This window comes from Amia ocellicauda, chromosome 10 (assembly GCF_036373705.1).
Source record: "Amia ocellicauda isolate fAmiCal2 chromosome 10, fAmiCal2.hap1, whole genome shotgun sequence".
NCBI classification, from domain to species: domain Eukaryota; kingdom Metazoa; phylum Chordata; class Actinopteri; order Amiiformes; family Amiidae; genus Amia; species Amia ocellicauda.
Genome location: NC_089859.1, coordinates 303490 through 374815, shown reverse-complemented (window position 1 = coordinate 374815; position 71326 = coordinate 303490). Strand labels below are relative to the sequence as shown.

The window sequence follows — 71326 nt, the reverse complement described above, 5'->3', positions numbered from 1 at the left end:
CACACCCTAGCTTTAATGTAAAGTGTCACTGAGCTGCCTCCTTGGAAAAGTTCACCTTTTCAAAAACTCAGAGGGACTGGCCTAATCCTAACCACTCTGGCACACAGTTCAGAGAGATTTTAGAGTTCTGTTACGTACCGCGGGGCACGGGAACAGGAGACCCAGTTGCGGTGTGTGGTAGAGGTGGACAGACAGGCGTGGGTCATATACCGGCAGAACAGGGCAATCAAGGGCAATGCAAAGATGGGGTCACAGGCAAGGGTTGGGTGGTGAGAGGTGCAGGGCAAATGGGAGCAGAGGGTGATTGAACAAGTGCACAAGGGTTCCAGGAATGTCAATTGAATGATTGAAGGGAGCTGGGAGAAGTGACAAATAAGGAAGGGTGATGGCTACATTTAGTGAGGGAAAGTGGAAGTGCTAGATGCTAGCCGTGACAAGCGCAAAGAGAGCTCAGAGAGCCTTTCATAACTTTTATATAATGAGTCACAGGGATTGCTGCAACTTATGACAGCCTCCCAATAACCTGGTAGCACCATTTGGGGTTTTCTAGGTTTATGGAGCTCATTTTTGTGCTGCTTTCAACAGCTATTCCATTTCTTAGCAGCAGCGGAGTGGCAAAGTTCAGTTCTTTCTCTAATTCATTTGTTCAGACTTTCCCTTGGTCTTTTTTGCAAAGACGTTAAAGAATTGATGTCCTTATTTCTTTACAGGATTTACATAAGGGAACTCTTTTTGGCCTGGAGTAAGATCAAATATTTACACACATGTGCGCACACAACAAGTGTTACTTTTCGTAAGTGCTGGCATATTTTTCACTCCGGGTTTCTTTTTTCATCAGGCTCTCATCTACAATGTAAGATTAATTTCAACATGCAGTTCAGTCAGTGCTGGGGACATGAAAGGTGTGTAGCCAGCAAAGACATTGAGAAACATGGAGGGGTGCTTTTTCCAGCTGAAGTGGAATTGGTGTGATTGTGTTGAACGGCTTTGCGTGGGACCTTTGCGATCGGACAGACATCAATGGAAAAGGTTTAAAAAGAGAGTAATTAAGCAAAAATACATAAACACTTGATAAGAAATAGCAGACTTTGAAACTGGCATCATGTTGCTGTCTGTACCTTGAATGTATTGTTTCTACAGTACATTTGAGGATTATAAATAAATAAAATGAAGTCTAGCTTACATCATTGTTAAATCACTTCTGTATTGACATATTGATCCCCGTAAATGTACATAAAGACTTTTCCTTGTAGTCATTGTAAGTTTCTTTTTGCTTCGGTATTTGTTTCTTTTCTGCCAACTTTTTTTCCTTCTTCAAAGAGATGAAGTTGAAATCCAGAAAATATAAATGCATCATCGTGTTGCCCGTCTCATAATTGAAAATGTCTCTCAGGGAAGAACATTATTTTCTTCACAAGATCACTTTTGATGGGGGTTGCTGTGTTGCAATGCTTTATTTTTATTCTTTGTGGGAGAGGAGAGATAATTAAATTGAGTCTGTGCGCAAAATGAACAAAGCCTGCTGATGTGTTCATTAGAGAGATTTACACATTTCAGGCGGAGAAGGAAGTAGCTAAGTTAATGACGTGCAGTCTATGAGCTGATTAATTTAGATGAAAAGGCAGATTCAACTAGCTTTCCTTTCCCACACTGAAAATTACTGGTAGTCTTCAAAAACAAAAACCCTACATTGGCATATTAGATAAAAGGCTTGTTGGGTTACATATCACAATAAATAGTGCACATAAATAGACAGTAATGATAACCCAGGGAGCCATATGCCATCTGCAGCCAAACAACATGCTACATAAAAAATAATAATAGTCTACAAATACACGGCCAGAAGTTTATTCTGGAAAAACCTTGAGTATTAACAGGTTTGCCCAACCTTTGCTTTGATTGCATATTACATGCGTTTCTAATGCATATATTGAAAGCTTAATTGGTAATTAATTTATTTATTTTGGAGTTTTTATAAGAACATAATAACATAAGAAAGTTTACAAATGAGAGGAGCCCATTCACCCCATCGTGCTCGTTTGGTGTCCATTAATAACTAAGTGATTCAAGGATCCTATCCAGTCTGTTTTTGAATGTTCCCAAATTGTCTCTTCAGCCACATCGCTGGGGAGTTTGTTCAGATTGTGACGCCTCTCTGTGTGAAGAAGTGTCTCCTGTTTTCTGTCTTGAATGCCTTGAAGCCCAATTTCCATTTGTGTCCCTGCTGATCTGGAAAAGCTCCTCTGGTTTGATGTGGTCGATGCCTTTCATGATTTTGAAGACTTGAATCAAGTCCCCACGTAGTCTCCTCTGTTCCAGGGTGAAAAGGTTCAGGTCCTCAGTCTCTCAGTAGGACTTTCCCTTCAGACCTGGAATAAGTCTGGTTGCTCTCCTCTGAACTGCCTCTAGAGCAGCGATATCTTTCTTGAAGTGTGGAGCCCAGAACTGTCCACAGTATCCAGATGAGCTCTAACTAGTGCATTGTACAGTCTGAACATCACTGCCCTTGTTCTCAACTCTACACTTTTGACTCCTAGGTCTTTCTCATGCGTTACTTCATCTAGTTCTATTCCTCCCATAGTGTAATTATTGTGGACATTTTTGTTACCTGCATGTATTACCTTGCACTTGTCCACATTGAATTTCATCTGCCAGGTGTCGGCCCACAACTGAATGTTATCTACGTCCCTTTGAACAGCCTGTGCAGCCGAGATTGTATCTGCAGAGCCACCTATTTTAGTATCATCTGAAAATTTGACAGGTTTGCTAACTATCCCAGAGTCCAGATCATTAATATAGATTAGAAAAAGCACAGGCCCTAGTACTGATCCCTGTGGAACTCCACTAACAACCTCACTCCAGTTAGAAGTGACTCCTCTAATCGACACCCTCTGTTTCCTATACATCACCCAGTTCATAATCCATCTACTTACATTACCCTGAATGCCTACAGCTTCCAATTTGAGGATCAGTCTTTGGCGTGGAACCTTGTTTTTTTTTTTTAGCAGCTCCAAGTCAAGCAAGTCCTGAAATATCTGTTGTCCTATTAAGTGATACAATTTTGCTGCAGAAAGGTAACCCCTTTACGGCATTTTTAATGTCACCAGATAAGACGTTTATTGGTTTTCCAGTACACCCAAGACTGAACTTGAGCTGTACATACTTACCCTGTTATTCACATAGTAGTAAATGCCATCTCCTCAACTTCAACCTCAATAAATGCACTGCTGTATGAAGCCCTAACAGGGATAGCTGTCTTCAATTGTTTATCCAAATTGCTCCTGCACACATTTTGATTGCACCGTGTCATCTTCTCGGGTCTTCACTCACACACAAATGATCAGTGGTAGCCCTGTTTCAAAACACCAGATTAAACAACAAATGCATTCGGCCCAGCATTCTTACATTTCTTTATAAATCTGTCCCGAGAAGACAGGGAGAAACCATGCGAAATGTACAACAAATAAATGAACCCACCATGTTGCAGTGAAATTAAACTTTGGCATAGGGGCTGGGATATCTAAATACAATTAAGCCACAGGTGGAATTAATAACTGAGATGCACGCTTTATCACTTCAAGGCATATAAGCTTAAGGATCAAGGATCAACTTTGCATTATTGTTGCCGTGCTCATATCCCCCACGTGGCACAGATAAGGAAAACGAGCGGATTATAACCTAAAACCCCAGTAATTAATTCCTTAGGGCCTCAGACTGAATATCAAAAGAAGTCTCAAACGTACAGGTAAGAAGGACGTATTCCTGTGCACCTGAACTGTGATTTTCCACAATGTCTCTTTTTAAATTGATTACACAAGACAGGAAAAGCTTTATGTGGCAAACCAGATTGGGAATGTACACACCTGTCTCAGCACATACTCTGTGTCACGCGCTCGGATGTATCTATCTGTGACCTCGATATGTGCACAGAATCAAGCTAGTGAACTGCAGCTAAGCCATTGCTCCCTTTATTTCTTTAACATCAAGTTGCTGAGAACTGTGTAGGACTGGAACTGTGGACGGCTCGACTGAGCTTCATTCCTGCGCTCTTGCTTTTCTCCCGGTCTTTCTAAGAAGGCTTCAATTTGGAGATATGAACCACAGCTCGGTGACCCAGTGTAACATCAAAGCTTACTTCACTTTCTGTGCTTTGGGCAGGATCACCTTGCTTGGTCCTGGCTTAAGTTTAAACATCTTCATCCTCGTGTCGGTCGTGACCTGCTTGCTCAGTAAGAAGAGGAAAATCAAGAAAACTATCTCGGTGTTCGTCATAGGCAGCACACTTTGCAACATTGTCAACCTGTCGTCGTGGCCTGTGATGATACACTGGCGCATCCATCGCAAGTGGCTGCTGAGGTCCATGTTTTGCGAGATAATGGTCCATATCCGACAAATCACCAGCACCATCTCTTTTTATTATGTGTCCTCCATCTCTTTCTCCGTTTATCTCGTGATTGTGTACGGCTGCAGCCGGATTGTCGACCACAAACTGTTCCTGGCGTTCGAGCTGCTCTTCCCGGTTGTCCCGGTGTGCATTAAGGAGCTGTGGGAGTACTGGCTGGACAGCAAGCAGTCGCACTACGACGTCCTCAATCACACCTGCTTTTCCATCGTCAACGACCAGTCAATGAAGATACAGATGCTGTCCAAGGTCGCCCTGTTTCTGCCTCTGACGCTGTACTTCTACGCCCACACTTTGCACACCCTCTTTAAGAGTGCGCATGAGTTACACAGGAGCCAGAGGGAGAACAGAAAACTGGCCAAAATATTTTCGGCCATTTCTCTGATCACCTTATTAGCACACACCCCAGGTCAGTGTCTTATACACAATCACACAATCTTTGTGTGTGTTTTTCTTCCTCTCAATAGATATCACAGTCAGTGAGTTTGTAGTGGATCCCACCTCCAAGAATTAAAAAGTTTGCGAATGAAGAATGTGATGTGGCAAAAACAAAAGTACTCTCTATATATGTAGAAGTATATAGAGTGCAATAAAAACATACCTTTCTGTCCTGTGAGTGGGACAGAATTAAATACTCTAGATATGTGAATAATTCACTTACCAGTTTTAAAATGAAAAATATCCTACAACTGTGTTAAACAAAACAAAAAACAAAAACGCAATTTAGCTGTAAAGGCTAAGATGCAGTATGTTTAAATTTTTTGGTTTTTGTCTTCTATATTTCATATTAAGTTCTACTAATACATGAAGATGTAAATAAAATGTATGATATATACATCTATATTGTACATAAAGGGTGGCAAAGGTCATGTAATATATCAGGCAAGGAGAAACCAGTTACTTAATGTAAAGCCGAGGTTCTTGTCTTTCTGCTCCTTGCAGGTGTGTTTGCTTGCTGTAACAGCAGAGTGGATACCAATAGTGGGTACAGGATAGTGACTCACAAGTTACCGTTTGTTGAGCCACTGATGTCCAAAATATAGTGCCCATGTCTATTTCATATACATTTTGCATAAAAACAAAATATTCAGCACAGATGGCCATCCAGTGCTAAAATATATGAATAAAAGATTAAATGACTAATATACCGAATGTAAGTCCATGAACATTATTTCCATAAACTGTAATTTGCATTAAATAATGTATTGGTGATTTTTAGTTGGGGAATTAGGTCAGCAATATAATGAGAGAAAAAAGTCCACACTTTAATATGGTGACGATGCTCTACGTCTTGTGACAATGGAGTTAAAAAATGATTAGGAAGGATATCTTATTATGATAATTTATTACCGCTAAACTGTATGTCTTATCATTCACCTGCTCTTGTTATTTCAGGCGGAGTTTTTTCCCTGATTACAGAGGAGGACGTTTGCTTTGAAACGGCCACAGAGTTTCTGTTTGACCTGCCGCTTTTCACCAACCCCGTCATACTGTTCTTCATGAACAAAGAGCTGCGAGCTCAGTGCTCTCACTTTCTGCACAGGAAGTCGGTCGCACACAGCAAATCCTTTGAATTAACCAGTACCATTTTCAGACAGAACAAGCCCCATCAAAACCACCTTGGAGACAAAGAGACTTAGAAGTGGAAAGCAGGAACCTGAGGTCTTGGTGGCATTTTTATGTTGTTGTTTGGCAGTAGATGTGTTTTGTCGATCATTTCCGAGGTTTAAGCTACAGTTGCAAGAGGTTTGTTTTCCATAATTTGTGCAGTGAGTCCACGAAAACAAATAGAAGAAAATACACATTGCTGTGTTTTTTATTAACACCTGGACGATTAACAAGTTACCCTGAGTCACGTTTTGTTGTAACTAAAATCTTTCAAATTCAATTCAGGGCTGGACATTCAAAGGTTATATACAGTACTGCAAATGAGTCTTGTGATTTCGCTTTTTCAGTCTTTTTGGCAGTTGTTTTGTTTGTTTTGCCTGTAAAGTAAGAGCTTTCAGTATCTTTATGAAAACTACAAAAGCATAATTGCTCCTCTTGTTGATGAACGGGGCTCATTGTGTGCAGGAGTTTGTTTATGAGTATCACACATTGGGAGACCAGTATTTTGACATAGAGAGGTTGTCGCTCTAGGGGTGGAGTGTTGTGGACGTTCGGAGGTGTGCCTGTGACGGCAGGTTCGAATCCAGGCGAGGGGTCCAACCCACACACGCTACACTTATAGGAGCACGATTCTCTGAAACAGCTTGTATGTCAAGAGACGCAAATTGATATCTGGGGGGATCTGAGTCAAAATCTGTGGTCCAACAAATAGTTTTTAAGCAGCCCAATTACATAAATCATTGATTAAGGTTTGCAATTCACAGTTGAAGACATTACTTTAAATTAATACTTACAGTTGACAAAGACATGGAGGTTCAGGAGCTCAGAGCTACAGTAGCTCTCCAAAGACTTTGAATGGGACGTGTGCCCGTGCGTGTAAGTGTGTTGGTGGGGGATTATTATTCTTTTCCTGCACACTGTGTGGACATAAATACAAGTGTAGATGCTGTGGCCAGATTTTGATAAATATATTAATGTTTAACAGTCTGCTTGATAACTATAATAGCCGCAGGACTGCATCCTCCTGATACCGATCTACCATCTGTTTTCTTTGCAATGTCGAGGCGCACAATACAGCAATGCTGATTGGCTGTCAGAGCGGCTGCATGCTTCATCGTATTCCCTGCTTTCAGAGGTGCTCAATTCACCTCCTGACGCCATATGCTGCGAGTTTTTAAAAACAGGACAAATGGCAGACCGTCCCCCCCCCCTTGGAGTATAGCACAGAACCGGGACACAAACTCTTATACGGATATATAGACTACTAATCATGCCTTTTTATCTATGATAGAAATCTTGAAATCCACCAGGCTCTCTTAGGGTGCTGTCGAAGAAACTCGGGACCATATGAACAATCCTTTTAGTTGCCAGAGTTTTTAGTTATCAATCAAGTAGTCTCTCTCTCCTCTGCTGGACTGACAATGCTAAGTGCATTGATATTTTAAAAGCCCAGAAATCATTGTTAACTGCTGTTTCCACACCTTTGCCATCCCCTCCCCTCTCTCTGGCCATTATCGCTCTAACCAGTGGGTTGTCAGTGCCTGCCAGATGCCTTGATAACACACCTGTGGGCACAAAGTGTCTCCAAGGGCGAAGCCTTAAGTATTAACAGTGACATTCTCTTATTTCATAGACAATTGCCGACTTAGTTCACAGTGCTTCGCAGTTCAAAAACTTATTTTTTTATCTGCTGTTGATATCTTGCCATCCTTGAACTAACTGCTGTAAGTCTCTGATCCTTCAAAAAGGTTATCCAGTAAATTGTGTATGAAGTGTTCTAGGAGTGACGTGCTGTCTTGCCTAACATTTTGCCATCTCCAACTAGATGACCTTCAAAGTAAAGCATGACTAATAAAGAACCACAGAGTAACTGTCTCGTCCTGTCCTTCCCTGGTGTGACCTTTACCCTGTACTGTATTTATCTCTTATCTTTTTCCAATTTCTTTTCATATGACTTTGAAAAATAGAAGAGTCAGTTTATTTTAACAGCTGAGTCACTAATTCTACCAGTGATCATAAAAATAAGATTGCATTCCCTGTGTTCATTGTCGTATTTTACATTTGGTAACTACTCCTGAGTTTTCAATATATATGTATTTACACCTAAACCTGTTTTGTAACATGATGCCAATTGTTTCAGAAAAGACCTTAAGTTAATTGTGATTCAATATTTGAAGCCAGGACACTAAAGTTCCAGGTTAGGTACACTTAAATAAAGCTATCTGTATCTGTATGTATCTCAGCCCGTGCAGAACTTTTCACTTTCTGTGATCATTACTCAAAACAAAACCGCTTGTGTTGGGCATTAGGAAGTGTTCCTCGAGGCCACTCAAAGCGAGACATCTGCACATACCTTGTTCAATAGCTTCTGCTTCTCCATAATTGCTTTGGAACAACAAAATTCTCATTTTGGGTCTTGACCATGAGCTATGCCACCTGCTTCCTCTAATTAGGTAATGAATCTTATAACAGCAAAATTCTCAATGAAAAAGTGCCACAGTTCTTGGCAAATGGCTTGCGTGATTTTTGGCAGAAGACATACGGAAGACAAATTGTTTTTGAAAATGAGTTAAGCTGGGCTGAAGACAACAGTATGAAGACATTCACTAAATTTCCCTAGAGAAGGCCATAATATTTAATTTCTGAGGCAGTCTCTTCTGATGGCAATTGGGCAGCTACTAACTTGGGGGGGCTCTGAAGTTGTAATGTAAACTAGGCTCTGGGTTTATCTTTTCTGAAACGGAAAGTACCAGAAAATGTATAGTGTCACTGGATGGGGAAATCACTTTGATCACCTTTAATGTGCCTCATGCTTGATATAAACATCTATGGAGAAAGTACAGTACATCTATATCTAAAAGTGTCTCGGTGGAGCTGCTGTAGAGGCAAGGCATTGGTAAAGTGAAATTAAATATAACACTGGGAATAACAACTTAGTATTATATTTTCCATAGAAAATATCCTTTTGTCTGGCAAACTAGAAACTCCTGCAGAGTTCCTCAATCAATGGAAAGACGTGGAGGCATTGCAAAGTTTGAGACAAATCTGGTTGCTGATCGTTTCTGTAAAGTGTGGAGGAGCCTGAGATGGAAATGAGAGCTTATAAAAAGGTTGAAAATAATTAATTTCCTAAGAATAACTCTGACAAAATGCTGGTACAGAATTGTCCTTCAACTTCGACTTCACACATATCTCATAAAACAGTCCTGTGCATAAACTACCCATTTCAAAAGCATTGTATCCAGAAAACGCATTGCTCTCGATGTATCTCCATGTCGGGATGGCTGCACCTCATTTTCTCCTATACCTTTACTTTAACATGCAGCATGAATAACGTGATGTCAATTTGGTGTACTAACGGTAACGGGCACCCATGTGTGATCTTTGACTCCAAGACATTTTAATGACATCTTGGCAGCTGTGAAGGTTGGGAATGGGTTCCCTTCCACAGAATCAGTCTCTCTTAGCGGCATTTAGCAACACTGTCCTCAGTTAAACCCACTTTATATAGTGAAGAGAAATGAAACTGGAGTGGTATACATATATTTTATGCAAGGAATTTCACATTATTAATAATACATATATTTATAACTAGAGTAAGGCAAACAGTAACAGAACAGATCCAATTATTGCAAATCAAAAGTGTTATAATGGACCAGGGTTTGACTTTCTTCACACACTGCTTGGCCATGGCTTTTATCCTCAACAGGACAAAATGAAAAGACAACATTTCAAAGAACGGGGAATAGGAGCACCAGCACAACTAGACATCTATTTGCATATTTGTGTGGGTGTGATGTTAAGTGTGGTGCTAAATTTAAATTAAAAGTCAATGTGTTTTATATGTATCTACTCCTAGATCACAGTAACTCTGGACTGTGTTTTCTGGATAAAATACCTCCATAATTGGGTAGCGGCCTCCCTAGGGCTCCCCTTTCAGACACCCTGAGCGATATTACATTTGTCAGCCATTCTGGTTTATGAGCGCAATATATGAAAAACAGTGCAATAACCGCATAATAGAGCTTATAGAGCGAAAGAAGAGGGCGGGGGGGGCTTTATTAACTAAAATAAAAAAGGTTATTTTAACCTCCAGAGTGCAGATCGAAACCCAGCCCATTATTAAGTGTTTTAATTTGCCAAGCAGGGAGCTGTGCCGGGATCTTCAGCTCATCCCAGTGTTTCATTACACAGAATCCACTCCGTCTGAAGCTGCCACACGTACTGATGATTATCCGCAAAGCTGCATGAATAGACTGTTTTTCAGATGCAGGTTTTTTTTGTGTTGATTGTTTATCTACCGGACGCCTTCATTCAAGGATACTGACAAGGGTTACAGAGTCCAAAATCAAAACGCGTCATCAACAGAGGTGGGAGACCCTGTTCACATTACATAAGTGAGATTAGGGACACAATTCTGACTTTTTGCTTGATGACTAATTACACCCCCCCAATTTTTTTCTAATTGCACATAAAGGAGAAATGAATATGAATGTAATGTAGTCTTTTAATATGATCACATGTCTAACACATGAGCTTCGGCTCTCACACGCTGTCCCCTGCAGATCGCAGCAGCAGTATGCTGGATTTGCTCGTTAGACCTCAGGGTCAGTGGAGCTGCACCTCATTTGCTGCAGGCGCTGTAACTGTTCTGCATTTTGCTGCACTGTAACACATATTGCACAGCATCATTACATTTTTAAACCATTCAGAACTATATAGCTTTTCACTGTTACATTTGACAGTTTCTTGTTTCTGACCGCAAGTAACCTTGTATGCAAGTGTCTCCCAATTAAATAATTATAAATCATCTATAATATATTGATAAACAAATTAACTATCTTTACAAAACACATTTAACAGGCTATGCACCAGGGTAAAGCGCACACAATTCACATTATACTATTCCGATTTTAATAGCCACAGCTGTGGGGATGGACCAATACAAATATGAGCGGATGTGTCCAATTATAATCTTGACCTCTAACATTTACTGTGTCTAAGGCATGAATTGCATAGCTTGTGTACACTACATGAATTATCGAAACAGGGCCTTCCTAAATGTCAAAAGATTGCTGAAAATAATGAAATATTCTGCTGGCTGACAATAGTTTTACTGGAGGAGTGTGTGTGTGTGTAAGTAAAACGTTAGAATCAAAACATGACATTTGGCTATCAGGGCACTCATCCATTTCTATGCAGCATTTTGCCCCAAGCCATCATACCAAGGCACAACCAGAGGTGTACAGTACATGAAATGCGATGTAATGCCTATCAAGCACTGAAGGTCATCTCTAGATTGGAGCAATTATATGGCCCTGTTTTGATAAACAGCCGTGTTTAGAAACAAATGTCAAGTTTTCAAAATCAGACTCTATAGATGATGTGCATTTCCTAAAGATATTACTCATGATGATTAAGTGCACAAGTGCACTGTAATAGTGCCCTCTCCCCTCCTCTCCAGCACTGCTGTCTAAAGGGCAGGGGGGTCAGGCAATAGTGTCCCCTTCGCACACATTCTTCTGTATGTACTAGACCCCCCGCCCCCCCAGGCACTTTCTGTTTTAAATCCACTCTCTGTGAATTTCATGGTTACCCATCCCAATCTGCACAGGAGTGAAATGTACTGTTAACCCTTTGCCTGCCTTTACTTCTCTTTCCATGACTTCCCCTTCCAAATGGATTAATGTAAGACTCCATATCCACTATATGGCGGTGGATTGATACTTACTAATTTTCCACTGCCCCCCCCCTTTTGCTGTCACTTTTCAGTACATAACCTGTAGCACAACACTTTATTGAGGTTTGAGTATCAATTGAAGCATTGCTTTAGTATTTTGTACATGTATGGTCTGTATATACAGTGAGGGAAAAAAGTATTTGATCCCCTTCTGATTTTGTACGTTTGCCCACTGACAAAGAAATGATCAGTCTATAATTTTAATGGTAGGTGTATTTTAACAGTGAGAGACAGAATAACAACAAAAAAATCCAGAAAAACGCATTTCAAAAAAGTTATAAATTGATTTACATGTTAATGAGGGAAATAAGTATTTGATCCCCTATCAATCAGCAAGATTTCTGGCTCCCAGGTGTCTTTTATACAGGTAACGAGCTGAGATTAGGAGCACTCTCTTAAAGGGAGTGCTCCTAATCTCAGCTCGTTACCTGTATAAAAGACACCTGTCCACAGAAGCAATCAATCAATCAGATTCCAAACTCTCCACCATGGCCAAGACCAAAGAGCTGTCCAGGGATGTCAGGGACAGTATTGTAGACCTACACAAGGCTGGAATGGGCTACAAGACCATCGCCAAGCAGCTTGGTGAGAAGGTGACAACAGTTGGTGCGATTATTCGCAAATGGAAGAAACACAAAATAACTGTCAGTCTCCCTCGGTCTGGGGCTTCATGCAAGATCTCACCTCGTGGAGTTTCAATGATCATGAGAACGGTGAGGAATCAGCCCAGAACTACACGGGAGGATCTTGTTAATGATCTCAAGGCAGCTGGGACCATAGTCACCAAGAAAACAATTGGTAACACACTACGCCGTGAAGGACTGAAATCCTGCAGAGCCCGCAAGGTCCCCCTGCTCAAGAAAGCACATGTACAGGCCCGTCTGAAGTTTGCCAATGAACATCTGAATGATTCAGAGGAGAACTGGGTGAAAGTGTTGTGGTCAGATGAGACCAAAATGGAGCTCTTTGGCATCAACTCAACTCACCGTGTTTGGAGGAGGAGGAATGACCCCAAGAACACCATCCCCACCGTCAAACATGGAGGTGGAAACATTATGCTTTGGGGGTGTTTTTCTGCTAAGGGGACAGGACAACTGCACCGCATCAAAGGGACGATGGACGGGGCCATGTACCGTCAAATCTTGGGTGAGAACCTCCTTCCCTCAGCCAGGGCATTGAAAATGGGTCGTGGATGGGTATTCCAGCATGACAATGACCCAAAACACACAGCCAAGGCAAGAAAGGAGTGGCTCAAGAAGAAGCACATTAAGGTCCTGGAGTGGCCTAGCCAGTCTCCAGACCTTAATCCCCTAGAAAATCTGTGGAGGGAGCTGAAGGTTCGAGTTGCCAAACATCAGCCTCGAAACCTTAATGACTTGGAGAGGATCTGCAAAGAGGAGTGGGACAAAATCCCTCCTGAGATGTGTGCAAACCTGGTGGCCAACTACAAGAAACGTCTGACCTCTGTGATTGCCAACAAGGGTTTTGCCACCAAGTACTAAGTCGAAGGGGTCAAATACTTATTTCCCTCATTAACATGCAAATCAATGTATAACTTTTTTGAAATGAGTTTTTCTGGATTTTGTTGTTGTTATTCTGTCTCTCACTGTTCAAATACACCTACCATTAAAATTATAGACTGATCATTTCTTTGTCAGTGGGCAAACATACAAAATCAGCAGGGGATCAAATCATTTTTTCACTCACTGTATGTATACTCATTGTGGATGACCAAAAAAGCTTTCACAGAGCATATATCAAAGAGATGATGGCTCGTATTTATGAACACAATTTGGCAATTAGCTTGAGTTACAGAACGCACAATGGTTTAACAGGGAGGAAACGAGGTGTGCTGGGAATGAATACACTTGTGAGGGTAGTGCACTTTCAGCTGTAAACAGCCTTCTGCTTCCTGTCTACTGGACCTGTCCCCAGCCTGGCATCTTTCCAGATCTCTGTCTTTAAATTTCTTAAGGAATTACAAACAGCCCTGCTCCTCAGTGTGTGATCGCTCCATTCAGAGCTGTGCCAAAAGGCCTGGCCTTCGTAACCCTGTTATCCAGGAGGTTAATTCTGCTTTGCTGGAAATAATCGGCTCCACCTGGTCACCTTTCACTGGTCAGCGGCTTGACACCCAACCTTTCTTTGGCACAAAACTTACATACGGACAGCATTGTTGAGGGATATATTCTATGACGTTTGACAGCTGTGGTTGCTTCTGCTCTCCTCAGCTCCCATCCCACAACATCTAGGCAGTCCCCCCTTCTCAAGTACTGTACCCATCAATACAGATTTGAAAGTCCAGGTGACTCTTTGGTTACATGTCTTCCTTGCTGTTTGTCTTGTCATCTTAAGATTGAAGTCTTAATAATTCGGTTTCTCCATTAGACTGAACAGTTACGCTGTGACGTTGTGCCGGGTGTTTTCCTCAGAAATGTGTCTGAAATAACGTTTGCTTTCCTGTATTGTCATCATGTGGTGGCATGTTATATTGCAGGTAAGAGATGCTCTATAAAAGACATCACTTGCTTCCTACGACTTTGCGTTTGATTATATTGATTACTTAGGCATAAAATATATAATAAATGTTTATTCTGATATCAATTTGATATTCATAAAATACCATTGTATTGATTCATATACAAATATAACGTAATAATCGAAATCGACTGTACTAGTGTGGTACTGCGCTCGTGATTTAGCCATAATTTACTTTTAAAATAATACATTAATTAAAACGGATTTGAGTTTAAACAGCGATAGACAGACAGACATAGAAGTATACTTGTAGTTTGTGTAAATGTACAAACGTGTATGGGGGGCTTTGTATATATCTATATTTGATTTTGTAATTTTTGTTTTAGAAGATATGGGTGTACCCGTGAAAACATTTAATCTGTTTATGTTGCAACTAACAACTGTCGTCTCCTCAAATGTGCAATGCCAGCAGCAGCCCGGGTCCGGGGGCCCGTCCAGTGGAGGTTGTGGTTTGTCTGATGGACATAAAGACCAGATTAAACCCGAGACACGGGGAAACTGTCAATCATTTGCCATGCAGCCAATCAGATTGCGGGAAAAGCTTTTCAATCATTTTTCTTTTGCGGCAAAGCACATGCCGAAGATACTTTTAATACTTTGTATTTTTATACGGCCTTCATATACATATCTTTTAGATTCAATTAAAGCCTTTTAATTGCGGAGGGAATACCAGTGTATGAATATGATTTGTATGTCAATTTATTTATGTCCATTAAGTGTAGTCTATATCAAACCCCTGCCCTGTCATTGCATCCCTTTCCAATCCAATATCCAGCTGCACATACACGCACAAAGCCTATAAAATAATTAGGATCAATACCGGTATAATCTTTAGCAGTTAAATATCTGAAAACGAAAAGTAACCTATAGTAAAATGAATTGCAAAAATATGGAAAGACGCTCATTGTCGTGTGTGGTTGTACGTTAGTCTACAGTTTTTATAAAATGTACATTTCCTATTGCTGAGTATGAAATTGGAAATTACAATAACACGGGGGTTTGGGCTCTGTATGGATTTCATTCATTACGGTTGTCTTATTCATGAACGCAGAGTTTGGTGTTTTTTTAATGTAATATAGCCTATGGACTCCTAAATATGTTAATATAAAATATTCTAACAATAATCGCGAATCGTCTGGGCTGACTTGCTGCATTTACTATAAATGTGAGGCTCTTTATCTGAAGCAACATTCAAAGCAACGTGATTGGTTTTTTTTTTTAAACAATTGTAATTTATCATCCTAATTTATACACTCTTGTTAATTAAGTTCCGACTAATCATAACTGATACGTGGTAGCTTATTTACAAAAAATGTGTCTAAGTGCAATAATTAATCAAGCCTACAAAATATATTACGTTTTCTTTAATGTATTGGAAGATACATCCTTCCACCGCACATGCGCAGTGCCCTTATGCTCGTCAAACCCTGTAAGCTGCGTCATGTCACTACGTCACTGTCACTGTGTCCTGTGATGTTACTCAGTTATTTAGTTTCAAAGATCAGGCGGGAGCGGTAAGGACTGATTTCTTTATTGTCAATCCCTGGGGAAGTCTTTGCGAGTCATATCATACACATTCCCTGACACCACAGCATGCGTTTAAACCCGAATCGTCTTTTGAGGCCAATATTGTACCGGAGGTCAAATACGGGCCCAGAAGGACACCACTGCGGTGCATGCATTGAGATGATCAGAACATTACAGCACCACGGTCTCTACAGAGTTGACCTGTGATAAACAGAGATCCCAGAGGGGCTTTTTACTGGATCTCTTTCCTCCATTTCACAGAGCAAGAGCTGGAGTCTTATTCACGCTGGAGGTGTGAAAGGATGGTTTCCTTGGAAGTATAAATTCTTCTTAAATTGTACACACACCAGCCAGGGACATTTTCCAGGAATTGTGCCTCTCCTTGCGAGATTCCTATGGAGAATGCGCCATAGTGGTGAAAGCGCATGTGGATAGCAGCCACTCTTCATGGCCGGGTCAGCCGCCCCAGTCCAGGAGCTGCTGTCCTGCCATGGCTGAAGCCCACGGTCATGAGCTGGTCCTGCTGCCGCGTCACTGCGGCCACTTCAGCCTGCTACACAGTGCCTGGGCATCTCTCCGATGGTTCACCATGAACAACAGGGGGCGCTACACAGAGACGATCCACGATAGAAACAGCTTCCGTAGGTGCATCTTCTTGAGGAACTTAATTGATGATGGATTGAAGACAATGACGCCAAGGAAATGGGAGGCAGCTGCTACCAGGGTGAGGAATTCAGAAAACATGTATATGCACCAGTGATGACACTGTGAACTGCATACTGTGTTGAAAACATTACAAATAAACACGTCACACAACCGTTATTGGGTTCACAGCTAAAGTAATTTCTTACCTGACAACTTTATGCGTTTTCTGGGTTGGAAGTCTCTGTAAATCTGGGGGCCTCCCACCACTGGAGCGCAGGGTGTTGCTGGTCTATGGGGGGAGGGAGCTCTCTGCACTTGACTGCTATGTCTTTCCAGGTAACTGCTGGTTCTTTATTAGCTGCAAAAACCATCCTACTGATCATGCGCTTCATAGATGGACTGTAAGCATTCTGGCTTACAAAGCGTAAAATGTTGGAGGTAGTGCAGGGTGTGTGGTGGATTCTCTGCACCTGCAATACATCAGTCCCTCCTATTTTCTACTGTATTGTATGGTGAATTTTAATGAACTTTGCACTTACTTGCCCACCACCTCTGCAAATTATTGCACTTCAATTACCTTAATCGCAACAGTGAGTGTAATTTGCAGTTGTGCCAGAACTGTGTGTAGCATTGGTATTACTATGATTATATTACTTCCCCTTAATTGCACACAAAATAACTTGCTCTAAGTTAATTTCACTCCAGTTGGCTAAAGTTGTATATTGTGGTTATGGGTAAGTCATTGGAGATTCCCAATTAGGATGAAAAGATTTCAAAATCTCTTTGCAATTGGAAACATGCCAGAGTTTGCACTTTAGCTCAGTGTGGGGGCTAACATAATGAACGATTTCCCTCAATATAGCCTCTGGTTTTAAATAACTAGTTACTTGTTAAACTGTTGAGTTTTCCATTCAAAATACGTCAAACCTCAAGTCTATAAAAATCAACTGAAACCACCAGGCTCTGAGAAGTGAATTTGAAGAACATTAACCTGAGAGTGAAAAAGCTCAGATCTGTTTATATAGGAATGCAATAGGAATTCAACTACGAAACATGCATGTCTGAAAATGTCAAATCATGTTTGGTCCATCCAATCAACATGAAGAAGTGACTACATTACACATTGATCAGCAATATTTACCAGTTATTTGGTAGGACTGATGTTCATTTTATTTTTTCCAAAACTATTTTAGCCCACTTTAAAAAAAGAAAAGAAAAAAAAATGCATTAACATCACCCTACAATAGTGTTGCCTATTACATGTATATCCCTACTAGAAAGAGATTCAGAGACACACCATTATTAACTCAAGCAAACCTGTCACATTTCAACATTTAACACTATGATCTCAAACAGGAAATAAAGCATGCTCTTTACAATGGAATGCTCTTAATAAAGTTAAATTCTACTAACAGTGTAATAGCCTGCTTATAGTAGGACCATTTAAGCTTGGCAAATTCACAAGTCTTGTTTAAGTTAACACACTGTCAACAAAAATAATATAAAACTAGAAGTACACTATCAAAATATCCACACTTTCTTCAATACCTTTAATTTTTGTTTTCAATACTCCATGTCCCTTCAGTTTGAGACCAAAGCTTCAGTTAATAAGAATGAAAACTGAAGGATAGGATAGTATTTGAACAGATGTGAGATCAGACATAGTGCACACTCTGACTCCTTCTTCTTTCAGACTTTTTAAATACAGTTGTGGACTGTGCGCGTTTGGCTTCTTCACTTTCATCCAAATGCAGCTCAGCATCATACATAGCAAAACCTTCAAAAGCTGATCATACAATTTAAACCCCCAAGTGCTTGGCAATGCAATGCATCTGTTCCACGAGCGGTGCTGACGAGACCCTGCCAGTGCGTCTCAGCCCTCCACTATCCTTCTCAAGATCGACCCCAGCCCTCCTTTGGCGATCTGCAGGGGAGTCTTCTCCTCTTTGTTTTCAATGTAAATACTGGCTCCGTGCTGCACCAGTAACTTGGCCGCTTCCATGCGCTCTTCGTCACAAGCAAGGTGACTAAAACATATTGTGAAGATGAAGAAACAGACAAAAAAATATATTTGTGCATGCTATAAATTTGCTTAAAGTTAAGTGACCAATTAGTACTTTCTTCTTGAAATGCCTTTTTAGATTTGAATTTTCACATAAAATGTATACGTAATGCTGTAAATAAAGACAGCATTTTGATGGTGTACTGATATACAATGGGGAATACCTTCATTTGTATTTAAAATGTCATTGTGGTCAAATCCACATCACTTTCATTTAAACAAATATTACACAAGACTACACAATTTAAATACTTGTCAAGGTCAGGTGTGTCCCACTAGACCTAATGAAATTGATAAATAACATTCAGGTGTAGACAATCCACAATTCAGGTCACTCACTTTCGTACAATAAGGTGCAAATACACAGTCTCTAACTCACACTCGGGGTTCCCACATATACAGATCATAAGCCTGGCACTCACAGTGGTGTGTTTCCCTCTGAATCCTGGATATTAGTAGAGGCACTTTGCTTCAACAGAAGTTGGATAAGGCGAAGGTTTCCTTTTGACGATGCTCTGTGCAAAGGAGTGGATTCCAGTTTGTCTGTGGCATTTGGGTCCGCTCCATTTTCCAAGAGCAAAAGAGCGATCTGTGCAGAAAGAGAAATGCTGCCTTCTTACAGAGAATCTTAATTCAGAAGCAGATACTCTTTCTACTCGATGAGACGCTGACTGTGGGAAAAAATAAACAAACTGCAGTTTGTAGGTAATCGTCTAGATCAGTGGTTTTCAAACCGGTCCAGGAGTACCCCCTGCCCTGCTGGTTTTTGTTCCAACTGAGGTCTTAATTGCTTAATTGAACTAACAAAGCAATATACAGTAAAATTAAGTAATTAAGACCTTGGTTGGAACAAAAACCAGCAGGGCAGGGGGTACTCCAGAACCGGTTTGAAAACCACTGGTCTAGATACCATTGGATGCTGGGTCCTAGCAAGAGAAATTGCATATTGAGAAGATGCAGCATTACCTCGTATCTGTCTTTGGAAGCAGCATAGTGCAGTGGGGTGCATCCATTCTGATTGACCGAGTTCAGCTGTGCTCCTTTGGATATCAGGGCTTTGACAATCTCCTCCCTGCCAGCCGAGGCAGCGATGTGTAGTGGAGTCCAAGAGGCCTACAAACATCCAGAGCAACAGACACACAATACACTTATCAAGCATGTTCACAACAGGATTTAATCAAAACCAACACTTGCTTTATCAGCAGTATAATTTAGGTTCTTTAAGAACTCACTGCATTCTTCCAACACAAGGGAGTTATAGGTCCTTTAAGTTTTTTATAAACTGCATTATTATTAGCTTTAATATACAAAAATAGCAGTTTAACTGGAATGTTTTAAGAATGTAATTTTAATTAACTGATTTAGCATATATATGTGGGTTTGTTTGTTATGGCTTAATATTGTAGCATTTTAAAACTTATTAAGCCACTCCCAGCTTTTTGTGGGGTGGTTGCTAATATAATTGAAATGGATTTAGTACATTACTTTTAAGTTTCATATAATAGTCTATAGTGAGAAATAATGTATTCAAATGATGATTATAAAGATATAGCCTAATATTTTGAAACCACTGCCTTTTAAGGTTAACATTGCATATTCATTTAATTTTGCAGTTGTTTCATTTTAGAATGCAACTGTGTTTTTGTATAATCTACGATTATCTATTGAATGGTAATGGTAACACTTTACCTACCAGTCGTAAGTCATGACAACTCCCGAAGTTCATTCAAAATAATGCCAAACAAAGCCATATAGATCCGATCTCACTTACATCATCTTTCACATCAACGTCCACTCCGAGATCCAGCAAAAATGCGACAATGTCCGTGTGCCCTGCTGAGCATGCCCAGTGCAGCGCTGTCCTGTGGTCCTGGACAGCACAGAGATCAGTCAATAACAGGGTCACTTACTGCAGCGAGGTGTTCTCGGTGTAGGAAACCGTGAAAAACTTGAACCTGAAACTATGAGCCTGCGATTAATAATGCAGTGTTGCAACGGGCATTAATACATGCTTATAGTGATGATGATGATGATAATAACAAGTATAACGCCGTACAACCAACGCAATTGCTATTTTCATAAGTAGTTATAGCTACCGAATATTACTTATACACACACTTAATACAAAATAATTTAGAGGAACTCTGAATTGGATCTCGTACAAAATACCTAGATTAGCACATTAGTGACATAAGTTCTGTATGTGCAGAGATACGGCCGCAGTTTTACCTGGTCTATTTTGGACGCTAATGACTGATCAGATAGGATGCATTTCTTCAGCTGGTCAAACTCTCCAGTATAGGCTAAGTTGCACACTTCCACGTTGGACACGGAGGCCTCCATCGCTGCTGATTCACGGGCTGCGGCGTGCGGCTCCGTCGGAGGGACATCCGTGTTGCACCCCTCAAACCGTGACGTTTCCGGCTGTAGCCAATCAGATCGCCGGATGAAACGCGCCCAGCCAATCACAACAGCGCATGCGCCGGATCTCTTCCCTGCCCGGGGAGACCCTTGTTTCCCGGGGACCCTCATGGCGTCGGACCTGTAACCGATTCACACTTATAACCGAGACGTGACTGGAGTCGGAGTTCATCGTCTTACACTCCTCTCCTCTGCGTGAGACAAAGAGGATGGCCGCAACAGTGGTAAGTTAACGTTTGTGTGTGTGTGTGTATATATATATATATATATATATATATATATATATATATATATACACACACACACACACACACTTCTCGTTTAGACATGTGGATCCTCGTTTGTTTCTTGTGCAAGGCGTTGTACTTTATGCTGCGAAGTTGAGGGTCTAGATACAGTCCCTGCATTGCACTGAAAAGCTGGCTGGCGTTGTACGTGAGCAGCATAACTACCGCCCTTCCGAGATGTTAATAATACAACAGCTCTTGTGTGCGACAGGCCACCTGCACATTTTATAATCTGAATATCAAACATTGTACTGAGTTACGTACACAGGAATAACAGATACCAAACCCACTGTTATACTAACTCCGTATTAATCTTACATGAACTATATGTGGAAATGACATTGTGTACGTGAACGTTTACCATATTGGGTTTAAAACGCTTCTCAAAGTGAACCGAAAGTATCGCAGCGAAGGCGCTTTGGGCTCCAGTCTGACCCGCTTTGCTTCCAGGATTTCAGGACGACGGTGGACCAGGCCTGCAGGTACTCGGAGGAGTTCGTGAATATTTATTACGACACCATGGATAAAAGAAGAAGGGTGAGTGAGCTATTGTGGTTAGTGGGTAGACCAGTATGTGAATTAAAATGGTCTTGATAGATTATATGTATATACACCGATCTGCCATAACATTATGACCACCTGCCTAATATTGTGTAGGTCCCCCTTCTGCCACCAAAACAGCCTCCACTGCACTCCACTAGACCTCTGAAGGTGTGCTGTGGTATCTGGCACCAAGACGTTAGCAGCAGATCCTTTAAGTCCTGTGAGTTGCGAGTTGGGGCCTCCATGGATCGGACTTGTTTGTCCAGCACATCCCACAGATGCTCGATTGGATTGAGATCTGGGGAATTTGGAGGCCAAGTCAACACCTTGAACTCGTGATTCATCAGACCAGGCCACCTTCTTCCATTGCTCCATGGTCCAGTTCTGATGCTCACGTGCCCATTGTAGGCGCTTTTGGCAGCGGACAGGGGTCAGCATGGGCACCCTGACTGGTCTGCGGCTACGCAGCCCCATACACAACAAACTGCGATGCACTGTGTGTTCTGACACCTTTCTATCAGAACCAGCATTCACTTTTTCAGCAATTTGAGCTACAGTAGCTCGTCTGTTGGATCGGACCACACGGGCCAGCCTTCGCTCCCCACGTGCATCAGTGAGCCTTGGCCACCCATGACCCTGTCGCTGGTTCACCGCTTTTCCTTCCTTGGACCACTTTTGATAGGTACTGACCACTGCAGACTGGGAACACCCCACAAGAGCTGCAGTTTTGGAGATGCTCTGACCCAGTCGTCTAGCCATCACAATTTGGCCCTTGTCAAAGTCGTTCAGATCCTTACGCTGCCCATTTTTCCTGCTTCTAACACATCAACTTTGAGGACAAAATGTTAACTTGCTGCCTAATATATCCCACCCACTGACAGGTGCCATCATAACGAGATTATCAGTGTTATTCACTTCACCTGTCAGTGGGCATAATGTTATGGCTGATCGGTGTATATCTATATATAGTTGGTGTAATATATTTCACACACAAGATGGCGCAACCAAAAACTAAAAAAAGTAATATCCTAAATGCATTTAAGTAATTTATTTCAAAATATTCTTGCGCTTAAGATCTAATATTCAAATGCATCTAATTTGCTACATCGCCCCTAGTCTATTTCAATGTTCATGTTTTAGTAAGATATAAAAAATGCATTCAGTGCATTACATTTTGGTGTTCTTTTTCTTTACCAAACTTCAGATATATTGTAATGTTAATTCATTTGATATTTGTGGTTAAGCATTATGTAACCATTGCATTGAGTACATTACCTTTTTATTTTCTGTATATTGTATTGTTGATCATGTCAGTACTATTTTTATGTGTGCATAACTACTTGGTTTATCCACACACATAGGCCTATCTGAGTTATATATTGTTGTCTTTAATGCACATTTGTTTTAGTTTAAATTGGAATGGTTATTTAAAGTAAATTATTTTGTATATACGTGTGTTTGCTATTGTCTGTTTTTTGTGGGTATGTTACTTCAAATGGATTTAGTGCTTTGCTTTAATTTGTCATATATATTTAAAGTTGTTTTAAGCTCATATACAGTGAGGGGGGGAAAAAAGTATTTGATCCCCTGCTGATTTTGTACGTTTGCCCACTGACAAAGAAATGATCAGTCTATAATTTTAATGGTAGGTGTTTTCTAACAGTGAGAGACACAATAACAACAAAAAAATCCAGAAAAACACATTTCAAAAAAGTTATAAATTGATTTGCATGTTAATGGGGGAAATAAGTATTTGATCCCCTATCAATCAGCAAGATTTCTGGCTCCCAGGTGTCTTTTATACAGGTAACGAGCTGAGATTAGGAGCACTCTCTTAAAGGGAGTGCTCCTAATCTCAGCTCGTTACCTGTATAAAAGACACCTGGCCACAGAATCAATCAATCAGATTCCAAACTCTCCACCATGGCCAAGACTAGGGCTGGACGATATGGACCAAAAGTCATCTCGATATTTTTAGTCTTGAGTGGCGATATACGATATATATCTCGGTATTATTGGTGTGGGTTAAATGCTCAGTTGTAAGCCAACTACATGTGAGATGTCACAAACACCTTTATTTATAAGACATTGATCAAAATAGTGCAAATGCAGGGTTCCTCTTCCTGTTTGAGAATACACACAGCTGTGTAAATATCAAAATGTAAATACAAAAAATTACATATAAAACAAAAAATCTCTGACGATACTCCTTCAGTTGTTAATACAATAAGAGTGATTTAAAAAGTAAACATACAGGTTATCCTTTCCTGCTGAAGAAGATGCACAGCTATACACAAATACCAAATGTAAATACAAATCTTAATAAAATATATTAAATACAAATATGCATATTAAATAAAAATGATGCATCTCTCTGAGAATACCTCTTCCATTATTTAACATAATAATGCAGACAGAACAGAACAAAAGGAGTGCAAAATACAGGTTTTCCTTTCTTGTTTAACAAACTATATCTGCAAATAACCATGAATATGTAAACAAACTATAAACTGGACTACTTGCTCTGAGAAAGTAGTTTAGTTTTCTACTGATCTGAACACTTCAACAAATGACAAAAACTTTCCTTGTGTAGCTCTGTAGTTCTGTCGCAGGTTTTGTGCAAGGAACACTAGCCTATCAACAGACTCAGGCTTGAGAGATGCCCTGTGGCAGGTTACAATGTTACCACTGCAACTGAAAACCCTCTCAGAAGGTGTGCTGGTGGCTGGGACACAAAGATACTTCTTTGCCAAGTGGCTCAGTGCTGGAAAGAAAATGTCATATTCCTTCCACCACTTGAGAGGATCTGTATCACTCTCTACACTGACTGACTCTAAGTATCTTGAAAGTTCATTTTCAATAGCCTGCCTCTGTGTCAGGTTGGTGCTGGTGGTGGCTGTGCTCTTCTTAAAGAAGCTTGCGAGTGTCTTCTTCTTAACTGGTGGTGACACAAATGCTGCTCCCTCTTGGTCTGCAGACATGGGCACAGTGGGCACAGCTGGTACAGCTGTGTCCGGCTGAAAGCATCTCTGATCAGCCAGCAGAGACTCCGCCTCCAAGACAGCTTTGTGCTTCAACATGTCGATCTTGTCACTTGAGACGTACTTGGTTCTGAACCTTGGATCCACAAGTGAGGCCATGTCCAATAGGTCACTAGTGGCTGGGTCAGCATACTTTGTATTGGGATAATCCACAATGGTGGTCTTGATTGATTTAGTCAGCTCACTATCTCCCTCATCATGTGCCCGGAGACTTGTATTGAAAAGATGAAGCACAGGTCTGACATACGAGAGAGTAACATAGTCCTCACCAGACAGAGCATCTGTGAAGTCCTGAAGTGGTTTCAGAGCCTTCTGGACCGCCTCTAGAACCTCTATATCCTGCCAGGTGAAGACTAGATGCCTGGATTTCTTGTCAGAGGACAAGGGCGCCCTGCTGCTCCAGAACCCTCTGAATCATTTGCTGCCTTGTTCCCCATCTCGTAGCGGACTCAGTGATTAGCTGGTGAGTGGGCAGACCCAGCTGAATCTGAGCTTCAGTCAATTCTCTCCTTTTCTTCCAGCTATAGGAAAAGTTGCTCACTATTTTCTTGCACAGGGAAATAGCCCGAGAGATGCGGTCATCATCCATGCCATGTCCTGTGATACAAAATTTTGAAAAATCTTTTGAATGTTTTATTTACATTTTATTTATCTAATTTTATTTTTTTATTTTTTATTTAACATAACAAAAACTTTAATGACATCACTTAAACCAGTCCCTCTCTTCAAAATGTATATTTATATTATTACAAATATATAAATATTATATATATATTATTTTAAAAATGTTACACAGTCAACTCCTTCAGCATACTCACCAATTGCAAGATGAAGCCGGTGACCAAAGCACTGCATCCTCAGCCACTTAGTCAGTTGCACCGTTTTGACAACGTTGGGCCCGTTGTCGGTTGTTATTGCAACCAGTCCCCTTTCGTCAAGTTTCCAGCTTGTACCGGCATCCTGCAGGGCTTCAGCCATATGCTCTCCGGTGTGGTCTTGGGGAAAGTAGCTTGTTTGGAGACACGCACTTTTCATCTCCCAGTCTTCAATAAAATGTACAGTCAAGCTCATATATGGCTCGCATGTTCTGCTCGACCATATATCTGTTGTCAGTGCATAGTGCGTCACTTTTGCTAGCCGGTCGGATAGTTTTTGTCTGACTTCACTGTACATTTTTGGTAGTGCTTCTCTTGTAAAGTAGTGACGGCTGGGCAAATCATATCTTTGATCCATTGTTTTCAGCAGCTTTTTAAAGCCATCTTGTTCAAATGTTGCAACGGGGACCATATCTTTAGCAATGTGGTAGGCTACTGCCTCCGTTATATATCTCGCCACTTGGCACTTTTCTTTTCATAGGGCACACCCCGAGTAAATGAACTTGTAAAGAGGTTTGTTTTGGGGCAGAAGGCTTTTCAGTCTGGCTTGCAACAGCACGACCTCCAGGAAGTTTAATACATTCTTCGTACTGTAGTTTATGTCGCTGTTGTAAATGGTGAAAGAGGTTTGTAGTGCTTCCAGCACTTGTTGCGACATCACTCTCTACATATCACATTGCTCTGTTGCTCATCAGACCTTTTAAACCCGAACCACTTCCAAATGATTGAGCCGCTGTTTCTCTTTTTACAAACCATCTTTATCTTGCCTTGTAGCTGTGTCGTCCTCCATGTTGCACCAGAAAACGTGAGTGAGTGAGTGCGGGGTTACGTGCGGAGTCTGAGAGCGGAGACGCAAAAACTAGCTAGTTGAATAAGCTTAAATAAGTGTTAATGCAACCTCTCTCTCTCTCTCTCATATATATATATATCGATTTTAATGATATTGTCTCGTCCTCTATCGTTTTTGAAAATATATCGATATATCTCAAACTCGATACATCGCCCAGTCCTAGCCAAGACCAAAGCTGTCCAAGGATGTCAGGCACAAGATTGTAGACCTATACAAGGCTGGAATGGGCTACAAGACCATCGCCAAGCAGCTTGGTGAGAAGGTGACAACAGTTGGTGCGATTATTCGCAAATGGAAGAAACCCAAAATAACGGTCAGTCTCCCTCGGTCTGGGGCTCCATGCAAGATCTCACCTCGTGGAGTTTCAATGATCATGAGAACGGTGAGGAATCAGCCCAGAACTACACGGGAGGATCTTGTTAATGATCTCAAGGCAGCTGGGACCATAGTCACCAAGAAAACAATTGGTAACACACTACGCCGTGAAGGACTGAAATCCTGCAGCGCCCACAAGGTCCCCCTTCTCAAGAAAGCACATGTACAGGCCCGTCTGAAGTTTGCCAATGAACATCTGACTGATTCAGAGGAGAACTGGGTGAAAGTGTTGTGGTCAGATGAGACCAAAATGGAGCTCTTTGGCATCAACTCAACTGGCCTTGTTTGGAGGAGGAGGAATGACCCCAAGAACACCATCCCCACCGTCAAACATGGAGGTGGAAACATTATGCTTTGGGGGTGTTTTTCTGCTAAGGGGACAGGACAACTGCACCGCATCAAAGGGATGATGGACGGGGCCATGTACCGTCAAATCTTGGGTGAGAACCTCCTTCCCTCAGCCAGGGCATTGAAAATGGGTCGTGGATGGGTATTCCAGCATGACAATAACACAAAACACACAGCCAAGGCAACAAAGGAGTGGCTCAAGAAGAAGCACATTAAGGTCCTGGAGTGGCCTAGCCAGTCTCCAGACCTTAATCCCCTAGAAAGTCTGTGGAGGGAGCTGAAGGTTCGAGTTGCCAAACGTCAGCCTCGAAACCTTAATGACTTGGAGAGGATCTGCAAAGAGGAGTGGGACAAAATCCCTCCTGAGATGTGTGCAAACCTGGTGGCCAACTACAAGAAACGTCTGACCTTTGTGATTGCCAACAAGGGTTTTGCCACCAAGTACTAAGTCGAAGGGGTCAAATACTTATTTCCCTCATTAACATGCAAATCAATGTATAACTTTTTTGAAATGAGTTTTTCTGGATTTTTTTGTTGTTATTCTGTCTCTGTTAAAATACACCTACCATTAAAATTATAGACTGATCATTTATTTGTCAGTGGGCAAACGTACAAAATCAACAGGGGATCAAATACTTTTTCCCCTCAATGTATAGTGAGGAATACTTTTATTCAAATGTATTATCTATATGTCATTTTCACTAAGATGTAGCCTATTATTATTATTATTATTATTAGGTAAACCTTGCCTTATGGGTTAACATTAGTTTAATTCAATTGGATTTAGGGCTTTTTATTATTGTTCTGCCACATTAGTGTACTATATACAACACTATGAAAGTTTTAGGTTATATGTTAATAAGAACAATAACTTTGAAAATTGGTAATGCTCGAACTGTATTGGAATTGAATAGCTCAAGAACATTGAAATACACTTGGTTAAATTAAGTATTGAACTGTAATATTGAGCTTAATATGCAAACATGCTAACCTTAGATATTTTTTGCTGAAATCAAAAATAGAAAATTGCAAATACATGACTTACAAAGGTAATGCACTGAACCCATCTGCATGTCAGTTTGACAATAAGATTATACATTTTTAAATAAAGGTAATCCATTTTAATAGATCATATGAAGGATGTTGAAAATACATTGTCATTCAGTCATAACTGTTTCCCTCTCCTTCTGTTCCTCCCCTGGTCTTCTAGATGTTGATCAAGCTGTACCTGGACAAGGCCACCCTGGTGTGGAATGGCAACGCCGTGTCGGGGACCCACGCTCTGGGGGAGTTCTTCGAGTCGCTGCCCTCCAGTGAGTTCCAGGTGCAGACGCTGGACTGTCAGCCCGTGCACGGTAAGGCATCCCGATTTAAAAGCTTAATCGACTCCTTCCAACAAATCAATAAAGTTTGCTTTGGGGTCCACAGGTGGTGATGAAATCCTTCTTTTAATAATAATTTAATAATAATAATCTGGATGCAGACTGGTTATGAACAACAGGTTTTATTAACAAACCTCCTGCATGTCTTGCTTTTTGCTCTCATTGCAACTGCCCTTCTTGTCTTAACTACACTGCTCTAGCATAGACTTGAATGACTTTTATACCGATATCTAACAAACATTTACAAAGCAATTTAAAGATCTATTCTACAGCAAACATGGACCTGAAAACCGGTTAAAGTTTTAGCTTCCTTCTTACTAAAATGCTTTACCTTGAACAATTACAGAGAATCTAACAAACAAACAACTGTTTTTTTCCAGAACAAGCAACTCAGGGCCAGACGACACTGCTGGTGGTGACGGGGGGGACGGTGAAGTTCGACGGGAACAAGCAGCACTACTTCAACCAGAACTTCCTGCTGACGGCGCAGACGGCCCAGCCCAACGCCCAGCCCGTCTGGAAGATTGCCAGCGACTGCTTCCGCTTCCAGGACTGGGCCAGCTAGTGCCAGTGTAGAGGTCGGGTTTTTATTCACCTTGTGTAAATAAGTGTGTAAGTTTAGTCTGGACCAGTGAGACGAGCTGCAGTTGTGTAGGAGAGCAGGACCGTGTTAATGTGGATCTAGTCAATTTCATGCATGTTTTTGAAATGTCTACAGTGTATATAATTGGTTTCCCTGCGAGGGGGTGAAGTAAAGGATCCTGATACATATTTTTCCTCCAAGAAGAGAAGTGCATTTTTTTTCTCTAATTGTGGACTTCATGGACTGGTTACTTTTTGTAAGTGTGGAAAATAAAAAATATTTTCTCTAACATGTCCCTTTGTTGTAACAAAGCAATTCCACATCATAAAATATGTATCAGGGTTTCACTCCAGAAAGTATTTTCTATTTAAGTGGCACAAGGAACCTTGATCTTGTATTCAATGTTTGTATTGCTAAACAAGAGGGCGGGGCAGGATCGCTTCTGCACCGGGTCTCATACATCTCAAATAAGCCAAACCCCAGATAAAAACAAAAATGCTTTATTTACAATCGACTGTTACAGCACACTTTTCTGTCGCATGTCACTGAACCCACACTAATGTAATAAATAGTACAGTAGTTTTGTTGAAATGTTTTCAAAAAGCAAAGCAAACAAATATACATGAAAATGTTCATAAACAATTGTAGAAGCTGTGTATTATGGGGATTTGGTAGTGCTCTCTTCCTGTTTTTGTGTGTTGAAACCCTGAGGACTACCGCAATGACAACAAATGCAGGATCGATTTTGCTTTAAAAAAACAGCCTAGAACTGATCTGGATCTACAACAGGACACAAGCCGACTCAATTACACACACTGTCACTAAGGTCATGCAGGCTTTGGCCCTCAGGTCAGGTCAGGTCACTCGCGTACCTGAATAAAGATGGTAAAGTGCTGTTTTTTGGACGGTTAAGAAATGAGGCGACTGTAAAACACACATCCCAAAGAAAATAAGAAAATACTTCATTTCAGACGATCACAGCGGTGGTTTCTAGACTCTGGTGAAGGTTGTATTGGTGTGTCTGGACAGGAAGGCATGGTTTCCCAGTTTCTTCCTTTTAAATGAATTCCCTCATGAGTAATTGTAATTGAAGACTGATGGGCCCTGCTCCTGCAGGGTAGCTCGTTATATACTGATCTTTGTGCTGCCTGACTGATTAACTGCCTTGAGATTGAGACCATGCTTGATCAATATTTTTCAAACTCATTACTGCCTGTAATATAGAAGTGTGTGTATATATGACATATATACATGTTTTTAATGTTAAATATATACATGAATCTATAGCTTACATTGTTATACATTTTAAAAGTAGCTCTGCAGTTGTACTGTGATCTTTTTGTCTTTACAATTTGTTCCTCAGATTCAGACTATTTAATTCACTAATTAAACTTGCTTCAGGCAGTAATTAAGATTAATGTAATTATGAGCAGTTGAACAATTATATTTCAAAACTAAATTGTAATTAATGAAACTGGTGATATCTACGGAGTAGATGGAAATATGAGGGTCTCTTCAATGGCGTAGTGTCATGTCTAAAGAGACACTTGTCCAAAACTGACATTGCTCGTCTAATGCTACAGATAAATATATCCCTCCTGTCACTTAGAAGACACCACACGTTATTTCAAGTTGCACATATTAAATACATGTTCACATACAGTATACAAATGATCTCCTAGAAGCAATTTTAAATGGTATTAAAAACACATTCCTATTTCACCATGGCTAAAAGATCTGCATAAAACCGTTTTAAACAGACAAACACATTTGCTGTTAATACACACACAAGATGTGGATGAGTCCATTGTGCATCAGTTTCAGAACAAAACCTTTTCCATAAACACTCATACACATCAGACATTTTTCTCTCCAAATGATCACATTGTGCTCTTCTGAATTTCTGACATGTCTAGTTTTAGGACCATCCTCAGAATTCAGCTCCTAGCTTGATAACAGTGCTTTGTATACTTGCGCTTTATACACAATGAAATGTGCTTTCATTAGCATTGACAAATTGCACAGAAAACATTGAGAAAAAGAGTTTTAAATATTTTCCTGTACAAAATAATTTATAAATAGTAATGAACAAAATATAATATGACAGGCAATAATGAGAGGACAAATGCAAAAAGGTCTATGTAGAGTATTCCATCATTTCAGGTTAGTGCATATTGTAGCCTGATCAGGTGGTATGGCTGCAGTGCGGTACATCTATATTCAATCTGCAGTGCAAGGTTTAGTACCAAGAAGCAACACATTCAGTATAGCGTGCCAGACCTCAAGTTTTCAATAATGGGGGAAAGACCCTCTTTATGAGCTAAGCTTGTGCAATTTAAACTTTCTTTCCATCCCTGATGTCAGCAACATAATTCTCCGGCTGCATTCATATACACTAACCAGAAGAGGACTGTCGGGTTGTCGGTCCGTGAATCTCACCCAGTGCACTATGGCCGGTTCAGTATGTCAAACGTCAAGAACATCACAGCCTGGGCAGAGATGAGCTTCTGTTCCTGTCCGATTACATCCCAGAAATACACACTGAATTTCAGACCTGCTTTGGGTTGTGCTTCCCGTTCATTCTGCAGTCTCCGACGTGAGGGTTAGCAGCATTCTGGACAGAACGCACCTGCTGTGATTCACCGCACAATGGACCCAATAAAAACAAGGCTATCTATGTATAAACTATACTATTGTATATTACATCAACATCATCATGCAGTTCTGGTAATTTAGTGCAGAATGTCTTTGGGAGTTGGATTACAGACGGGGCTTTTTACAGCAGGCACAGTGTGCTACTTTACTGCAAACGCTGTCCACAGGGTGGCAGTAAAGTACCGTACAATAAGAGGTTTGTCTACCCTTCCTGAGCAATCACAAATATTTCATTGCACCATCCTTTTCTATTTTGGTCAATTTATTATCAGCAATGAATCACCCTTCTATTGAGGCATTCACCTTCCTCCCTACCTACTCCCTTTTAACAGGCACGAACAAAGTGAGCGGAAATAAAAAGTTCATATACATTTTACCACGTTCAAAGACATACAAAAAGATGAGTACAAAAACGTTGAAAAATGAGTGGCAGTTTTAGACGAGGTTGTCGTCCCTCTCAAAGTGAGCTAAACCACAATTCCTCTCTCCTTTACGAACAGTCACTCTTCCATTTGCGAGATACATTTAAAAGACCTGATAACACGAACTCTTCAGCCAGGCGTGGCTTACTTAATTTAAAGGACTACGATTTTACAGCTGGACAATGTGACTTCCAATTGTTTGTTTCCCTAGGATTCAGAAGTATATAAATTACCACAAAACAAGTACAGTTCCGACGTTAATTTCTGTGTCAAAGTTTTTTTTTTTTTTTAAGGTCTCAGAGAACCCAAACTTTGCACACATCCTTCAGTAACGGCACAATGGCTCTATTTCCCACCGTACATTCGCTCAATGTCGTTGAGGTAATGGTTCTTGAGCTCCTTCCGCTTCAACTTGAAGGCGTCCGTTACCAGCCCGGTCTCTGGGGTCCAGGGCTCCGGACTCAGACGCACTTTGACTGGGATCTCGAAACGCTGTAATTTGACTGAGGAGAGGGAGAGAGAGAGAGAAAAAACAGGCATTTGATATACAGTTCAGTATGACACCTCTCTTTCATTTGGTTCTTAGACTGGGAATGCCCTGAACTTATACTGGAAACCATGAGGATGGGTTCAGAGATCGGTTTTGATAATATAGTTCTGAAGAATCTAAACAAACACCTTCAGTCACATTTTGGAGGAATATACCCAATAGATTTGAATGCATTTCAATGATCAGCATATTATTAAATTATTAATGAAAAGGACATCCATCAAAATACATTTGGCATATATATATATATATATATATATATATATATATATATATATATATATATATATATATATAGTTTAAAAGGCTGCAATACTGATGATGTATTTATTCACTGTGAATACATGGCAGCACATTAATCCTCTCTGTTCTTCAACTCAACAGCAGTGAGAGCGATGGCTAATTAGCGCCAGAAAAGGACAACAACGAAAACAAAAACCTGCTGCAGCAAGAGTGGATTCTTCAAATGTATTCTATTTGTATGGCAAGCTAAATTCACTCGATTGACCGAGTCCACCTGAAAGCAGCCCTCTGAAGTGCTGTGTCCTGGGCTCTGTGTTTGACTCGGCAAACCATTCTGAATTTGACTCAGCAAGACAACCGGTCCAGGGCCAGTCAGCCTTGTTCTGGGAGTTCAGGCCCAAAACCCATCAGCCATGAGAGAGGTCTCACAGTGGAGCCATTGCTGTGGCAGCCCAAGGAAAGGTGCTCTCTAATGTGATCTTACTTGATGTGGCCACTTCTTTAATCTCCTTGAGGACCTCAGTCTCCATGGTCGGGTGGTTGCAGATCTCCTCCCACGTTCCTTCGATGCCCTTCTTACTGGCGAGAGCGCTGAGCTTTTTCTGGTTCGGAACCACGAAGCTGATTACATAGTTCTGGTCACTGCAAAAAACAAAATTAGAAGTATGAGCACAAAGACAGAATATCTGTGTAAAACACTATTTTCATTACAAAACAATCCTCATTGAATCAGAGTACAAATGTTTAATAAAGTAAATTAAATATAGATCTACAAAACACTGAGGTGTTCAGTTTATTTTACAGGTTTTATTAGAACAGTGTTTCATTAGAACCAAATACGATCTATTCAGTGTAAAGAAATTAAACTAGCCCTTTCCTAATCTGTAAGAGCATTACCATCACAATCGAGTCAGCCTACCTGTTTGCGTAGGCACAGATATTGTCGATCAGGGAACAGTTCTTCAGAGCCGATTCAACTTTGCCCAGAGACACGTACTCGCCCGCCTGGAGTTTTACCAGGTCCTTCTTACGGTCTGCCAACCACAACACACAGACTCAAATGTTATCAAATGCAACCCCCAATGATATATCCAACTGCTCAAAATACAAGGTTGAGAGCACAACATCATTTGGACGATGCTCATACTACGACACGTCTGAACTCACACAGCTGTGGTGATAAACAAGAAAACGAACGCTGCAAAGAAATCCAGTGGTAATTGTGTTGCTTTTTAGAGCTCCTTGCCAGTCTGGGATACTGACCTACGATCTGCAAGCAACCGTCAGGGTGGATTTCGCCGATGTCTCCAGTGCAGAACCATCTCTGCCCGCTGGCGTCTTCGAAGAAGTCGTCGTTTATCTTCTCACTTTTGTAATAGCCCATGGTGACGTTGGGCCCGCCAATCAGGATCTCCCCTCGGGGGTGTGGCTTGTCCCGATCTGTGTACCCGCCTGTAAGATGAGTGTAATGTGTGAAGATTCAGAACGCCGCACACTGGGGAGGCGGGAGAGCAACACTGCCAGAGTGGCTTATTTTCAGATATTTTGTGCTGTCATTTAGTGAATGGCAGAGGCTGTTGGAGTTAATTGAGCTCATTGTGGTGCCAACTAGAAGAATCTCTGTGCATCTCTGATATGTATGTGGAGGAGACAAAATCATGACTGAAGTAGAAGGTTAATTTTACTGTTGGAGGACACAAACCCACTGGAGAAACAAGCCAGGATGTTTTTTTTAAACATGATATCAAATAAAATTGAGTAAAAATGTCTGAATGTTTACGATTTGTCCATTAAATCTGCTGACGGTGCAGGCAGCTCTCTAAGACCATTTGCACCAGATTTAAGCAAAACCTTGTTATTCCATTTTGTATGTTTTTCCCAAGGATTACAGATGAACTCTTTAAAAAGACCATGAATTTGGTGGTTGAGAACAATGCACAACGAAACAAAACACAAAGAAGGAAAAACCAGTCGACTCACCCTCAGCCCAGTCGCGCAGTTTGACTTCACAGCAGATCAGCGGAGCCCCAACGCGGCCTGTGCTGTAGTCGGACACTGCAGGAAATAGACAGGACCGCCGTTACAGTTCAGCTCCAGCAGCAGCGCTCTCTCGGGCGAAGTCTCTCACACCTGGCCTGAAGCGATCACAGCCCTGCGGTGGCCTCAGGCCTCAGGGTGAGAGACATGGAGGAGCCCTTTCACAGGATCACTTTCAGGCAGTTCAGACTGTAAGGAAGTTAAATCTCTCTGCCACACATTTCTCTGGGCTCTAGACAGGTCTCACACACGCCCGCAGTGCTCAGCTGACCTCAGGCAGCGTATATGGGTTTAACATGGGCTGACCGTTTAATCTCTGCTCAAGAAGGTCCTGGAAGAGATCTCTGCGCTTTAAATAGCAACAGTGAATGAATGTAGAAACTACTTCTGGTTTCAGCATCTGTTTTGAAAGTACATCTGGCACACACATTGTGACAAGTATTAACTCGTACACAGCAGCTGTGAGAGTAAGCAGTCATGATGGGTCTGGCAAAACTATATAACTTCAGCAATTTGTCTTTGGCAGTAGCATTGGCAATATACTATAGATAGATATAGATGAACAGTTTATTATTATTATTATTTTTTTACAACATAACAACAAATACCAAACATTCCCATGTTTAATCGTTAAGTAGTTCAGTTTTTCCAGCCCAAGACCCATCGTGGCCCAGGCGATGGTTTGCTGCTGCTTCTTTGCAAATGTCTGATTTGTTTCTACACAAATGCAGCCCTTTTACACAATGACTTTTTCATTTACATGGATAGCAAGGTTTTCAGGAGGTGGACAGTGACCAGTTTGCTGTGGAGGTATAGTGCGGTAATTTACCACACCTTAAACACCTGCCGACAGTAACAATAATAAATCACATGGGTTCACCTTTAACGGTTAACAGCTTCTGCTTTAAAACTGAAAAGGTAATATACATTACAAACGGGAGGCAGAGCTGACAGAATGTATAAAAAATTCTCAAATGTCAATGCACTAAACTTTTTCCACGCAGAAAATATAGTGGAATATATACACAATGTCTATACTTAAAAGTTGTGTACCACAAATCATGATGTGCATTCCTGGAAGACATTTACCAGGAACATGATTACAGAAACCTTCTGAACAACAACAAGATATCTGTCCAGAACGCATCACCCTTTCTCCTGTGCATGCGCCGGTTAAAAGATCAGCACATCAAATAGTGGCATTTTCTGTTCTTGTGTGTTGTGAACACGATAATGAAGAAGCCTATCTCCAATCAGAAGTAGAGATTATGTTCTAATCACAAAGGGTTTGACAGTGATGGTTATTTTGCAAAATATGATTAGCAATAAAAGAAAGGAACAACAGATAAGTTAAGAGCCTGGAGGAAGCGCGGCCTCAGACAGACACTTGGCACTGCAATGCACACTACATGGGGCCGCCACATTAACACCAGAGCTCAACTAGCAGCAATGGAAACTACATTTAGAAAACGGGAGCTGTGTCAGCCTGCCTCAGACCAGACTGAGTGGGAGCAGAAGCACTGAGTCACAAACCCTCGGACAGGCAGGGCTCCAGCCTCACCCACCTTCTGTGATGGTGCCAGCCCCGCAGGTCTCCGTCAGCCCGTACCCCTGTCCCACGGGGCAGCAGAAACAGATGTTCATGAAGCGCTGGGTGGCAGAAGAGAGGGGCGCACCTCCTGACAGCATCATGCGCACGTTGCCCCCGAGCAGAGCCTTCACTTTCTTGAACAGCAGCCTGGGGCAGACGAGGGAAACAGCACATCAGTCGGCATACACCCTGTTCGCACCCTGTTGTACTGCTTGGCATGAAGATAAATGTGCAGCACAGAGGTTTAACTTACATGTTACAGAGCGGGGCGTCGTAGCCCCGTTTGATCTGCTCCAGTTTGTAGTCGTAGCCCAGTTTGAACAGGGTTTTCTGCAAGTAGTTCATCTCCTGCACTTTACTCATCACGTTCTTATAGATCCGGTCCATGATTTCCTACACGCAACAATGGATCATTGAGAAACAAAATACAACAAATGCACGAATAAAATATACCCCTTGAGTTTCACAAAACACAGTACAAGAGCAAACTAGACTTCGTAGTATTCTCCTATCAAGGGTGCAGATTCAAACACATTTGGATATACACTAAACACACAGATTAACAGATTAAACTGCCGCATCTTTTAAGTTGCCTGTCCCCTTAAAATGGAAGTCTGAATCTTCTTGCATGAGCATCAAACAAAGATACACATACATACAAACAGATATACACAGACACGCACTCATCCACACATATACAGATATACTCACAGACACGCACACTCAAGCACACATAAATAAATACACCCATATTTATACGTCTGTCTGCCTCCATACCTTTAAATATCTGTACAGATTCAAATGTCATTAATTTGCCAGCTGTTTTGTGGTTTGGTATTTAATGTCCTTCATTTACAAAGTAGTGCAAAAATTTATAAAAAAGTGAAAGCTCTACAGAACGCATTTTTTTCTGCATGTCACGGTGCAGCGGACTTCCTCTGGCAGGATGCGATTATCACTGCGTCGAAAGGAAGTGGACACACACGCAGTGCTTGGTTTAGAGAAAGTGGCGTGATGTTTCAGCTGGAACAGCGCTGTGGTAGGATTGAGGAATGGATTGAGAGCGGATGACGTGTTTCAGGCGCAACACACGTACACGCACACGCCTGCACTCAGACCAAAGGGCTTGAGCAACACCCAGGGATTCCCAGCATATTTGGTGGCTTGCTGAGAAAGACACAGCAGTCACAGTGCATCTATTATTGCCTCACAAGAGAAAATAAAAACTGAAGAAACTGAAGTTATCGAAGGCTTTTACTTTTACATTTTCATTCCTGCGCTTTTCATAAGGAGGCTTATGTCATAACCATGCAGGCCAGACTAATATCCCCGCTGCAGTGAGACAGGAGGTGAAACTGTGTCAGCTTTCCAGAGGGACACAAACAGCTCCCCAGCAGACTGGTCACAGGAGGGCACATGCCCAGACACATGAGCTGACGCAGAACACGAGTCTGAGCAGAGCCGGTGTTCAGTGCACAGAACAGGACGGCCCTCGAGAAGCAGGGTGGGGGTCTGAATTCTCACCGGGACGGCCGCCATCAGGGTGGGCTTCAAGACACTGCAGTCACCTTTACTGCCCTTCTTGATCTTGGTTGACTGTGGACAAACGAGCAAAGACAGACAGGTAAACAGAGGGCATAGGGGTCAGAGGTCAGGGGGATGAGCCGTTCAGACAAATTAATTTGAATGAAAAGAAATAAAATAATGTAACATATTGTAGTGGCACTGCTCTGAAATCAGTTCCTGTAGGTCTTCTGCCCATAGGTTTCTTGTTGTCAATTCATTCCAGTGACCTGCTGGTACTATTCCTTCTATGAGCACGCTGCTTTGAAATGTGGGAATTCCCCCTCCCAGCCTGTCTTATATGAGGTCAACAAACTGCTGTTCAGAGCCAGGGATAATCTCATATCCTGTGAAATCATTCACAGTGCGTTTACACCGTGAAATTCATCCCATGATAAAACCCCATCGCACAGCTGAAATAAACACCACATTGTGCTACGGCGCTCTGCCACAGGAGACACGGGCCGCTTGTTGGGCCTTTAACAGCGAGACCAGAAAGAACTCATCGAATCGGCTCTGGTGTCTGTGATCTACATCTGATCTCTGAGCTCTGAATGCGGATGTGGCCCCGTCACAAACCAGCTCCCCACCCTGAACTCACAGAGGTGAGGAGAGGTAATCCTGACAGCACTGTGAACCGTCAGCAGGCTGACCCTCACAGACAAGAAAGGCAAACTGGAGTTGCCATATTTGCCACAGGGCAGTGTGTGTCTGTGTGCGCTTGTATAAGGAGGGGGGGTAATTGGAAGACATTGTCCATTACCTGGTCGGACAGAGTCTGCGGGGAGGAGTAGCCGATGCGGCAGCCATATGTGACACAGGAGATCTCAGCAGTCATTTCCAGGACGTGCGCGAGGGGCAGGTACCCGATGTAGGTGTCCTTGGGGCTAAACCAAGAGAAACACAAGGAGCAGGCATCGATGAAGTGCGAATGGTAAAGCTCACTCTCTCCGTTTCCTTTGTTTAAGTTCTCCTCACATCCTGTACAAATGTGTTTGTTCCGAGTCGGCCCGACACTTCATTTCTGAACCTAAGCTCTTGGTACCAATGAAGGGCCAATTGTAGCCCCAAGCAAGAGGCCGATACAGTTATCAAAATAGAAAGGATAATTAGACAAAAGTAACACAGTTAAACTGCCAAATCAGAACAGAATGAATAAAGAACAAATAAACTGTTGTTAGGCTGTACATCTTCAATGAAAAGGTTATTCTTGAGTTTTCTGAATCTGTTGTAAAGTGTCATCTCGGTGCTCACCCCAGGCCCGGGATCCTCTCACACTGGCCGGTCATCCCGGCGATCAGGTTACTGTGCACGATCATCACCCCTTTGGGCCGGCCGGTGGAGCCGCTGGTGTACATGATCACGGCCAGGTCCGAGGGTACGGGGGGGCTCAGCGCTGCACTCACTGCGGGAGACATGTCAAGAGCGGAATGAAGCCCCTGCCCAGAAGTCAGTGCTTCACCGCCCTGCTACTCGAGAGCCAGTTCACCACCAAGACAAAGACTACACGGACAGGATCGACACATTGATCAAGACTGAGGTTTTCAAAAACTGATTCATGAGTGTGAAAACAGAGCAAAAAATCTAAAACAAAAACAGTGGGAGAACCAGTGAGTGAAAGTTCAGAAAACAGAAGTAGACAGATTAAAGCAGGTTGGAACTTGACTGAATAAATAGGATACAGGGGTGTGTGTGTTTCAAACAATCTAATTTAAGAAGGAATTCAGTCATTTCATACTGCATGAAACCAAAAAGGAAAGCAGTCTAAACTGTAATGTAGCAGAATATTAAACAATAAAAAGAGTGTTTCTCTACCACTGCACAAGAGGGAGATCGAGTTAAACTCGCACAGGCAAGACAACAGAAGAGACATGCCCCTCAGGAGAACAGCACCCTGCACAACTGCATCAAAACTCTGCAGACCACATGCCTGACATGCCTCCAAAACCAGCAAGACATGCCAGAGAGAGGCAGAACTACAGGGCATGATTGATGGCAAGATCATGTAAAATGTTTACAGGTCTATATTTGATTTTATTGTATTTATGTTTTTTTTATTTTGCTATACATTTGTTGTATGTTTACCAGTCTGTAAAGCGCTCTGTGGCTACCCTGCGAAGGGCGCTATACAAATAAAAATTGATTGAATTGATTGATTGATGATTTGATTAAAAGCTACGCAGAAAGCAAGGAAAGGCAACAAGGGGAAAGTCCCCCTAATCAGAGGAACATTCAACACCCTGACAGGATTTTTTTTTCTTCCTCCTTTCTTTTTTTCTTTCGACAGGAAAAAAAATTAAACCAAATGTGTTGAGCACATCCCTTGAAAAGTATGCTATTCAAGCTATACCTGAATTCCAGTTTGATACAGTGCGAGGCAGTAGTACTAGGTGTTCCTAAAAGCTTTCACCCTAAATCAAGTGATGCAGTCCAGTGCAGGATGAGTCACAATGTGGAGGCCTGCAGGTCTGTACTCACTGTGTTCGGGCTTTGCTCCCAGCTCCTGCACCGACTCCATGCTGTGGATCTGTATCCCCTCAGGGTAACCGGTTTTAGAGACATTCTTCTTATCCACGTAAATGATGTGCTTTAGGTTCCTAATTTCTGGCAACACCGTCTGTGTGGAGAAGATCATGAGTCAAAACAGAACAAAGTTTCAAAGTTCATTTGAAGTTGAAGGGAAATTACATCATATGTTTGAAGATGAAAGAATAAGATTTTCTTCACAATTAAACAGCATCCAGGAGAGATGCTCTGAATGGGTTCTAAAAGCATTACGAGTAGTAAATTAAAGGCACTGATTGATATACCGGAATGAGATTAGGTTAGCTCACCTTTAGTTTAGTCTCCAGAAGTTCGGCACTGGTAATGAGATGAGTGACCCCGGACTCGTTCAGCCCATAAGCCACTGCATCTTCCCCCAGTGTGGAATACAGCGTCACCACTACACACAGGGAAGCAAATAAAAATGGGGTTATATTTACAAAATGGACACGGACTAGTTTTACTGAAAAAGGACCAACAGTTGATAACTCAATGGGGAAGAGAGAGAGAAGGCAATGCAGTACAAAGAGGCACTTTCTGGTACAGTCATATGTTTGTACACAATCTTTCCATGTCTATTCTATGGAGCAACCAAGAGCTCAAAAACATCAACATCATTTTCTTATTTTTTAAAGAAGCTCAAGGATTAAATCAAAACCTTAAAACAACCAGCGACCACTAACTACAGAGCCTTTAATTCATGGTAGCAATTTGTTTCCCAGGCACTAGTTCCTACTACCACATGGTAACTAAAGTACTGGGTTCATAATATGCAGTTAGCAGGTGGGTGTAAGTTTCGAATAAATCTGATTATAGCCTTTTCTCAGAGCGCATCTGTCATTACACAGGCATGTGAAACACGTTTATGCCGTTTGTAGAGAGTTGCACAAAGAAAGACAATACAATGGATTTATCTAGCCGAGAATAAAGTAAAAACAGGTTACACTGGTGTTGTAATAGGCCTCCAGATTATGTTTGCTCCACATCGACAGTACTTACATGGGAAGTTGCGTCTGAAACAGGCCTGAGCTGCGATCATCCACTCAGCCCTGGTCTCACAGAAAATAGCGATGGTGTTTTTTGGTTGCTGTCCCAGTGCTGCAATCCCACTTCCCAGACGACTCACTTGCTCATCCATTTCCTTGTATGAAATCCATTTGTAGTCGCCAAGAATTAACTAGTGGAAAAAGAAAAGTAAATAGAAGTCATACGGCTTTTCTTAATTACACATTTCTATGCACGTCTTGTTCTGTGGATTGCTTGGTTTGGAAAGCAGTGACGTTTGTCTGCACTGCCACGTACCAAGCAGGCTCAACAGCAGCAGACAGACATTGCAGAATCCACGACAAAACATTAGCATGAAGAGAGAAAACATTCCCTTCTAGTGATGATCTAGTGATCTGAAAATGTTCACAAAGCAAATTCTACTCTCACCAGTAGACAGTAACTCGTCACTGTACCTTTTTAAACACTTTGCCAGTGGGCTGCGTCTCATTTTCTTCACTGAGAGTCTCTCTGGTACCAAGGCAGTCCGCATCGACGAACCTCTCCACAGCGTAGTCAAACAGCTTGTCCAAGGTGTCTTTTCCCTTGAAGTCCATTACCGCCAACGAGTTGTAGTGGTCCACGGAGCGGTAGGGTCCTTCGGTCTTGCCGGACGTGGATTTGGCTTTTATCCTCTTTGCCATTGCTATTTTCTTTTGTGTATCAGTAAGGAAATACCACGGGATAAAGGTGAGGACGCTGTACAGCCACATTAACAGGTGAACAGGGAGCAACAATGCGGAGTGTATTTCGGCTTTCAAATTCATGTTCGCAACGAGTTTGTAAACGAGACAGATGTGAGCGCTCTTCTTGCTTTTTTGACAAATTATGTCCTTGAGGTCTAGGGAGAAGTGAGCAGTATGGCGCAGTGCCAATGCAGAGGCAGAACAAAATGAACCAATAAATAAATAAAATTAAAATAAAGAAGAAGGGAGGGGGAAAAAAGTAGCCGACAGTAGCAGCAACTGAAGTGTGCCCGGTCTACTCCACAACTAAATGACACTCTAACATCTGGAGAGCTAAGATTAAAAGCAGCAGCCTGACTGGTTTGATAGCTTCAGAAGGAGGGAAAGAGGGGAAAAAAAGAGAGAGAGAAAGAATGTTAGTGACATCACACTAATCCTTACTAATAGTCATACCTGCAGACTTTAAAGCTGTCATATATACAGGACACACTTCTGTGCCTTTCGATTCAGGACTTGTGTTCTGCAGGTCAATTCAAATTAAAAGGATTCACTAGTCTCCTTTTATCCTCAGCACTGGGAGATCGACTCAAGGTCTTTCCTAGGATGTAAGCTGTATTTTGTTTCATCCGCCAAAATTGAGCCAGAGAGCAGCTTTAAAGTTCTGCATTCAACTCTACCACTTATTTGTCTTACGTTTTCAATAATCTCCACACACAACTGCATAAGAAGGCATCCATGTTGTTCCTTTTTTCTGTGTAGATCATACATGCCTCAAATGGACATTTTAACATTTATCGCACACTGAAGTGGAAGTCAGGCAAAAACAAAAAGTAAACTTGCTAGACAAAGACTGCAGTTGAGGATTATTGGAAGCCAATAAAGCAGCGATTAACAACTCCAGGACGAACTGTGTGCCAGATGACAAATGCGAAGTATCCCAAACAGCTTAATGTTTCAGTTGTGAAACAGGTCAAAACTACTGTATATTGGGTTCTGCTTATTATCAAGCCTTCAGCTTTTGACCACAGCCCTGTAACATCCCCTTTCATAATGCAGAACGCAAAATAACAGAAGTACTGTGCTGCAAAATAATTAAACACAGGGCAGGACTGTCGATTATATGGGACCACATCAACCCCCGGCTTCTTTGGAATGATTTTTTGTTAGCCTGATCATTGCCTATGTTACTTTCAGAAGCAACCCTACTTTGGAGAAGGGATAATGGTTTTATTATCTTCAAAACTATTTACCCACAGGTAAACACCTTCCTACAGTTGTAGTGGAAGATTATTTCAATGTTGGTAATGCTTTGCAAAATGATAGAAGCATGCAATCTTAATCAAAGCAGGAAAAGCATACATGCAGCTGAGGCATAGCAATATATGCTTCAGAGACTGGCAGAGCAAACATGCAGCAAAAAGGTCAGCTTTTGAATTTCAGATAATCACCACAAAACCTTATGATAAATGATTCACATTTAAACTTGGGGGGGGCAAAATTTAAATCTCTCACATTCCAAACAGAAGCATAGACATTGAAGGAGACGTGCATCGCAGGTTAACCAATTTGGTGCATGTTGTAAGACAATATTAAATGCTGACACAAGCTTGCCTTCACAATTATAAATACTTGCAAGAAAAAAGTATTTAAATTCATGCCAATAAATTGCATTTGATTTTTGATATTGGAGTCAAAACAAAATCCACTCCAATGAGTTACCTTGGCGCTCTACCACAGGTTTGTTCTAGATTGGGAAGAGCGAAAGAAACAAGGAAACATGAAGTGGGACCCCTCTTTACAGAAGACTTGAGAGAAATGTTTTTGGAAATAGCTATACATTTAAAAGGAAATTAAATCTAAGTACAATAAAGGAGTTTAAATGGTTAATGTTAGAAGACGATTTGTTTAATCAAATCTGTGACAAAGGACAGTAGTGCAATGTCACTTCCTATCCACACTCTCTGTATCTGAAGTTTAATCTTGTATCTCTGATGCACATACAACAACAGGTATGCAAATTGAAAGAAGTTGAGCTAAGTTGAACGGCATCCTAAAATAGTGTCAGCAAAAGTAGGCTACAATTTCACATTTTTAATTACAAGTTTTTTTCCATTATAATTATCTACATTAAAAGGCTTAAGTTAGATTTTGCCAATTAGTTTTTCTATTGCACTGTCCCTTACCTGGAAAGCAGAGAACATGTTTCTAGTATGCTGAAGTAACATATGAGTCCCAACATGTTGAAAAACTGTTGTACGAGTGACAAGGGGAAATTCAATGACCATAATAAAATAAAAACTACCAGATACTTACAGATCAGTCAACGGTAACTGTAGTTCAGATTTTGGTTCTTGCAGCTCGGTTACAATTCTGAAAGACACGGGAAAAGCAAACATCAGTTTGCAACCAGGCAGCCCCACTGAAATATATGCGAACACCATCCCTTAACACAAGAGAACGTATTCACAGAGTGACTGCTTCCATCGGGAATGAAACAAACAGGGTTATAGTTCTTCAACTCGAGCATATGCGCTAGACAAGGTTACTCCAGGCCCTGACTGTCTGCCAAGCATTCCTGTCTGTATATTGCACACGCACACACGCGCACACACGCGCACACACACACACACACACACACACACACACACACACACACACACACACACACACACACACACACACACACACACACACACACACACACACACACACACACACACACACACACACACACACACACACACACTCACTCACAAAGTGAAGAGAAACATCAGTTTATGTGACCTTTCAGTTTTACTGGCAAATAATTTTGTAAACACAATTAAAAGAATAAATCCAGCAAAGCATGTGCTTGTACTCAAGAGAGACCATTTGATTTGGACTTACCGAAGCACACACAAATATAATCCTATTCAGAAAATACCTAGCAAGGTTGTCAGCAAACAATGCAGGCACATGTTGAGGTAAGTAATTGAAGCTAAGTCCCTTAATGCAAAGTCTATGAGAAACAAGTTTGGCTGGTTACTTGTAACTTATTTCAGCACCTATTTGTAACCATGCAACTCAATCTCTCCTGAAATAAGATATTTGGTTAATAACCAATATATATATATATATATATATATATATATAAAGTGAGGGAAAAAAGTATTTGATCCCCTGCTGATTTTGTACGTTTGCCCACTGACAAAGAAATGATCAGTCTATAATTTTAATGGTAGGTGTATTTTAACAGGGAGAGACAAAACAACAACAAAAAAATCCAGAAAAACGCATTTCAAAAAAGTTATACATTGATTTGCATGTTAATGAGGGAAATAAGTATTTGACCCCTTCGACTTAGTACTTGGTGGCAAAACCCTTGTTGGCAATCACAAAGGTCAGACGTTTCTTGTAGTTGGCCACCAGGTTTGCACACATCTCAGGAGGGATTTTGTCCCACTCCTCTTTGCAGATCCTCTCCAAGTCATTAAGGTTTCGAGGCTGACGTTTGGCAACTCAAACCTTCAGCTCCCTCCACAGATTTTCTAGGGGATTAAGGTCTGGAGACTGGCTAGGCCACTCCAGGACCTTAATGTGCTTCTTCTTGAGCCACTCCTTTGTTGCCTTGGCTGTGTGTTTTGGGTCATTGTCATGCTGGAATACCCATCCACGACCCATTTTCAATGCCCTGGCTGAGGGAAGGAGGTTCTCACCCAAGATTTGACGGTACATGGCCCCGTCCATCGTCCCTTTGATGCGGTGCAGTTGTCCTGTCCCCTTAGCAGAAAAACACCCCCAAAGCATATGTTTCCACCTCCATGTTTGACGGTGGGGATGGTGTTCTTGGGGTCATTCCTCCTCCTCCAAACACGGTGAGTTGAGTTGATGCCAAAGAGCTCCATTTTGGTCTCATCTGACCACAACACTTTCACCCAGTTCTCCTCTGAATCATTCAGATGTTCATTGGCAAACTTCAGACGGGCCTGTACATGTGCTTTCTTGAGCAGGGGGACCTTGCGGGCGCTGCAGGATTTCAGTCCTTCACGGCGTAGTGTGTTACCAATTGTTTTCTTGGTGACTATGGTCCCAGCTGCCTTGAGATCATTAACAAGATCCTCCCGTGTAGTTCTGGGCTGATTCCTCACCATTCTCATGATTATTGAAACTCCACGAGGTGAGATCTTGCATGGAGCCCCAGACCGAGGGAGACTGACTATATATATATATATAGTTAATTAAGAATTTTGCATGAACCAAAACACACATATAGTGGGGTTATATAGTTAAAGGAAATTTTCTGTTAAAACATAAATAAAAACTCACTGGATTTATCTAAAACGAGAAGACAATTTTACCATGTGGGTAGACTGCCTAGCAACCCAGATGAGATGCACTGATCTAGCAGAACAATTATCAAAGTTCTCGATACCACCACTGGAAGCAGATACAAGTCAGACCAAAATACATCTGTATCCTACAGAGGAAGCACAACCTAAAGCAGATGGTTCTTGTAAGAGAATGCTGTATAAAACAGCTAATCCGAGTTGGCGTCTCTGTGTGATACATTTCTCACACATATTGCTACACTCATTCCATGAACTTCGCCATATTTTTCTTCCACAGTTTACACCATCCATGTTAATATTCTCAAAGTATACATTTGAAGTGTGACTCTTTCCATTTGCAAGTCTTGTCTCAGGTACTTAGTTTCCAGTAAGCGTTGTGGGTCACAATGCTTGGTCTGCATCACAAATAAATACACAAAGAGCTTTGGCCCTTGATGTCCGTTATATGTGTGCATCATTAACCCTTACTGCTGTGTCACCAGTTCAGGGACTGGAGCGGTAATATTAAAGCAAAACTTACCAACATGATACAGTTGTGGTTTATGGATTGTTCTTTTTTAAAGTATTCATACTATTCATTTGAAATATTTTATCCGAACTCTGTGTTTAGATTCATAAATTCATGACCCTACACTTATTTCTCAATGAGATCTTTTCAGTTTCTGGAGCTCCTGTTCAGCCTAGAGAAAGCTGTAAAGATTCAAGCTAAATTAACCAAGTCAGACACAGAGCAAGAACAATTTTAAGCCACACTCCATATAAATTAGTACAGGGTCATGATGAGTCAGACCCAACAGACACGGTGAGGATGATTAACAACACAAATTAAAAACTTGCGCACCACATTGTGCAGCATCGTGTAACTTGGAACTGAAACTAATGAACTCATACAATGAAGACAGAACTGATTATTTACCTCAGCCAAAGATACAGCCTAACCTCCTAAACCCACAACTTCACCTTAGATACCCAGTGAAGCACAAACTAATGATTAGGAACAGTAAACCGAAGCCAAGGGGCATTTTACAGGATCACAATAATCACATCTCAAACCAGTGTACAACAGGGGGAGAAAGTTTTTAAAATACTCCAGTTTTAACATTGTCCTTTATCCAATACATAAAGCACTACACGTGAGATGTTTGGGAAGTGACTATAGAAAAAATACCTACAATTTTAGAAGCAAATAATTGGTCATAAAGTCAAAAAAGTTTCATCGTAAAACGTATAGAAATGTTATTTTACATATGCATGAGCTAATATGCATGAGCTCAGCAATCCCAGAAGATACCAGCTGTTTACAAGTGTTTATAAATGTGGAAAGGTTGCACATCTGTTGCCTCAGCTGCCTTGGCACAGTGATAAACCCTCAGACTGTGCAAAGGTTACCATGAAACGCTCCCCAGATCTAGCCAGAGACTGAAGAGATAACTAACTTGCTTAACTAAGCAATTAAAGAAGAAAACATGCAGACAATATATTGTTGTCTCTCCTTGGGAGGCGTTACTTATTTACACACAAAGATTTGTAGCCTAAGGGAAGGACTTTGATTTTTACAATCAAGCTATAAGCATTTTTTCTCTCGCCATTATGGGTTTTCATTTGGAGACGACGATTCTTCCAGTGAGCATTTCACTCCAGTTAACAGGCAGTACATTGTGTAGTCAATGTTACTTTTTATTCAATATGGAGACAATAACCATGCCATGAGATTTTGTATTTATTTAATTTTACCCTATTTTCTGAAGGTCTCCCGATTGTTTTCTTTCCCTTTCTTATCCATATTCTACAAACTCGGTGGTGCAGGAATGTCCTGTAATGTTCAGCTGTAGATATTGCTCAACAGGCTTTACTTCATGAAGACTAAACACAGTTTCTCAATTCAGGGATTAGGGAGTCCCACATTCCCCCCGCTCGCCAGCTTACTGTTTACTCTCATGTCGGCCAACATGCTAACGCAATCCTCACAGGTTTCGATTCTCCAAACAACGGGCAGCAGTGAAAAGAAAAGATGAGCATGAGTGTTATGGTATCTGTGTTATATCTAGGTCACATTTTGTAATTGTACTGGTCTCGTGTCAGGACAGGGCCGGCTCAGTTGAAGTTTCAGCAGGATTTCTGAAGTGCTCTGTGGAGTGAGCGCTGAAGGAACGCTGGATGTGTATTTAGTGGGTGGATGTGGAATAAGGTTCGTAACACACTATGCCTATTTAATTGCTGAATGTCTTCTAAACCAGTATAAATTAAACAATACAGGATACAAAACACAACTATTAACATTTTACCTATTTAATAACATGTTGCTGTTTCCAAATAAATCATGCATAAAACAGCGTTAAGTCGTTGTCAGGAACAAATCCGAAGCCTTGTGACTCAATTGTATGAGATTGAATGACAGCTTCAGCTAAACCTGAACACTGTGTTCCACAGAAGAGAAACACATACTTCACACCCATTAAACAGTCGTTATTCATTAGTGAAATGTACAAGTTTTATTGAGATTGCATAATTATACCCCAATCATTCTAGTTTAAAAGAAAAAACAAAAGAACAGCAATGCATGATAAGTACAACATAAAATGTCTGATACTTTTAGGTTTAGGTAATTCAGAATTAAAAATCACTGCCATTTGTAATCAAGTACCTTGCTTTAAAGGGTTCCCTAAGAGTCAGCTGACAAGCAAACTATAGGAGTCATAAAATAAAACATGTACGTTGTATACTATAGGATTTGACATGTCATATCTTCATGAAATTTAAATAGAGGAAAATAGAACAAGTGGATTGATACTAGTAAGAAAACTGAACGAAGCACAGCTGTCTTAAAGTAACAGTAAGATGTCTGTTTATATGCTAGTTTCAGTCGTGCTAAAGTTTGTGCTCTGATTGACATTTAAATTGGTAAGGCTGAATTACAGGAGCAGGTGTCACAAGGACGAGTCCTGTCCTTTTCATTGAGGTCCGCTTAATAACAGCAGTACATCAAGCTCCTATCGGAGTGCATGAGTTGCCATTACAGCACCACGTCAATCAAAGCTGCACTAAACGCAGACGCACAGACAAACGCAGACTACAGAAAAACCCATCTTAAGTTAGTGTCATTATGTTTCCAGGTAGATATAGGCTCTGTTAAAAACACAGCAGACTTCCACTTCATTTTTGCCTTACTCAGGGCAGTACTGCAAACCAACCTGGACAAAACTGGTAAGGACTTGTCTAAGTAACACAACTATTATAATTAAATCTTAAAGTACAACATGTCACAACACTGAAACTCACATGTAAAAACACACTGAGACCATTAAGTTATTTCACAATTCAAGGTTTTTAAATTGTTGCCATTTCAAAGTAAATCATTAAACATCTAAAAGCCTTAAAATTAATAATACAACTTGTCTAGTACTTGTCGCCCCCAGCTACACCACATTATTCATTTCCACCACTCAGTAATCAGTTACTGAAACAGGGAATTACTCCGAGGAGGATTGTGCATTCAATGTGTGGAATTTCACACACACGCACCTTAAGCTTATGAACGAATGTAGCTTTAAAAAGACTTCACTCAGTATATAAGGGAACAGGAGCGTTCTATGTTTTTAGTAATTAAAAAGATTGCATATTAAAGAGCTCCAATACCTGAAACACTATGTACTTGTAGTAAATCAATAGAAAATGTTGAGGGCACTAGAAATGCCTTATTCACACACATGGTAGTCCCTAGTTCACTGACTTGTGAAAGTAGTTGACCTTACCTTCAGACGAGAGCTTTTTCTCAGTGGGAAGAGGGCAACTTCAAGAAGATTGTTTACAAAGTTGTATAGATGTATACTGACTCCCCGTGAAGACAAGACAAGTGCTTGCCTACTCTTTCCTGCCTGCGTTGCTTTAAGGCTGCTCTTTTGACTTTGCCTCCTCTGCTGTCTGAAATCTCCTCCCCCCCAATCACAGACTGCAAGGAAATGACGCAGGTCCACCGACGTCACGGTGACACACGCTGTACTGACTCAGCTTCCTAAAACATCTCTCTTACTCACGGAGTGTGTGCAATTCGGATATGGCTGCCCAGAACCAAATACATCTCCTGTCTCTGTTTCTTTCCAACGCACCCCCAGGCATTCCCCTCTCCCCCACTTGGCAGTTTGCCCTCAGGACTCCCTCGCAATTCTTTATTATTATGTATTAATCTTACTACTGTACTTTGACACTGTGTACTAAGTATCTTTCTCCCATCAACTCATGTGCCCTCTTTTCTTTCCTAGCTGGTAAGTTCATTAAAGAAGCATGGATTTAAACAGAAAAAAGGGTGGCTGAGCTCTCCAAATAAGGGATGGAAAAGATGGGTTTTGATATTTCAGGAGGTGCTGCTACGCCATACTGCTTCCCTCACAACACAGGAAAGATACAGCATCTATCCCTGAGAGCAGCTCTGCTATCCCACTGCCAACAGCCACAGTATAAAACATCATCTCTGCATGAGCATGTGTTTAAGAGGCTAGGGTTCATGACATATGTTAACCCCATAATTAGACACGGTCTCTACAGTTGCTGGAAACTGTATTTAGACATTTGTCAGTCGCTCACTACAGATATGCAAAGCCTTTAGTCAGGACACCAGGCTGTTTAAAAATAGAGACTCACCAGAAACAAAGGGCATACAGCTACTGCCTCAAAAAAGTCATGACAAAACGTATTACAAACCTAATGATTTCAGTTGTGAAATGTGGTAATTTAATTCCATCTCCTGGAGAACCATTAAAGATTAATAGTCCAGGCGTATTCAAACAGTTACAGTTCAGTGTTTAGCATTCAAATAAACTCACAGACTTCATTCAAAGTCACCCAGGGTTGAGGAGATAAAGTGGCACATGTTTCCCCCTGGACAGTAAGAGTCCAATAAAGGGCACAGTGTAGCCACAACAGTTGCCCAATATAGATTTTTCACTTGACCTCATGAAATATACACAGTGCACGTGGCAAACGATGTGGAAACAATTTCATTACCTTTGGCACAGTTTATATAATGTAACACTGACATTAAAAAATGAAGTGCTAAGTAAGGTTAAGGGGTTAAAGATAACAGTTCATTGGCTTGCAGATCGCAATCGAGTACTTGGGTAATCCTTCAAAAGCCATGTCCTAATCTTCAGTAACCTTGGAACTCAAGAGGTGTAAACCAAGGTTCAGGTTCAACCAAGACACCAGTAAGTGTGTGAAATATCCATCAGGTACAGACAGTAACTTATTGTCCAAGACAATGAATTTCCAAGACAATGAATTTCAGATTTCCTTCTGGACCCTGGTATCCTTTAGTAAGATCATTATTACTGATTTCCATAATTTACATAATTTCTATTGCCATAGAAATCTACTTTAACTACATGTCACCTATTACATTTGTCTATGAATTATAGACCTCATATTATAAATCCCCTCCATCTTGTCTTATCTCCAGAACACAGCGTGTACAAAAACACGACGGGCCTTGAAGATAGCAGATGTCAGTGACGATATAGACAACCACGTGTAAATATCAAGGCCAACTCAAATGGGAATAGCTCAGGGGAATTTAGTTTGATCAGCGCTGAATACAGCTTTACTTGGCAGTAAATAATGTGATCGGAATATTATATAACAAAGATAGACCCAAGATCTATTGTGAGATAAAATGTTAAACTGTAGGTAAACAGGCAAATAATTTATTCTAAATTGAACCCATATCAATAACACATCTAATACAAATATTTTGACCAAATAGAAGCCAGGGCAGGTGAGGGATCATAAATCACATTTCCATCAAAATTAGAAGCACATTTTTATTTGTACCAAAAACTTTAGAAAATCATCATTAATATTTAAGATTATTTTTAAAAATGAAGGAAAGGGAAACATTCAAAACTTTGCTTTGATCTCCTTCTTGACACACAATCAATTCACAGCACAATCTGCATTTAAAAGAATTGAGAACTGACTAAACTAAAGTGGCCTCACTCAGGGTTCAACCAACTGTGACATAATACTCGTCAACAGAGAGGAGCTGGAGTTCATGATGCAAGAGAGGAGGGTGAGTAAGGTACGTCTCTGCTGGGTTCATCTAATTAGGTGAAGGGTGAACGCTATGGGTTTACCAAATACCATCAGAATGAATGTAAAGCCTGACACATATATGGGTAGAAAATATTTCAGGACCACCTGCGTTCAAACTCTTCCTCCAGACCCAATCACTCGCACTAAGCAGGATGCACATTTTAGAAAAGAATTACGCTTTCAGCCTTACAAAAGATATACATACAGATTACACACAGTTAACATTTTAAAACTTCTAGAAAGAAATATCTGAGTTGTGGCCTAAATTTTCCTCTCAGTTTATATTTTTCCAGTTGGATTATAGTTACATTACTATTTTTTTCTCCAGACATGAGATCCAAAACCTCATTTGGGTTTTTCCCAGAAGCAGGTTCATTGGCAACCCTAATCAGCTGAGCACATTACACCCCCAGCAGCAACAAGTTATTTTGCTCATGAAAAAGACACAGGCTGTAACCAAGCCTGACATCTGCATTATGCCACTTTTCAGCAATTAGAAGCGAGGATTATTTAAGTGCTGTTCTCTCTGTTCTCATAGAAGCACGTGGTGGAATGAGAACACATCGAATTCAAAAAGCATGTTCATAATTCAAGAAAAACTTAAACCTCAAAATTAAATCAAAAGAATATAAAAAAGAAAAAGACAAAGAACAGGTTTCCTCTGGTAATTCAAAGAACACACCCAGGCAGCTCAGCTGTAGCTCATTCAAAATGAAGTCATCAGATTGACAAAATCAACAACAGGTCAGGCTGGCGAATTTATACTTCACCTACTTGGCAAACAAACAAATACTGTACAACCTGAGAACAGGGTCAAGTCTTTTAGTGAAGCTTTACTGATAGCAGAGCAAACTGATAAAATCTATTTAAAAAAAGACGAAGTTTCAACGTTTACACCCAGGAAACATGTCTTATCAAAAGGAAAGACAAATGCAGAGAAAGATCATTCGGTTCAAGTTAATTTCAGATTGATGCGTTTTGTATCTACTGCACAATCTGGGTGTGTAACCAAGGAAGACAATGCAATGTACTGTGCAAACTACCACCGCAAGCCTTCTTAGGAACCAGGAATATTTGGGAGATGATGTAGCCTACATTTTACCCCCGGTCACAGAACACACCTGGGTATAAGGAAGTAATAATGATGCAAATACGTGATTCATCATGTTTATTTTCTTCTTCTTGCGAAAATCTCAAAATGATAATGGAATCACTGAAATGTTCTGGTCAAAGAGGAAATCATGGCCTCACATCACTATACACCAAACCAGTTGTTGTTTATTATTAGAAATCGAAGTAGTTGTATTTCTGTAATTTAATTTTAATTTAAGAGAAAATAATATGCCTGTACATTTATTTTTACTGATTACGTAACCATTACTACAACCCACTTCTCCTTTTCACTTGAATTATGCAAAGATTTTTTTTTTTTTTTTTTAATTTTTTTTGTAATATCCTGGGAAGTTAAAGGGGCGACAAACAATGCTCTTCTATCTTATGCTCACATTCATTGGTGGATTTATTGTCTATTTATTTACCGTCCATGGTTACTTGCTCAAATTCAAATTCCATTTAAATATCGGCCTGCACTTCCGAGCATATCCAAATCAGACAGGTGGATATAGCTCAGTCTGTGAATCTGGCAACTGTCTTTACCAGGTATTCCTCAACTAGGTGAGGAAAAAGTGCTGTGTAACTCAGCGACAACCTAATATTGGGTCTGATCTAAAATTCGGATTATATTTAATCACATTTTTATAAACTTCCCGCACTTATAAGTATGAATAAGTATTTTGCTCTTTAGTGGAGGATTTTGACAAACCTGTTTTAAATTGTTAAAACTACATTGAAAGATTTCGAAACGTCAAACTCTTGCAGTCTTTATTTGACTGTCAATGATTGCAAAGAGGCCTGACTCCAAGTGACCTGACCTACTACATATTCATGTACAATAAAGATAAAAACCCTTTGTACCCGAGTGTAAGAATGCTTAACCAGCCAAGTAGGTGTGAAGCAATATTTACTTTGTTCAGATTACTGTGTGACCCATATATACCTATACATATATACGTATACATATATATTTATTTTTAATGTGTTTAAACAAGAAAAAGATTAAAAACTTACCAGTCAAAGTCTAGCTAAAGGTACACACACCTAAAGGAAGCAAACAAGAAGTATTGTTAATGCGGATACACCCAGTAACAGTCTGCACTGATGTAGAGGAATAGATTGCACATTTCTTACTATAATTTAATTGTTGTATATAAGTATATTTAAAGATGAAATATAATTTCTCTGGACTCAAACATTCTATCTCTGGGTTTTGTATGACATCCCACTCTCTTTACGAAGACATGGCCGGTGGATGAGGTGCAAATATCAGTCAACTGAGAGCAAACCTTGTTGTCGTCTCTATTAATTACTGACAAGGTCAATTCCATCTGTTGGCTATAATGAAGGTGTACCACATGTAGGCTAACGATTACACTGTCCAATAGCTAGTGGCAAATATCACGCACAGCATATTTGAGAAATGTAATACTGATTACGGTTAAAATTAATTGTCTTCGTGATACCTTGTGATCTCAAAATATTACCGACCACGCGGTTCAGAAGTTTCACTGGGGTTAACAGGGAGTCACACTTTGTATCTGTTGGTTTATATTATTTTAATACAAAATACACCACCAAATCATGGCTTCCTTACAGTATATAACATATTACATGGACACTTCCATGCACAGACGGTCATCTCCCTCCCTTGTTTGTATTCGAATGAGATCACATTTGTCGATATAATGGTATTCCCTGACTTTCCTCCTTTGTGAACAAGCAGAACTACCATTTAGACAAATCTTAGTGAAGGTGCCTGAATCACAGTAATATGCAAACAGGTAGCTGTCTTCCCAGCCACAGGTTTAGAGACGACAAGAGAGATAGAATCTAGACCTCCATTTGTGAAATAAGAGGGTGACTTCATTTATGCATAGAAAGCGAGACATGCTCTATTACAAAAGCTACAAGATTGTTAGGAAATAGGGAAGTACACACTTACACACAGCATCCTACAAACCACAGGGGCCAAGCATTTTTATATATATATATATATATTTAAAAAAAAACAAAAAAAAAAAAACATGAAGCTTTTCAAATCTAGTTCTGAATTTCACATTGATTGATAACCTGCCCCCACCCACTGCAAGATCTCAAATGTTCACTCGGTGGCCAATAGCGCAGTGTCTTTAGCTCTGTGCCACCCAGAGCTCGCAGGTATCCAATCACACGGGAGCTCCTGCTCACACCATCTCTGAGCAAGCAGCTGTCACAACAGGTGGAAGAGAGGCTCTCACTTGCAGAAGCCTGATGCTGATCAACCGAGTCATCGTGCGCTCTGAACAAGATTTGTAAATCACATTTACACACATCTACTTTTGCATACTCTGTGAATAGCCTACATACGCCTGTACGTAAGGAAATTGTTCATGTATGCAGGCTGTGCCTTTATACAGAGTGGAAGTTACAGATGTAAATGGTAGACATTTATTTCAAAATCCTATTTGAATTACAAATATATACATATAGCACGGTCAAATCAGCACCAGACAACCCTGAATCTTATTTTAAAATGCATCCACACTAAACACAAACTAACCTCCCAAAACTAAAACCAGTGTAGTGTAGTGGAAGTAGTGTTGAAGAATACTGAATCACACGTTGGGAACACTACAGTGCACTGACATGATAATTAGGTAGTTTAATATGTGCACGCTGTCACCATGGTAAATGCATAATGAGCTTAATTCACGCACACGACTGGGACACGGCACCTGCAAAGAGACCAAACAAATAGAGCGAACAAGCAGATTAATTTCTTCACTGGTTGGATGCCCTCAAGGGTTAACAAAATAATATTTCCTCATATTAAACTGTTAGAATTATTAATAGGCTATTGTTTCATCATGAACTATTTTTCCCCCCTCTTTTTTTTTTTTTTTTTTTTTTTTTACCTACTGGCAAGACACTAATGGAAAACATGTTTCATTGTACAACATTGTTTTCATATCAGCATAAAATTTGAACATTTCTAGTAACAGAGCATTTCCTACAGGAACATGGAAATTATACTTTATCTCTGCCACACAATATATCCATCGTCTAGGTACAGAATAATGTGTCGCAATAAATGCATTGTTCCAGTTTTTCAATACATTTTTAAACTGTTATTTTTGTGGCTCTTAACATTAACTCTACAGGTCAGGAAAATACTCTTGTATCTTGAATGTTGAGATTCTGAAGAGATTGCAATGTATAATACAGGTATCAAAATCCTACTGTTCCTAGAAATAAAATCCTGCATCAACATCATAGCCAAATACACCATGTAACCAGACTCATCAATCCAGCAGCCCATTCGCCATCACAAGACAATCTCCTCCCCTTCACCACGCAAGGCTCTGAACGGCAGTAACCTCGGCTGGCGGAGAGGAGGGGGAGGGGGAAAATGAACTCACTGACTCAAGCAAAACGGAAAATAAGAAAAAGAAAAGGAGGAACTGCCCACGTGAGCCACATGAACTGAGGTGTCCCTAAATCATTCAACTCTTATTTCAAATCATAAGCAGACAATTCACTGGATTATAATAAATGCCTTTTCTTATCAAACAGCTCAAATATCATCCACTTTCCTGGACAGTCAGGGCACTCAAGCAAACCCCAAATAACCCCTTTAAAGGACAATTAGAGCCATCTGCTCGATCTTTAATGCAGTCAGTGACATGTGGACTGTTGCCACTACAGAAACCACATCGCCTGATGTTCAGTGCGTTACAGGATGCTGAGGCATGTTTTCTACCAATGATCATTCAGCATGACTACGTCAAAGCTCTTAAAACTGATCTTAATTTGAATGATGACAAAGCAAACTTTCAATGAGTACAATTTGTATATCATTATTCTTGAGAAGGCAAAGTCATTTTGTATTAGTATTAAACACAATTATCAATAATGTTTTCTTTTGAGAATATTAAGTTATCTTTAAAGGTCAGCTTCCCTTTCTTCTGCCACATGTCTTATTGCAGTCTCTGCTGCTTGAGAAGACAGGGAAGATCCCACTCAAACATATCTTTAAAATGAACTTCACATAAAGCCATCAGTAAACACTAGTAAAAACATAATCAACAAGTTACATTTACAACAGCTAGCACAAAAGCAAGCATATCAGTTTGAAACCTTTTTTACTTGTACAACTCATAGAAAAAAAAGAATCAGTGTGTAACTAAATATTGAAAACTACAAAGCAGTCAAATACAAGTGTGACTTTATATTGTATAATTTTTTTCCAAACAAAAGGAGCAGGTCATGGATATCAACAGATCTGGTACACTAGCAGCCACTTCTCCAGTGTCAGCCCACAACCCTGTGTGGGGTCACACTAAACAATTCATCAACCATGCTGTCATGGAAAGCCCCAACTTTGAAGCTGAGGAAATTAAAATCCACAATGAGTCCCTTTGCACAACCCCAGCAACATGCACATGAGTTTAGATTTAATACATCAAAAAAGTCCCCAACATACAAAATTGATACATATAGATAGTACTTACGTATACATAGGCTACACGCACACATATGGAGATATATATATAGATAGATAGATTGCGATTTCTAATACTGAGTATTCATTAGAAGTATACTATAATTGTCTTTAAACCGCTACGTTTTTCCAAGGGAAACATATACACGACATGTGGCCTGAATACTAATTAAACTGAAACCCACGACTTCCCGCGCCGGGGGCGGGGTCTGAGCACATTTCCGGTTATGATCAGGTATTATGATCAGTTAAGACAGTGGCACCACACGAATATCGATCCGGTAGACGTGCACATGGGCAGGGCGAATTAGAAAAGCGCATGTGCTAACACTGCCATTGCAAATACTATTGTCCCGGCTTTTTAAAACATGCTAATGTGTGTGTCTGGCTCTCGACACATCCCGCGGCTCAGGACGTGCAGATGCGGGCTGAGCCACAGCCCAGCGCGGACACGTTTCCATCCCCGGCGCGACTCTGCGCTGCAATGCGATCAAACGGGCTGATTTACAGCAACACAGCAGCCCGGCGGCCGGGGACCAACGCGCGGCTTCTTCGCGGTGGTCAGTTACACTGAGACAGGCATCACGCACAGCTGCTCGGCTATCGGAATATCAAGATTAGTCTCACCGCGGAGCTGCTGTTGTAATAACGGGCCGGTGTCCAGTCTCACCGCGGAGCTGCTGTTGTAATAACGGGCCGGTGTCCAGTCTCACCGCGGAGCTGCTGTTGTAATAACGGGCCGGTGTCCAGGCCGGCGCTAGGAGCTGCTGTCTCTGGGAAGACGCGTCTGACCGAGAGTAACCTCTCACCCTCCGGGGAAGACAGAGAACCCGGAAGCGAGACGTCATCTGAGTCCATCGCTCTGCAGCCAATAGGAGCAGGGATACTAGCCCCGCCCCCACCGAGCCCACCGGTCGGCGTCATCACTTCATTACTGTCATTTTTATTTCAATGAGCTGCATCTGTACGTGACAACAGACCACCGACATATTTTTAGCTTTATAAACCTTAATTACTTAGAGAAATGCTGCACGGTATCTGTCCCAAAGAATAGTTTGCAGAAGCCGGTTGCACTGGATACTTATTCAAATGTGTTTTCCATTTCAATGTAGTGTAACTGATATAAATACCCACCCACGATTAGTATGGATATGAGCTTTGTAGGATGTAGACTCATTAGCTTCTTCATTTGAGCTTTCTAATAATACACAAAGGCCCAAGGGCATTGTACATTTACCTTTTTATATTACCAGTAAGCAAATAGGATTCCAACCCATGTAATGTATACAACTGAGCAGTGATGCAAACATAAACCCTTTTTTTTTTTTTTACATTGTGCATTTTGCCCTTTGGTTATTGTGTTTTATAATCTTTAGCAAATAGACTGATTTCTCCTCATGAACTTCACAGGGACACTGACAGAACCTGAAATGCATGGTAGTAAATAGCCTGGAGAAAGCCAACTGCCATAACATCTCAACTGCAGACATTCATCACATAAGAAGCTCTCCCTAAACATTTAGTACATGCATACAAATTAACATCACATATAGGACTGAAGACTTCAAAACATGAATTCAGATTTCAGTCAATATTGTTCCATCAAAATAAGTTATATTATTATTTTATATTTCCCTGAACTTGTGGGTAAAGCCATTGTAAAAACACCTGCATATTCAGTCTGTTTCTTTACACTTCTCAAGATTGTTTTAAATGACATCCTAATTTGAATTTTGAGACTCCAGTCATTACAGAAATTATAGGATATAGGAAGATTTAGATTTGTGGAAGACTGGTCATTGCATCAGAATTCTAATGTGTAATTCTAATAATTCTAACGGTTTATCCAGAATTTCCGGGGTGTTGATTTCCTATATTGTACACACAATTAGGGATTTGTATTTTTTTTAAGAAGGAAGGTGCTTATTCGTGTCCTGTTAACCCATGATTCATAAGCAGCACAATGTATACCACACATATTAAAAGCACACTTACAGAATGGCAGGTGGTTTTCCTTTCTTTTCTCATGAAAACCAGAGCAACCGAAATGTCTCATCCTGTCATTGAAACATGTTGACGGACTTGTAAAAAGACACCAAGCCACAAAACAAGGCATTGTTTCCTATGCAAAAACCACCCTGTTATCCCCCCCTAACAGAATAAGTGTAACAGCCTGATATCGTTCATTGTCTTTGTGTCACTGTTTATCTAGTTTGTAAATAATTACAAGCAAGAGCCTGATGGCATATTTGAAGAAAAATAATGCTGGCCATTCATTATACACTGACAGCATGTTAGGCTACTAAAAAGGCAAGAGTACAATAGAGTGCCTTCTTGATATGTAATGATAGTCATAAAGTGAGTCATCAAGTCTGCTTTAAGGGCAAAAATGGGCTCACAAGGGCATCTGATAATTACAGCACAACAAAGGAGATGTGTTGTTGGTTGTAATAGGTTAAGGTAGTAATAAGTTTTACAGGTTATGACACTTAAGCACAGCATCAATGCATCAGTCAGATGAGTTGGAAGGCTGTTTTCGTGGAGTATTAAATTTTAATAAAGCCAATACGTGTCAAGTGGTCCAATTACAGCCATGTAACAGTATAGTGCAACTTATTCGGCTTCAAATTACTGGTGTGTGTACATGATAGAATTAACTTAAACCTCTTATTTCAAACAATTAGCCCCTGAAATATATCAACAAGAAAAGCTGGGAACATTATGTCCTGGGATATGTCTGAATTAATGAAAATTAAGTCAGGTGTCAATAAGAACTGTAGCCAAAAACCCTCAAATTTCATAAATGATTATAGCAACTAATACGCATATACAGCTCTGGAAAAAATGAAGATCATCACTATCCTCTTGTAATAGGACCAGCTGGATGGCAAAAACAGTGCTAGTAGTACCTCAAAAGTAATTGGAATCAAAAATAAATATTGAGCATGTCAAAAGAGTTGAAAAGGAAAGTTTTGAGTGAGGAAAAGAAGGGTTAAATTCTGGCTTTACTGGCAGAGGGATACAGTGAGGGCCGGGTGGCTTCCATCCTTAAAATTCGGTTCATAAGAACAAGGTCAAGCAGCAGACATTGGGGACAACAAAGCTACAGACCGGCCGAGGGTGAAAATAACTCTCCACTGACCAGGATGACTGCCACATCAAGTGACCTACAAAAAGAATGGCAGACGGCAGCCGGGGTGAAGTGCACGGCGAGGACGGTTCGAAACAGGCTCCTAGGGGCAGGGCTGAAGTCGTGCAAACCAAAAAAAAAGCCCCCCCCTTCATCAATGAGAAGCAAAAAAGAGCCAGGCTGAGGTTTGCAAAAGACCATAAGGATTGGACCATAGAGGACTGGAGCAAGGTCATCTTCTCTGATGAATCCAATTCTCAGCTTTGCCCAACACCTGGTCATCTAATGGATAGACGGAGACCTGGAGAGGCCTGCAACCCACAGTGTCTCGCATCCACTGTGAAATGTGGTGGAGGATCGGTGATGATCTGGGGGTGCTTCAGCAAGGCTGGAATCGGGCAGATTTCTTTGTGAAGGACGCATGAATCAAGCCACGTACAAGGTTGTCCTGGAAGAAAACGTGCTTCCTTCTGCTCTGACAATGTTCCCCAACTCTGAGGATTGGTTCTTCCAGCAGGACAATGCTCCATGCCACACAGCCAGGTCAATCAAGGTGTGGATGGAGGACCACCAGATCAAGACCCTGTCATGGCCAGCCCAATCTCCAGACCTGAACCCCCCTGAAAACCTCTGGAATGTGATCAAGAGGAAGATGGATGGTCACAAGCCATCAAACAAAGCCGAGCTGCTTGAATTGTTGCGCCAGGAGTGGCATAAAGTCACCCAACCATTGAAAATCAGGGTTATTCCACCAAATATTGATTTCTGAAATCTTCCTAAGTTAAAACATTAGTATTGTGTTGTTTAAAAATGAATATGAACTTATTTTCTTTGCATTATTCGAGGTCTGACAGCACTGCATATTTTTTGTAATTTTTACCAGTTGTCATTTTCTGAAAATAAATGCTCTAAATGACAATATTTGGAATTTGGGAGAAATGTTGTCAGCAGTTTATAGAATAAAACACAAATGTTCATTTTACCCAAACACATACCAATAAATAGTAAAACCAGAGAAACTAATAATTTTGCAGTGGTCTAAATTTTTTCCAGAGCTGTACATCACAACTATCACATGTGACTGTTATTGCAGAGGCATGGCTTATACCCACCTCAAAACCTAAACAGAAAACACATACAAAAAACTATATCACATGTGACTGTTATTGTGGAGATGTGACTTTATACCCACCTAAATAAACCTAAACAGAAAATGTCATATGCTACTTGTATCCAACCTCAATACTGTGTGAGTCATGCCCTTTGGCAGCTATACAAAGCCACTTCACTGATTACACAAGCGTCTCATTGAACACCTTGGCTCATCCGTCCTACGAACAGCCAATGGGAGTCCTGAGCTGCAACAGATGCAGGGTGCACTTACATGAATTCTGGCCACATGACTCTGTGCTCGGTCACATGGGAACACTTTGGGGAAATGTGAAACGAATGCTACAAAAACTAAACCAAAACAGTGAGGACAGATATTCACAGGTCTTGGTGTTCGGGAGCCCCAGTGCTAGTTCTGTACGTCACCATAATCCACTGGGAACAAGTTAATTATTCATCAAATCAGCGATTTATATTTCCAGTGATGGGATCTCTCGCCCTTCGGAGCTGACAGGTATTCGAGCCTTTGTTCCAAATTATCTCTTAACTTAATTAACTTACATAAAACCACCTGCTTCATTGATCAGAATGAATTTTAAAATGTATATAAATGCAATACTTTAAAGGTGAAATATAAAACCTGTTGGATTGTGTCCAGGGTTGGAGATCCTGCTCGAAGCTATTGAGGTGTTTGATAACCACAGACGCAACACTCAAAGGCTGCGTAATGCTTAGTTCTGCTTGTCTGTTGGCTAATCTCAGAAATGTGTAAGTTAGGGGCAGTTTCCTCTCTCCAGCAAAGCCAAGTAAGGCGTGAGAATGACTGTTCACAATATCCAAACTGCACCGTTCCCCCATTCACAACTTTCGATCCATTGTGTCTGTGTGTGTGTGTGTGTGTGTGTGCATAAACTAGTATACTACTAGGATCCTTTAGAAAAATTGCAGTTCAATTTATTAATTTATTATTAGACCCATAACTTCACAGAAGGTTGACTGTATAAAGAAACCAGCTCCAGGAAAGAATACAATCAGATTCCTCCAATCAAAAATGTTTCAGGAGCTAAGCAGTATATTTAGAAAGGGTTGTTCAAGTTCAAAACTGCTTGGCCAATCTTGAAAAAGGTGTAATAAGTCTTCAAATTAGACAAATTAGTCTCCATACTTCACATACATCCACTTCAGCGGTTTCCTGTTGTCCTTGATAGCCCATTCCAGTCTGTATGTATGTATTAACAAAGCTTTTTATATTGTGCCCTATTTTCAGCATTCAAAACATTTACTGAGGCAAGATCTACAAGATCAAATAATATTCTGGGGAGGAGGTGAAGTGTGGATGGATTTCAGGGTGTAATTATCTTGCAATATTGAAAAAATGTTACTTCTTGCCTTCCACCATAATAATGTGATAGCCAAACTTGGTTTTCACCGGAGGGTCTGTGTACACGGGCTTGTCCATAGTGCTGACCGACAAAGCAAAAGCGGCATCTTGGAAAGGACCCACCATGGAGCCTCTGGTCATCCAGCCCAGGTCCCCCTGAGAGACGGCAAACAGGAAACAGAGTCAGTACCGTGAATATTCAGATTGGGTTTTCCTCCTGACCTTCAATAGGGATGCAGACATGAAGATGAAACCACATTTTATCAAAGCAATAATTAAAATGTGACCAAGTATACTTTTTTTTTTTTTTTTAAGTATGTCTAATAGGATGTCAAGAATATGCTAGATGGATTACACCTACTTTGTGAAAAGGGTTTTAAGGAACGCAAGATTTAACTATTAGCTATTATAATGGGCAATTTAAAATGGTTATGTTAAAAATAATGGGATATATTGTAACAGTTGTAAATCGCCCTGGATTAGGGAGTCTGCTAAGAAATATAATAATAAACTGAAGATGCAGAATCCCAAGTTTTAAGTGCATGGAAATATTGTAGAGAAAATACAAGGGATGTATATTGAGTTATGCTGTGGTTGGTTAAATACTCAAAAACTCTTACAATCAAGGTTGTTCTTGGAAAAAAAATAAAAAAATACTGGCATTGGTTATCCAAGACATGTCCAATGAAGCTCTGCATGAAAATCTGAATTACACTCATGATCATCCAAAATACAGTGTTTTAGCTGCTTCTCTAACTCCACCTATAGCACAACTGACAGTACTACAAGTAGTAAACTACTGCAATTTTGTTGTGGTGCTCACATTCCTGGGACGACAAACAAAAGTGCCCTCAGCCAACAGACATTAAGATTCCTAAAACCATGGTTGTGTTGACACAAAACAACAACTCCTTTACAGAAATTAGAACACAACTGACTTATCATAAAGAAGAGCAACTGGTTTTGAAAGCAATGCACTGCCCCAGTCTCAAGACTTGCCATTTGAAATATGTGCATTACTAGATTACATTATTATATTATTATATATTTTTTTGTTATCAGTATAAATAGATGACTATTTAAGGCTAATGGTCAAAAAGTGATCAATAAGATATTTTTATAAGGTTTTGACTCACAGTGAAAATCATGCAAGAAAAAGCATTCATTCCTAACCATATTCATATATTATTTATACAAGTAAACACATATGGACATATTGGTAGAGAGACTTCACACTCACTCCTTGTCTGGCTTTGTCTTCACTATATTGAGATGCCACTTCACTGAACCGAACTCCAGCTTTCAGTTTTTCCATGGCCTCCATACACTTGCCATGCTTTTCACAGAGAATGTGTCTGACCTGGGGGGATGATTCAATTCATATTAATTTGCAAACTGATAAACTTTTAAAAAGTACATTCAAATTATTAGATTATTTTAGCAATTTATGAAAAATAACTTTACAAAGTGTGTCCAAACATGTTCTGGGAAGAGCTTTTTAATCTTACTTAGTTTCTCACCCTTCGTTTATCTTCTCTTTAAACATACAAATAAAAGTGAAAGTAAACTCTACACAAATCATATCCACTGTGACATAATAAAACAACATACCTTAACTGAAGTGCCTCCTTTCTGGGGCTTCTTCTTATCAGAATCATCACTTCCTGACGCGGCGGCACCTGGAGGCATTTCACAAGGATAAATGGTACAATACAATAAATATATATATATATAACTACTGTAACAAAGTAGAGATCTGGATTTGACTGAGGTTTCCAAATAATTCAGTAAATACATATACAACCCTGTCATCAGATACCATCAGGACATGCCAGAGCAGAACAGTTCACAAACTGTGCGTGCAATGCAAAAGGTGCAGTGATGGCTGTAGGTCTTTATAAAATAACACCTGTTGACAGACAACACTGCTACACAAAATATAATAGGTTAAAAAATAATGCATCCAGCAAGACGACTTACCCTTTCCACCTTTACCTCCTTTGCCCTGCTTCGGTGGCATTGTGTTAACAAAACTTAAACAAAATTGCTCAGACGAGAAGCACAAGATTCAGCCAGAACAGAAAGGACCCGAAAGACGTATAAACGTGTCCAGCGCAATGCCTGGCATAAAATCATAACATGTTTAATTATGCATTTTTATTGTTGTTATAGTTTTGCTCACACCTTCTATAAGGAGCAGAGTTGTATTATTTTTTCTTTTCCTGTTTTATCACTAATAGATCAATGTTATTTTCAAGTTTGGCCACCCTGTGAAGTGATTTTTATGAGTTTGTTTTGAAGGACCCCAGAGTGGTCCCATCTCAGGACCACCAAAGATCCCACAGATTTAGCGTCCTTGTCCTGCCATGTTCATTGAAATAATCACGCGTATATGTCGAGGGGGTGTCTAATACAATCCGGGTGTATCGTGTTATAAATGCAATTGTTTTTAAAACAGCTTTCAATATGAAATTAGGCAGGTTTTCCTTTATAGAGATAGGAACCGGAACTCCTTACAATCCCACAATGCACCGCGGAAACACGGAAGATAAGCGGCGATGACGCTTGTTTACGGCGGTTTGCTGGCTGAACTGCTAGGACTTCTGTGTTCAAGTCCTTGTACAAGTGTAGACATGCACTGTCACGGCAGTTATTAGATAGCGTTGCTGTGCTGCAAAATACCAACCTGTATAATGAGACATGCGCAATAAAAGTTTGTTCCTTTCCCTTTTTGTGGCCGTGCCGTTTGCTATTGAGAAAAGCAGCTACGCAATCCCGTGAGAATGATGTCATTATTTACTGAGGCAGCTGAGCTGCAGCGAAACCCGGGCTGTTTATTATCGGTCCCACTAAAATGCAACACTTATTTAAAATGGAGTTGTTATTGAAAACGACGAGATTCGTGGGAATATGTTAAACGATAGTGGTGTGTGTGGGATTCTGTATGTCAACCTGACTGTGACATGTCTTTCCTATGTTACCCTTCCCGTGACAGCGCGCTGTTTGTCCGCCTCACCTGAGGCGCTGCTCCGCCGGCAGCCAGGGCCGCTCGGGCCGGTTTCAACACTGAGCTCCAGTGTGCAGCGACAGCAACGTGCTTTACACTTTCACATAAAACATTGCTTTGCTATTAAATAGGTGACTTTGGATGCAATATTTATGAACTGGTGAGTATGTCGTTTTCCTTTCTACCGAAATGTAGATGAGCCCGAACCCTCCTGTGACAGGACGGGGCTGTGTTGGTGCAGTAGCCAGGGAGACGTGGCGCCAGTGCCTGCAGAAAGGCTGTGGACTGGCGGGTGTCGGAGATATAGTATTCATTTAAAATAACTGTTTGAAGATTAAAGGTTGAATATGGAATCTCAAAATATGTGATCAAATGTCAAATAAAGGTATGTTTTGCTAGAAAAACGTAGGACTGGTGTTTTTTTTTTCCCCCATTAAAAACAGGTGGGTTTGGTCATGTGCCCACATTTTATTGTGCATGCTATTATACAGTCAAACAGTGATGTCAACAGTGACTCCAAACTGCTCCAGAATTAGAAACTGTCTAAGGAAATTAATATTTAATTATATCTTAATATTGCAATGACCTTTCAGTAATGTATTGCTTTTTGTCCTTTAACTTATTCCACAGTCCTAATCCAGACGCAAGCCATGGACATGTATGAGAAGATTCTCACCATCGGCCGGGGAGCAAGTGCTGACGTTTTCCTCATGAAAAACATCGAGTCCAAGAAGCTCTACGCCATAAAAAGGATACAGATCGACAGCGCTCGAAAAGCAAGAACCAAGGAAGCTGTGCTGCAGGAGGCTGAGATCCTGAGAAAGCTGAAGCATCCCCACATCGTCACCTGTCATGGCCATTTCTTTGACTCTGAAGACGAGCACATCTATATTGTCATGGATTACTGTGACGGCAGCACTTTGGACGATCGCGTCAAGGACAGACAGGGAGACGACTACTTTTCTGAGCATGACGTAATGAGATGGTTCGTACAGCTTGCCATGGCTGTAAATTATATACATTCTGTTAAAATTCTCCACCGGGACATTAAGACTTCCAACGTGTTCCTAACCAAGAAAGGCATGGTAAAGCTGGGGGACTTTGGCATCTCCAAGGTCATGAACAACACTCTGGACATGGCTAGCACATGTGTTGGGACGCCCAGCTACCTCAGCCCAGAGCTCTGCCAAGATGTTCCTTACAGCTCCAAATCGGACATCTGGGCACTCGGGTGCCTTTTGTTTGAGATAAGCGCCCTAAGGCCACCTTTCAACGCCAACAACCTCCTAAGTCTGTTTTACAAGATCGTCAAAGGGGAATACAGCAAGGTGCCCGATGTATACTCTGAAGACCTGCACAATTTAATTAAAGTGATGCTCAGTTTACTGCCAGAGGATAGACCCAGTGCCAGCTGTATCCTTAATGTGCCTTATGTCCAAGAGCATCTTGGACTTTTTATTAAGCATCAAGAGACAGAGCTAATAAGATATAATCTGGCTTCCAGGCATGCGACTAAAGGTAGCGCTGGGAGCGGGGGTGCACCAGCAGCATACAGAAGCAAAACTGCCTTTGGCGGTCACAGCAAGGACATCGAAAACAACCGAGCAAGGTCGGCTCCCCTGCTGCTCAAAGAGGAGCTTAAGGAGGTTGAGGAGGACGTGTTGCAGACAGATGAGAGAGGGGACCCCACCAGCAATGAAGACAAGTCCGACTACTCTGAAGACTTTGACGACCAAGAGAGTCTGTCCTCTATTGAGGAGGACATCGAGGGCGAGTTATCCAACCCAGCTATTGTGCAGAATGAAGAGATCCCAGAAGAGCTGGAGGGTACGACAGTCAATATAGGTCTAATATTGAATGGGGGTTTCAATAGAACCAGAATAAAATGTTGGCTTAGCAGTTTTCTGTTATTCTACTAAAATATGATTTGTCCAACCAAAAATGAAAGCACATGAATCAATTTCTTTCATATCAAAGTAGAAAAGCACTATAAGATTCCTTAAAAAAAATCTGAGAGTCATAAATGGAATTCCATGTTTATCTACACATTTAACTTGCAATACATAATCTACGGGAAAGAAGGTGTGGGATACAATTGTTATAAAAATGGAAATAAAGTATGTATATATTACATAATATGTAAATATTCTGAAAAGAAGTAGTAATAATATCATGAAGACATAACTGTTCTGTGTAAAGATTAAGTAGACGATTTTGGGCTCACTGTCTTCCGCCGGCAGATTGTCATGATGAGGTGGACCTGGGGGAGTACCCCGATGACTTCGAGGAGCCGGAGCAGGACGACGACCTCACCGAGGTGGTGAGCAACGCCAGGATCGCCATGGAGGTCCCCCCGGAGAACAGCGCCTTCCAGGAGGAGCTGGAGATGAGAGCAGAGGGGGGCCTGTCCAGCACTCTCAAAACCCTGCGGGACAAGTGCATAGGTAAGGCTTCAGACTCGCAGCCTGCAGTCAGAGAGCAGCCACACAGGGAAGGGCTGCCGTTTGCGCTGATGCACATTTTGAATTGTATTATTATAATATGTGTCTGTAGCCAAAGTGACCAACAAATTCACTGAGTAACATTTTATAATCGGCAAACTGCACAGGTGAGATTTCCCTCGAGGATTTAACCTGGGTATGATCTTGGCTGCAGCCGATACTGGAATCCAGAGTAATACAAATAATACAATAGATACAATGCCTTGATACAGAATATTTTGAGAGATCTAATTATTGGAAATTGACCCTTACAGAGGACGTTGGCCAGGAGCTTTTTGAGGAGATCAGCTCGCATTTCCTAAAGGGCCTGACGCCCAGTGACTTGCAGCCGCACTTTCAACACAACGTGGGATCTGACCGTCTTGAGACCTGCTACATCATATTCAGCATCGACCAAGAATCAGCTTAGATATACGTCCCTGGGCATTGAGAAGAAGAAAAAAAGGCCTAGATGGGAGGCCCACAATTACGGAGAGGCTAAGGGATTGGTGCTGCGTGTCTTAGGTTAATATTTGTAAGTAGTTTCTCATTTTGAATGCATTAATATTCATAACCATTTAATTTATGAATATGTAATTGGAAAACAAAGAAAGTAATCTAGTAAAATACTCTGGTATTACACCAGGCATATTGTTGCATTTAAGGGAGCTATACATCTACCAGCTGTATGTAGCTATATAATAAATACCACCCAGGGAATTAAGAGGATTTTAGAGTAATTTATTCAATAATCCAGAGAATGAGGTGTTTTTGGTGTACTTTTCCTCAGGCTATTAAAGTGATATCTCACTGTGGGGGATGATGGGACTTATTTTTGACTTACGAAAAAATCAAAACAGAGGTGCGTCTAATATTGTTATAGCCTAATTATTTTTAATCTATGTTAATCTTCTGTTTGTAAAAAGCTCTTAAACATTAGTTTGGTCTTTAATTTGCAAGAGCACTGATGATAAAATGACACATTGCTGATCTCTCCATTTACATTTTTTAAACATGATCTAAGAACAGCAAAAAGAAGCCAACATTCTTTTGCTTGTTTTTGTAATTACAATTATTTTTCCAGGAAGTTTACACATTGCTATCTGCAGTGGCATTGCCCAAAAACAAAACTAAATGTGTGTAGAAATATATTAAATATTTCAGTCTGTACTAAAAAAATAAAAATAAAGATCTAATTTTAAATGAGATTGCAAGTATTTTGTTGTTCTTCTGTTCTCATGATATTTACAACTAGGGTCATGTGTTTGTAGTTCAGTTGCTTGCTGACAACACCTACTTCCTCTTAACAGCCGAAAGTGACTCAAGGGAGAAGAAAAGCAACCAAGAATTACATTCTATCCTTTAGATTTTAAACCCTGTTCAGCCTCAGTCCCTGTAGTTTTACCTGAAAGGAAAAAAAACTGAACTTGTAAAGCTGCACAGTTCCTCTGAGATTTTCTTTTCCACTTTTGATTTCAGGTTTCGCTCATGCGTTTACTGCACATATTGAACCAACAACTGGAAAATATACAAAATAGTCACCCCTGGATTATCACCGAGCAAGGCTGCAGAAATTTAAAGTATAATGCACAGACTAAGCTCTTTCACTCTGAGAACTAAACAGGGAACAAAGGCACCAATATTTAAT

The 71326-nt window shown here is 40.7% G+C and overlaps 5 protein-coding genes across 22 annotated transcripts; 2 read left to right on the top strand and 3 right to left on the bottom strand.

The window, feature by feature from the left end:
• Positions 1-17587: 17587 nt before the first annotated feature.
• Positions 17588-20909, bottom strand: psmd10 (proteasome 26S subunit, non-ATPase 10). The gene is made up of 5 exons (XM_066714670.1): positions 20752-20909; positions 20294-20392; positions 19489-19635; positions 18945-19111; positions 17588-18487 (listed from the first exon to the last, which is right to left on the bottom strand). The coding sequence occupies exons 1-5, from the start codon at positions 20863-20865 to the stop codon at positions 18334-18336; spliced, it is 681 nt and encodes a 226-aa protein (XP_066570767.1). The 5' UTR covers positions 20866-20909; the 3' UTR covers positions 17588-18333.
• Positions 20910-21014: 105 nt separating this feature from the next.
• Positions 21015-29516, top strand: nxt2 (nuclear transport factor 2-like export factor 2). The gene is made up of 4 exons (XM_066714671.1): positions 21015-21167; positions 21681-21767; positions 28473-28617; positions 29025-29516. The coding sequence occupies exons 1-4, from the start codon at positions 21153-21155 to the stop codon at positions 29207-29209; spliced, it is 432 nt and encodes a 143-aa protein (XP_066570768.1). The 5' UTR covers positions 21015-21152; the 3' UTR covers positions 29210-29516.
• A 195-nt stretch (positions 29517-29711) lies between these two features.
• On the bottom strand, positions 29712-59379 carry acsl4a (acyl-CoA synthetase long chain family member 4a). 16 transcript variants are annotated; one of them, XM_066714656.1, is made up of 18 exons: positions 59241-59379; positions 55102-55131; positions 44876-44932; positions 44282-44306; positions 42293-42931; positions 41832-42009; positions 41123-41232; positions 40767-40905; positions 39543-39693; positions 39052-39175; positions 38250-38321; positions 36979-37118; positions 36700-36872; positions 35078-35152; positions 34361-34549; positions 34017-34131; positions 33582-33739; positions 29712-32807 (listed from the first exon to the last, which is right to left on the bottom strand). In XM_066714656.1, the coding sequence occupies exons 5-18, from the start codon at positions 42641-42643 to the stop codon at positions 32650-32652; spliced, it is 2133 nt and encodes a 710-aa protein (XP_066570753.1). In that variant the 5' UTR covers positions 42644-42931; positions 44282-44306; positions 44876-44932; positions 55102-55131; positions 59241-59379; the 3' UTR covers positions 29712-32649. The 16 variants fall into 16 exon arrangements, with proteins under 16 accessions (XP_066570753.1, XP_066570751.1, XP_066570752.1 ...); XM_066714654.1 differs by having other exon boundaries at positions 59198-59377; XM_066714655.1 differs by lacking the exon at positions 59241-59379 and adding an exon at positions 58581-58738.
• Positions 59380-63752: 4373 nt separating this feature from the next.
• Positions 63753-66490, bottom strand: pin4 (protein (peptidylprolyl cis/trans isomerase) NIMA-interacting, 4 (parvulin)). Its single transcript, XM_066714652.1, has 4 exons — positions 66172-66490; positions 65803-65870; positions 65432-65551; positions 63753-64347 (listed from the first exon to the last, which is right to left on the bottom strand). Exons 1-4 carry the CDS (start codon positions 66209-66211, stop codon positions 64189-64191), a joined length of 387 nt encoding a protein of 128 aa, XP_066570749.1. The 5' UTR covers positions 66212-66490; the 3' UTR covers positions 63753-64188.
• Positions 66491-66769: 279 nt separating this feature from the next.
• Positions 66770-70886, top strand: nek12 (NIMA-related kinase 12). Of its 3 annotated transcripts, XM_066714651.1 has the most exons (5): positions 66770-66968; positions 67187-67358; positions 67829-69025; positions 69439-69642; positions 69954-70886. In XM_066714651.1, exons 3-5 carry the CDS (start codon positions 67849-67851, stop codon positions 70106-70108), a joined length of 1536 nt encoding a protein of 511 aa, XP_066570748.1. In that variant the 5' UTR covers positions 66770-66968; positions 67187-67358; positions 67829-67848; the 3' UTR covers positions 70109-70886. The 3 variants fall into 3 exon arrangements, with proteins under 3 accessions (XP_066570748.1, XP_066570747.1, XP_066570746.1); XM_066714650.1 differs by having other exon boundaries at positions 66770-67358; XM_066714649.1 differs by lacking the exons at positions 66770-66968; positions 67187-67358 and adding an exon at positions 67396-67583.
• The last annotated feature ends 440 nt before the right edge of the window (positions 70887-71326 follow it).

Coding starts and splice junctions, on each gene's coding strand:
- acsl4a (XM_066714656.1), bottom strand. CDS start 42,643: ATGAATTTGAAAGCCGAAATACACTCCGCATTGTTGCTCCCTGTTCAC. Junction 36,873..36,978: donor GACGCCCCGCTCTGTAACAT/GTAAGTTAAACC, acceptor CGTCTGCCCCAG/GCTGCTGTTCAAGAAAGTGA. Junction 32,808..33,581: donor TAAAGAAGTGGCCACATCAA/GTAAGATCACAT, acceptor CCCTCTCCTCAG/TCAAATTACAGCGTTTCGAG.
- pin4 (XM_066714652.1), bottom strand. CDS start 66,211: ATGCCACCGAAGCAGGGCAAAGGAGGTAAAGGTGGAAAGG. Junction 65,871..66,171: donor AGGAGGTAAAGGTGGAAAGG/GTAAGTCGTCTT, acceptor AAATGCCTCCAG/GTGCCGCCGCGTCAGGAAGT. Junction 65,552..65,802: donor AAGGAGGCACTTCAGTTAAG/GTATGTTGTTTT, acceptor TCATCCCCCCAG/GTCAGACACATTCTCTGTGA.
- nek12 (XM_066714649.1), top strand. Junction 69,026..69,438: donor GATCCCAGAAGAGCTGGAGG/GTACGACAGTCA, acceptor TTCCGCCGGCAG/ATTGTCATGATGAGGTGGAC. Junction 69,643..69,953: donor CCTGCGGGACAAGTGCATAG/GTAAGGCTTCAG, acceptor TGACCCTTACAG/AGGACGTTGGCCAGGAGCTT.
- psmd10 (XM_066714670.1), bottom strand. CDS start 20,865: ATGGAGGCCTCCGTGTCCAACGTGGAAGTGTGCAACTTAGCCTATACT. Junction 20,393..20,751: donor TAGCGTCCAAAATAGACCAG/GTAAAACTGCGG, acceptor TGTGCTGTCCAG/GACCACAGGACAGCGCTGCA. Junction 19,112..19,488: donor CTTCCAAAGACAGATACGAG/GTAATGCTGCAT, acceptor CTTTCTGCACAG/ATCGCTCTTTTGCTCTTGGA.
- nxt2 (XM_066714671.1), top strand. Junction 21,768..28,472: donor CCATGGATAAAAGAAGAAGG/GTGAGTGAGCTA, acceptor CTGGTCTTCTAG/ATGTTGATCAAGCTGTACCT. Junction 28,618..29,024: donor GGACTGTCAGCCCGTGCACG/GTAAGGCATCCC, acceptor GTTTTTTTCCAG/AACAAGCAACTCAGGGCCAG.